We start from the raw sequence: 72,089 nt of genomic DNA, 5'->3' as shown, positions 1-72,089 counted from the left end.
ATATAATTATTATTTAAAGGTGTTCAATATTATCATAATATTATTATTACAAATTTATAATTATCGACATGAGCACTATATATATATATATATAAGTTACTTACCATACATCTTTTCTTTTTTTGAAAAGGAAACTAGGGTTAGTCCGACCCCTACCATTGGGTTTTGAACCTGTAACCCAACACAAGGTGACGTGCACTAGCTGCTCCTACTAGACAATCAGGCCCTTGTTGGTCCATATCATTCATCTCTCAAAGTGTTTCAGACCTTTTTAAAAAATGTAGTTGCATGTGTTTTTTACTTAATCTAAGTGTGTAGATGTGATTTTTATGTTTTATTTAGTAGAAAACATGTATTAGTTTTAAATATTATTTATATTTAAATGTGTTATCACTTATCATCACATTATTACAAGTAATTTATATATATATATATATTGGTGCTTGAAATATGACAGTAGATTACTATTGTCCATACACCTGTCTCAATCACCCAAGTGAGAGCGGATTTGGAAAAAAGATGCCGACACCTTCATCCTAGGTTCGACTCCCACCGTTTGTGCAGGTGCCTTTCACTAGGTGACCCCACCTAGAGATTACCCGCTTCAGCAGTGGAATTTTGCCCCACGAAAATGCTTTAGTATTTGTCCATGTTAAAGGTAAATTAGAAGGCTAAAGTTTTTTGTTTTTTTTTTTTACTATTTTCAGTCCTGTTTTATTCTTCTTCGAGGGATAATTTCTGGTTTGGGAGGCTCACTGACTCACCGTGATCAACAAGGCTCTTTAAGTTGGTCGGTGGGTCGTGACTCATGAGTGTCCTTTGACCCATGGTTATATATACCAATTCTCCCTGTGTGTCGTTTATAGAAACTGAAGGTTGTTTCTGTCTATGGCCGGATTTTCATTAATGAAGACTGCCCATAAGAGGAAAAACAAGAAAAATGAGTTTTTCATACTAATTTATTTTTTTTAGTAGCTGCCTACGCTTATTTGTGCCTACCGCTGCTTATGGGACTTTTGATGAGTTTGTTTTTGTGTTTTTCTGGAATCTAACCATACAAATGTGTTCCGTGTTTGTTTTTTTACAGGAATAGAATCTTGCATCATTCTATTCCGATGCTTACTCAGTTTTTTATAAGGTTTGAAAATGCGTGGTGTAAAATTTTTATAAATATCATAAATATTTAAAACTTAAAATTCATATTTTTTTTTTATAAAAACAGAATCCAAGTGTTATTTTCTAGCAAATCGATCAAATGCATGTGTTACGAAAAAAACGGATACAAATCTGACACTGATCTGGATGATGGACTCAAAGAAGAGGACGACACCAGGACTCCTGGGATCGTGATAGGGAACGCCCTATGATTAAGGAGTGGATCGGTGCCAGATATGTATCTGTTCTCTCCTTGGTCTGTGTGGTCAGATTTGGAAAAAATAACTCCAAACGGTAGGCTGCCTTAGACAGCTAATCCCTTCTCCTAATTCATGGTTTCATTGTTTGTCTGTATTGAGTAAATAGAAGACTTGGAAGAAAATGTAGAAAATTTGGTGTAAAGAATTGAGAGTGAGATTGTTGGGGGTAGAGAGAGAGAGGTCCCCGGAAGGGCATCTGCTGCTCCGACCTTGTCGGGAAGAGCGCATTGCATTGGCCTTTGTCGTTCTCTCTTTTTCTTAGGGCACGTTTGAAAGCGAGAAAAAATGTAAGAAAAGTGGAAGTATGAAAGAAAAGAGTATGAATTTTTCGACGGTTCCAAACTACGAGAGAATCTTTCTCTAGAGAGTTTTTCTAAAGTATAGTTTTTTATAGGAAACATTGTCTCACTTGGAGGGTGAAAGAATATTTTCTACCAAGAAAAAAATTTAATTTAACATATACACTTCCCACCGACCTCCCCAACGAGAGTCTCGTCATCGATAGAGGACGAGACAGCCATGAGCTGCTGGTGATGAGGCTCTTAGTAATCTAAATCCCTGATTTCTGCCTGCCCTCTAGGAAACAGCTCCCACTCTCTCTGTTTCCCCTCATCCTCCTCGTCTCTTCCTGATCTTCCTCTATGCCTCTTCCTTCGCCACCACCCTAAGGAGGACCATCACCACCAACTCCGCCTTCTCCCTCTCGAACGACGCCTCGAAGAAGAAGGACAATTCCATCTCCTCCCGTGATTACTCTGATGGACAATGGGTCTACAACCACACTGGAATCTCCAACAATAAATCCAACGTCCAATAAATCCAATGTCCTTGATATGCTCAAGTGGCGATGGCGTCCTCACAATTGCAACCTTCTTCACTTCTGTAATACTTGAGAATTTTTACATAAGTTTACGTAAATTTGGATATGAGAGCAACCCAAATCCATCAATTTTGAATTCAATGCAGGTAGGAAAGAATCAGACCCGATATCTGGTTTGAACCAGAGATGAAGTGGTGCAAACTCTATAGGATCGATCCGTACAGGATTCAGATCGATCGATAATCCAAAAGACTCATTTGATCAAAGCAGGTCAAGTAAGTATGTTGGATTTGGATCAAGATCCAAATAACCTGAGCTCATAAGGAGCATTTACAAAGGAAAGACAAGAGGCAGGGGTATAACGAGAAAGAAAAATATTTTTGGGGGATTTGTGAAGAAGAGAAAGGGCAAAAGGTTCCTTTCCTAAGAAAAGGACCATCACCCAATGGGGTGCTGCCATGTGGTAGCTCCTTTCTCTCCCCTCTCCACCCCTTTACATGTGCATAGACACCAAAAATCTCACAATGCCTAATTGGTAACCTTTTGTTGAAAATAAAGTGTTTGCTGGTACCAGAATTGGACACCTCACTCATCCATCACTGGACAACAGAACCGATCATCCAATAAGATGATGACACAACTATTGTCTGCTATACCAAACATGCATATAAGCCCCAAGGCTTATCCCTATCCAGCTCCAACCATCCTGCACGTCTTCTAGGGTAGGAGGACTCCTTAACGAGTTTTCGTACAAGGAGACTATCGTGGATAATTGTACTAAACTCTATAAATAGGGGCTCACCTGTATTCCTTTGGAGGATTTGAAAATCGAGAAGTCCTATACCTATGTGCTGGCCCTACAAGAATATATCTACTTCAGCCCTGCCAACACGATGTCCAGACATCATTGAAGAACACACATACCTACACGAATGTGCTAATGAAGATAAGAACAAGCTGGAACGATAGAATGGACCCCCGAGTACGAAAAGGTATTTCTCCATACCCCCAATCTATTTATTTCAATCTTCTTTATTCTTTGGATTAGGCATTTATATACATTTTTGTTTTTGTTTACATATGGTAATCCACAGAGGAGTAATTCGAGCTACGAAGATTTAAGAAACCTACCTCGTCTTTTCCTTCCCATAAGGCAAAGAACGGTTTGAGCTTGTAATGGCATCCCTTTGTTTTTGTTTACATATGGTAATCCACATAGGAGTGATTCGAGCTATAAAGATTTAAGAAACCTGCCTCGTCTTTACCTTCTCATAAGGCAAAGAACGGTCTGAGCTTGTAATGACATCCCCTATGATTTTAAAAATGAATTACGCATAATCCAGGTAAGTCCCAACTTTTTAAACTTAAAAATAATCATCAACAACGTGCTCTCTCTTCTCCCTCTCCACTTTCCATGACCTCCCCTCTCCTTTCTCTTTCCTCACACCAACCCTTTCCTCTCTTATCGTTCTTTGTTTCTCTCTTCTCACCCACTCTCACCCGTACCTTTCCTTCATAAAACCCCTCTCCCCTCTTTCCCCTTTCACTTGAATGTTGCATGACCGCCACCCGCCTGTCGTCGGATGTTGCCACCATCGGGGAGCCCTACCGCCGGCCATCGTTGCCCTCCTCCCTTGGTTCCACTTTGTTGGCCACCACCGCGACCATTACCTCTCCTCCTCTCATTCTCTTTCCCCTTCACGAGCATCGCCAAAGTCAAGCCTCATTGTCAAACAACCTCCGACCGCTGCCACCTCCATACTCCCTCCTCTCCCTCTCCCTTGCAACCTCTTTCTCTCTCTCTCGTCTCCCTCCATCCATGGTTCAGTTGTGAAGGAGGAAGAGGAATGAGAGAAAGAAGAAAAGAAGAGGCTGGAGAAATAAAGAAAAAAGAGAAAAAAGAAAGGAAGAAAGAGGGAAGAAAAGAAAGAAGAAGAAGAGTAGGTTGCCACCCCGCTGTCACTGCCCCATACACAACCACCACAGTTGTGCCAATGCCGCTACCACCTTCCAGCTAGGTGGGCCTCGCTGACACTAGACAACAAACCCGATGTTGTGGTTGTCGTACTGCCATTGTCGCTATAATTGCCTCGTGACTCATGCATGTTACCTTGAGAACCATGCACACTATCTCAAGAACTGTATGCACCACCTCAGAAAACTGCACTGATGCTGCCCTACTTGTGTGTTGCCTCGTGGTTCACACCATAGTCACCTCACTGTCATGCACTCTCGAATTGTTGATACTACATAGGAATACATGCATATCCAGGAAGTTCAAGAAAATCCCCAAAATAAAGCACATGACTATAGAGGTACGGTTCCTCGCGCCCTTACTGGGCCAAGCTCTGCCCTGACTTTTGGTGAGATATGTAGACTCCGAAAAAGACTTTTTAGGTTTATAAATCTTTAATTATTATTTATGCACTAACTAAAATTGGGATTGATGAATGTGTGATTATATCAGAAGAACCGGGTGATGCAAAACTTTAGAAATGTTGTGTTTTGCATGATGAATATTAAACACTAAAAGATAAAATTTGAATATAAAGCTGCATGTTTTATAGGTAAGATTACTAAAAGTGTTTGCTTGATTTTTGTGTGTGCGTATGTCGGGATAACATACATACAAGTATATATTTGTGCATATATGCAATTAAAACATACACATATACTTATATGATGCAATGTATATGTATGCAATTGTGGCATACATATAGAAAAATAGAATTGTGTGTGTACGTCCGGTCCACATACATACGAATATATAATCGTGCACATATGTAAGTATATGTGCACGTAAGGCATACACATAGATGTATGTGATCTGACATGTACATATACAATTACAACATACATATAAGAATTATGTTGTTATTTGTGTGCATAAACAACACCAAATGAATGTTTATTTGTGTGCTTATGCAATAGAGGTATATGCATGATTATGTGTATTATGATGTGTACATATATAATTAATACATGCATATGAGAATTATGTTAAGTGGTTTGTATATAATGGGTTAACAAAATGCAATATGTGTGCATGCAATTGAAGCATACATCCAAATGTTTGAGGTAATGAGTGCATATACCAGTGTGGCAAGCATATGAATGTTTGAGGTAATGTTTGTGTATGCTAGTGTGGCATACATATGAAAGTTTGAGGTAATGAATATGTATGTAAATGTGGTATATATACGAATGTGTCTTAAGATGGGTACATATGCAATTATGCATATGTATGAATATTTGATTTATGTGAGTTGTATGTATGCAATTATGGCATATATACGATTGTATGATTGATGTGAGGCATACATACATATATAATTGACATACATATGAATACATATCGATGAAATGATTTATATGAGAAGGGTCGGGATGTATGATGCGTGTATTATAAAATTTTAAACTGTAGAAGACTAACTGCACACATTTAAAGGTAATTGCATAGGATAAAATGAGAAGAGATAGGTGAATGTATACCTGCAATTACATTGTATTCTTTGTGCTGTGAATTTAAGGGTTTTAAACCAAAATAATTCTTACGAAGACAAAGTTTTATTGTTTATGTTTGACATTTACAAATGTGGCAAATAATAAGTGATAAATGTGATGCATATGTATGATATTATGACATATATATTAAAAAAAAATTATGTGCATGTGCCCAGAGTGTATATTTTTGTTGCACTCATTTTTAGGAGTCGAATTCTTGTCTGTTTTGTTCTCTTTGCTAATTGGTTTACTGTGAATTAATTTACGCTCACGCTTATGCTTGGGCGGACCCCATAGTGCTTAGTTCGGATGGAGTATCACCATTTATAAAGTCTCGTATTATTGAGAAAATAGAGTGAACAATGATATTCATAAGGTACATGTGATTAATGTACGTCAAAACCATTTAAGTATTGATATACGAAATGCGCATATGCAATTGAAGCATACATGCGAAGACTTGTGTGAATATGATATATGTGTATGCAATTTAAGGCATACATATGAATACTTGTGTCTTATGGTATGTACTTTTGCAATTGAGGCATACATGCGATTATTTATGTGATGCATAGTGTAATGTAAACCTTCAAATGTGAAAGTGGTGGGTGTTGACCCAAATGGTTTCTTCAAATATGAGGTTTAGCAATTCTATTTATAAATTTACAAATATGGCAAATGATCAGTGATGCATGTTTGAAAAGTACTAAATTAATAGGAGTTGACCCAAATGATACCTTTGAATGCTAGATTCTATTATTCGTGTTTAATATTTACAAGCATGACAAATGTGACGTGATGCATAAGATGCATGACTAAATAATACGAAACTTATGAGTATTGACCAAAGTGCAACTAATAATGATAAGATGCTAAAGCATATGCATTTACTTGTGAAATAACACCCTTTGAGAAAAAGTTCTCAAAAAATAAAAGAAGTCACACTGCAAGTTAAAGTTCTGTTGTAGTGACCCTTAAAGGTGGTCAAGTTAAAGTCTTGTCATAGTGCATTAAATTTTTGTAAGGTTAAAGTCTTGTCATAGCTATGCTAAATGTGGTTAGCTTAAAATCTTGTCATAATCACACTTAGAGATGTGGTGACATTGGCTGGTGCTATTAAGGCAAAGCAAGTAGGTTAATTATAAACCAATGTGCACTATTGAGGTCATGTTAAAGTCTTGTCATAGTGTTTTGAATTGTGGTTAAGTTAAAGTCCTACTGTAGTGCATTGAATTGTGGTTAGGTTAAAGTTCTATCGTAACTGTACTATATACAAACAGGTTAAAGTGTTACAGTAGTCACACTCTGAAATATGGAGTAACATTGGTTTGTACTATTGATGTCGAGCAAGTGGGTCAATTGTCAACCTACGCAACACCACCCCTATAATAAATGAGCGAATGTAGATGAAAGTCATTCCCATCGAATTAGGTGTGAACCACATCTTCCTTCTCTTTCTCTCCTTTATCTTTTCTCTTTCTACTTTGTTCTTTTTCTCCCTTTCTTCTTCTCCTTTTTCATGAAACTCTCATTCTTTCTCTTTACTTGAGTTGATTGTGAGCCTAGAGGTAGGCTTGAATGATATATATACATAATTGTATGCATCAATTATATGTGAGTGTGATTTTATCCTTGAATGACATGTATGCATGAATTGTTTGTGAGCCTAGCGATAGGCTTGAGCGAAATGATTGCATAATTGTATGCATGATTAATATATGTGCTTAAATGTATGCTCGAATGACTTGTGCATATAATAATATATGAAAATTTATGAAACTATGATTAAATGTTGAATTTTATATATACATAAAAATATACTAGAATTATATATTTAATTACAGATAAATGTATGCATAAGTTGTATGTTTATTTACGCATGAAGGTATGCATAAGTTATTGCTTTTGTACGCATAAAGAGTATGCATACATTGTATTGTTAAACATGCATAATGATAAGCATGTCTAGTATTTTCTTACATCATCTCAGGACGATGTAAATGTTACATATTTATATTGTAACTCTTGATTGTTTGTGTTGTATGTGTATAATAGTATATGCGATGTGTATGTTTATTTACACATAGATGCATGCATAAGGTGGTGTTTTTGTGCACATAAAAAGTATGTATACATTGTATTGTTATTCATGCATAATGATAAGTGTCTCATATGTTTCTATATTATCTCATAATAATATAAAGGTTACGTAGTTATATCATAATTATTGAATTTATGTTGTTTGCGTAAGTGAGACCTAGTAAGAGTCTGAGGAATTGTGTTAAGACATGACGTGTCTCATTTTTCATACTTTACATTTTTTAGATTCACGTGTATAGACAGATGAATGTCGCAGGACATGAAGACTTCTGGGTTTTGCAGATGGATTGGACTGGACTCTTGTGCTTTTTATTCTTTTGAATGGTCAACTTTAAATTTCACTTATGAATGAAATTATTTTAGTTAAATTTGAATTGAATTGTTTGAATGATTTGATTTTAAAATGTCGTAGGACACTAAGATTTTTGGGTTTTTGGGATGGACTAGACTCTTGTGCTATATATTTATCCTTTTGAACGATCAACTTTAAATTTCACTTATGAATAAAATTATTTTAGTTAAATTTGAATTGAATTGTTTGAATGATTTGATTCTAAACTTGTGATGTGCCCAAAAAAGTTTGGAGGTAGTTTCAAAAAGTCTTTCATTGTGCATTAAAAAAAAAAAAAAAAAAATCCCACCAAAGGTTTCAAAGTTGGAGCGTTACATCTTCGATCCTCGATTTCATGATCAGTGTCACAACACCAATATCAGCCAGTGCCTTTGAATTCCCAGCATTTTCTCGACCAATTAACGGTGGATTTCTGACATTTCGATCATTTGGGGTTGTGGCTTGGGTGTTGGTGATTCATAGAACAACATGTTCCTTTGCTTGCTCAGACAAGCTTCGGGTGAGGTGCAAAAGTGGCATCCTACGGTAGATGCCGATACTTCCGGGTGATAGTCAGTGGGTGACAACCATGGTAGAGAAGTTCCACCAACACCACCCCTCTCATATTTTTTCTCATGATACATAAACAATTAAAAAAACTTCATTTAGAAAAAATCACATCAAAATTTTTCTTAGGCAATTTTTTTCTCCATGAGAAATTTTCTAGCTTCCAAACGTACCTTAAGCATGCCATCTTTCCCCGTTGCTTTTTGAAGCCGTGTTATCTGTCTGTCTTGTACTTTTACACCTCTGACACTCACGCCTGCACCAACTTAGCCAAGTTAAAATGCAGTCCCCTAACTTGGGATCCCTCATACAACAATCTCTCTCTACACCCCTTCACTGCTGCAGCGTACATTATCACATGTTTGAATACCGACCCACGTACGATTCACGCTGTCTTGTACCCTCTGCATTTGGTTATCTTACTTTGTCTTTTCTCATTGGATCAAGGCTGTTATGGACGTTTGAATGGTGGCTCTCTCTTTGTTTTACTTATCTTATGTGTTGTGATGTCGATGTTTATCTTTGTATTCATTATTGCTTGTTTTTAACTCTGCAATGCGGGTTTAGTTTCATAGCAGTTGCGTTTTGGGTCAGTGGTGCTGCGTACATCCGTGTCTGTGCTGTTTGTATGGAAGTTGCCTGCAGGATGGCAGGACCACGCCACTCATGCTTTCCCTGTTTCTCTCCTTTGTTGCTCGAATTGGTAACATGGCGTGTTGGGTTTAGTTGGAAAGTCTTAAAAAAAAAACAAACGACAGTGGGACTGTCTGCTTAGGTGGGCAGAGCCCTACCAGTTATACAACCACACTATTGGGATTCGAACTTGCAACGTTCCAGCACAAGGTGACTACTGCCAGACAAGCGGAATGGAATTCTTGAATGATAAAAATAAATTATGTGATTGCTACTTGTTTCATTCCCTTAAATTTTCATTTTATACGAAGTCATTTAATTCGAGGTTTGCGAGTTGAGTAGGGGGTATGATTATGAGGTAACTGGGGAGGGTTGTGTATGTTCGCCCCCGATGATTCACTGAATCCCATGTCTGTGTTCGGGGCTTTGAATGAGCACCACGTATACAAGCACATGGGGCTCGTATTCCCGTGTATGTTGACATAACTTTGCATCGGACTCTAGTGTTGTTGCAAAGACTTAAGTACCCTTTCTTGCTATTCTTCTCATAAAGTGATGGTTTGAGAAAATAACAAAAATGCCCTTCATTCAAAAAAGAAAAAACAAACAGTTCAAAAAAAGGACAAACATGTCCTCCATCCAGAAAGTCGAGGATGATGTTGACTCTTCAAAGTCTTTTTCTTTTTCTGTTCAAAAAAAGGACAAACATGTCTTCTTCTTCTTTCTCCGTAAAACACTGTAAAACCCTCTCTCTCTCTCTAGAGAAGAAATCAAGGGAAACAAAGAGTTCTTTCTGGAGAAGGCCATGAACAACAACCCTCTCACTCTCTCTCTCTTCTCTCTCTACTTCTGTGCACATCCAACAAATGATCCTACATTGCTCCATCGTCATCTTTTTCTTCTTCCTTCTTCGTAAAACACTGTAAAACCCTCTCTCTCTCTAGAGAAGAAATCAAGGGAGGTAAAGGTTTCCTCCTGGAGAAGGCCATGAACACCAACCCTCTCACTCTCTCTCCCTTCTCTCTCTACTTATGTGCCTGATTTAGAGTTTTTGCTCTTACAGGAGGGGGGTCCGGGGGTTCATCCCAGCGTGGGTAGCATCATTCAACTAAATGAGTTGTAGATCCTGATTCAGAGTTTTTACCCTTATAGAAGAGGGGTCTGGGGGCTCCTCCCAACGTGGGTAGCATCATTCAACTTGAAGAGTTGTGGAGTCTGATTCAAAGTTTTTACCCATTCATATTTTAAGGCATTAGATCTCATGTTTGAACATCCACGCATGTGCAGTTTGCTTTCATCATGTTCAGTTGCTTTCTAGATTATACTTTGAATTCTTGTGCATTTTAGATCTATCAATTTGTATGTAACCAGAGCTCATTTTAATTTTAAATTTTTACTGCAACTTCATGCATATGTCTTCATGCTCTCCATCAAAAATCAGATCATTCTGAGTTTGTTTGACCCACTTTAAAAATCGAGATTCAAAACCTGTTATTTTGCACCGTCAGGATTTTAGCAGAATCAGGACCAACTTGCGAAAGTGATTTCTCCCTAACCAGAGATGATTTTTCTGATCCGTAAAAAGGGTTGTTTTCTAAATTGAATCTAGTTTGCTCATACTAAATATTAGCGATTTCTATGGTGTTTTCGTACCAGTTTTGGGTCAAAAACCATAACCTGTCACCCTGTGTCATTTTAACGGCTCAGATTTTGATCCATTTTGTTTGAATTTTATTTTCCTAATGGAAGATCATTTTTCAATTCTGTAAAATAGGTTCTCTTCGTTTATGTGTCTAGTTCATTCCTGTAAATTTTCATAATTTTTCATGGTATTTATTATTTTATTTTGATTAAATACCAGAACCTTGTATCCAGATTTTATAAATGTCGTGATTTTGGCCCCCATATCATGATTGTTGTAGCACTTCTTCAACAAATCGTTATTTGATTGACAATATTCTTCAGCAAACTATTGTTATGATTTTTTTGAGTCTCTAATGAGTCTCTACTATGATTTGTAGTATTTTTGGGTCTCCAACGAGCCTCACAATGATTTATAGTGTTGTTCGATCTTTTAACTATGATTTATAGTACTTTGGGGTCTCCAACAAGCCCCACAACGATTTGTAGTGTTTTTCAGTCTTTTAACTATGATTTATAGTGTTTTCGGGTCTCTAATGAGATCCACAGCGATTTATAGTGTTGTTGGACCTCGCTATAGCGATTTGTAGTGTTTCTCGCTAAACACTACAGCGATTTGTGATACAAATCGCTATCCGAATCATGACCAACTTGTCAGGGTTATATCTCCCTAACCAGAGATCGGATCTCAAATCCGTAAAAAGTGGTGTCTTCATTATGAAGTCTAATTTTCAGCAATTTCTATGGTCATTTGATACCCCATTTGGATCTAAAACCAGACCCCTATCAGTTTGCCTTATTTGAGTGACATAGGTTTTTATTTCATTTTGTAAGAGTCATATCTCCCCAACGGAAGATCATTTTTCAAATCCGTAAAAAGGGTTTTTTTCCTCTATGTGTCTAGTTTATATTTGGAAAGTTTTATAACTTTTTATGCTCATTTGATATTTCGAACCTGTTAAAAACTGAGACATGTTATAAAATATTATAAAACTTAAAAAGTTTGAAACTTTCTCTATGTGTCTCGATTTTTAACAGGTTTGAAATATCAAATGCGCATAAAAAGTTATAAAACTTTTCAGATATAAACTAAACACATAGAGGAAGAAAACCCTTTTTACGGATTTGGAAAATGATCTTCCGTTGGGGAGATATAACTCTTACAAAATGAAATAAAAACCTATGTCACTCAAATAAGACAGACTGATAGGGGTCTGGTTTTAGATCCAAATGGGGTATCAAATGACCATAGAAATCGCTGAAAATTTATAGGAATAAACTAGACTTCATAACAAAGATACCACTTTTTACAGATTTGAAATCCGATCTCTGTTTAGGGTGATATGGCCCTGACAAGTTGGTCCTAATTCGGATAGCGATTTGTATCACAAATCGCTGTAGTGTTTAGCGATTTGTAGTGTTTCTCGCTAAATACTACAGCGATTTGTGATACAAATCGCTATCCGAATCAGGACTAACTTGTCAGGGTCATATCTTCCTAACCAGAGATCGGATTTCAAATCCGTAAAAAGTAGTGTCTTTGTTATGAAGTCTAGTTTATTCCTGTAAATTTTCAGCAATTTCTATGATTATTTGATACCCCATTTGGATCTAAATCCAGACCCCTATCAGTTTGCCTTATTTGAGTGACATAGGTTTTTATTTCATTTTGTAAGAGTCATATCTCCCCAACAAAAGATCATTTTTCAAATCCGTAAAAAGGGTTTTCTTCCTCTATGTGTCTAGTTTATATTTGAAAAGTTTTATAACTTTTTATGCTCATTTGATATTTCAAACCTGTTAAAAACCGAGACATGTTATAAAATGTTATAAAACTTAAAAAGTTTGAAACTTCCTCTATGTGTCTCAATTTTTAACAGGTTTGAAATATCAAATGAGCATAAAAAGTTATAAAACTTTCTAAATATAAACTAGACACATATAGGAAGAAAACCCTTTTTACGGATTTGGAAAATGATCTTCCGTTGGGGAGATATGACTCTTACAAAATGAAATAAAAACCTATGTCACTCAAATAAGGCAAACTGATAGGGGTCTAGCTTTAGATCCAAATGGGGTATCAAATGACCATAGAAATCGCTGAAAATTTACAAGAATAAACTAGACTTCATAACGAAGACACTACTTTTTACGGATTTGAAATCCGATCTCTGGTTAGGGAGATATGACCCTAACAAGTTGGTCCTGATTCGGATAGCGATTTGTATCACAAATCGCTGTAGTGTTTAGCGATTTGTAGTGTTTCTCGCTATCCGAATCATGACCAACTTGTCAGGGTCATATCTCCCTAACCAAAGATTGGATTTCAAATCCGTAAAAAGTGGTGTCTTCGTTATAAAGTTTAGTTTATTCCTGTAAATTTTCAGCAATTTCTATGGTCATTTGATACCCCATTTGGATCTAAAATCAGACCCCTATCAGTCTTTCTTAATTGAGTGACATAGGTTTTTATTTCATTTTGTAAGAGTCATATCTCCCCAACGGAAGATCATTTTCCAAATCCGTAAAAAGGGTTTTCTTCCTCTATGTGTCTAGTTTATATCTGGAAAGTTTTATAACTTTTTATGCTCATTTGATATTTCAAACCTGTTAAAAATCGAGACACATAGAGGAAGTTTCAAACTTTTTAAGTTTTATAATATTTTATAACATGTCTCAGTTTTTAACATGTTCAAAATATCAAATGAGCATAAAAAGTTATAAAACTTTCCAGATATAATCTAGACACATAGAGGAAGAAAACCTATTTTACGGATTTGAAAAATGATCTTCCGTTGAGGAGATATGACTCTTACAAAATGAAATAAAAACCTATGTCACTCAAATAAGGCAGACTGATAGGGGTCTGGTTTTAGATCCAAATGAGGTATCAAATGACCATAGAAATCACTGAAAATTTAGAGGAATAAACTAGACTTCATAACAAAGACACCATATTTTATGGATTTGAAATCCAATCTCTGGTTAGGGAGATATGACCCTGACAAGTTGATCCTGATTCAGATAGCGATTTGTATCACAAATCGCTGTAGTGTTTAGCGAGAAACACTACAAATCGCTATAGCGAGGTCCAACAATACTATAAATCGCTGTGGGTCTCGTTAGAGACCCAAAAACACTATAAATCATAGTTAAAAGACCGAAAAACACTACAAATCGTTGTGGGGCTCGTTGGAGACCCCAAAGCACTACAAATCATAGTTAAAAGATCAAACACTATAAATCATTGTGAGGCTCGTTGGAGACCCAAAAATACTACAAATCATAGTAAAGACTCATTAGAGACTCAAAAAAATCATAACAATAATTTGCTGAAGAATATTGCCAATCAAATAACGATTTGTTGAAGAAGTGCTACAACAGTCATGATATGGGGGCTAAAATCAGAACATTTATAAAATCTGGATACAAGGTTCTGATATTTAATCAAAATAAAATAGTAATTGACCATGAAAAATTCTGAAAATTTACAGGGATGAACTAGACACATAAACGAAAAGAACCTGTTTTACAGAATAGAAAAATAATCTTCCATTAGGAAAATAAAACTCAAACAAAATGGATCAAAATCTGAGCCGTTAAAATGACACAGTGTGACTGGGTAATGGTTTTTTACCCGAAACGGGTACAAAAACAACATAGAAATCACTGAAATTTTGTATGAACAAACTAGATTCAATTTAGAAAACAACCTTTTTTACGGATTGGAAAAATCATCTCTGGTTAGGGAGAAATCACTTCCGCAAGTTGGTCCTGATTCTGCTAAAATCCTGACGGTGCAAAATAACATGTTTTGAATCTCGATTTTTAAAGTGAGTCAAAAAAACTCAGAATGATCTGATTTTTTGTGGAGAGCATGAAGACATATGCATAAAGTTGCAGTAAAAAATTCAAGTTAAAATGAGCTCTGGTTACATACAAATCGATAGATCTAAAATGCAAAAGAATTCAAAGTATAATCTAGAAAGCAACTGAATATGATGAAAGCAAACTGCACATGCGTGGATGTTCAAAAATGAGATCTAATGCCTTAAAATATGAATGGATAAAAACTTTGAATCAGACTCCATAACTCTTCAAGTTGAATGATGCTACCCACGCTGGGAGGAGCCCCCAAACCCCCCTCCTGTAAGGGCAAAAACTCTAAATCAGGGTCCACAACTCATCAAGTTGAACGATGCTACAGTTAGTGTGCAGGTCAGTCGGTGCTTGATGGAGAAATGTTGGATCGTTTGTTGGATGTGCACAGAAGTAGAGAGAGAAGGGAGAGAGAGTGAGATGAGGTTTTACCCCTCTCTTGTAAGGGTAAAAACTCTGAATCAGGATCTACAACTTATTTAGTTGAATGATGATACCCACGCTGGGAGGAGCCCTCAAACCCTCCTCCTGTAAGGGTAAAAACTCTGAATCAGGCTTCACAAGAGTCAATGTATAGGTCAGTCGGTGCTTGATGGAGCAATGTATGATCTTCTAATGGATGTGCACAGAAGCAGAAATAGAAGGGAGAGAGAGAGTGAGAGGGTTGATGTTCATGGCCTCCTCCAGGGGAGATTTCTTTCTCGGATAATCCTGCAGTGCAGAGACTGGGTCTTAAATAATCATCTTCGGGGCACTTAAGTCTTTACAACCACTCTTTTTCAAGAACCGTCATTTTTTTTTGCACCAGTGGAGGAGAGGGTACTTAAGTCTTTGCAATCTTATCAAACTCCAACGCTAATTAATGCTGACAAACATGAGGATACGAGACGCACATGCTTACATACGTGGTGCTCTTTGGGACCCCCGATCATGAGATGTAGCTAACTGCCCTGTTCGGGGGGGGAACATATAACCTGCTTCGAGGTAACTGTGATGGTTCGTTGGTTCTCTCTCTCTCTCTCTCTCTCTCTCTCTATATATATATATATATATATATATATATATATATATATATATATATTAACCCGTATCGTCATCAGGTTAAAATGTTCAACACAAATCGGACACTTTTTGTGTCGTTGATCATGCTAGCGATCAGTGACAAAATTTTTTTTAACACCTTTTAGTGGTGATCAACGACAGACACTAAAAGGTCATTTTTTTATTTTTTTTGGATGAGTAATGCATGGCTGCACGTCCGACCTTTGTTCGACGAAAACCTGTTATGGGATACGGTTTTTGTGTATATATATACACACACTAACTGTTCATATGTTGTGGGCATGCTGATTTTTTATGTTTCAAAAAATATTGTCAAATCTGACCCTACAAATGTTTTCAGCATTATACATTTGCTAAGAATCAGCTGTTAGATCATGAAAAAATATGGTTTTATGAGTATTTAAATTTATAAAAAATTTGAGTTGTTGATTTTTAAAACTTCATCCTTAAGGTCAAATTTCAGAAACAAAAAGCCTAAAAGTAAAAAAATTAAGATTGTTTGCCCCTTCCTACTATTAAGGGGAACCAATCACTATATATATACTTATATAAAGCTCAAACATTGACGAATTCAAATGCAACTGATTATAAGTCAAACCTAGATTATATAAACTTGAATTCCTAATGGTGAAATCCAAGGTATGAACGTGGCTTATAAAGAAGACAACAAAGAGAAAAAAAAAGAATACTACATTACAAGACAAAAATAGAAGATAAGACTACAAAAACTTTTGAATATTTACAAACAACTTCAAATAAAATTTTCAAAAATGATTATTGACATGTTAGTCAAACTTGACCATGAAATAATAATGCAGTGAATTGGAGGATCGCTCAACAGTGTTGTTTAGAAATAATGTTGGATTTAGATCGGGATTCAAGCAAGGTGAAGACAAAAGCCAAAGCAAATGTCAAGTCCAAGAATTGGGCATAGGCATGTTCAGATGCATGTGGGTAGCCCCTGACAGCATTACCTACTAAGTTGACCCTACACCATACAAACCCTTTCACTTCCTCTCGTTTTTCAATATGGAACCAAACATTTTAACTTTGCAAATAATTTTATACGGAAAGCAAATTTTTTTTTTTTAACTCTAAAGCTACGTTGCAAAGTTAACTAGCTAGATCACTGAAAAACAAAAAATAAAAAACATTGAAAATTATATATAACTTCAACATAAATTTGTAAAACAACTCCAACTTTTTATTTTTTTTATTTTTTTGAGAGCAGAAACCAGTGAGATTTGAACATTATCTAATTTGACGTGTTTGTGTGTGTTTACACTAGGGCTGTAAACAATCCGATAGTCGGATATCTCTGACATGTTAGTTATGGATTTGGATCCTTTAAGTAAAACATTTGGATCCGTTTAATCGGATTGCTTTCAGAGTTGGGTAAGATTTAGATAAATATTTTAAGTTGGATATGGAATTGATCTGAAACACAATCTGATCTGGTAGGATTTTTTACAAGTAAATATGTAGTTTTGGTTCCATTTTTAACAGATCCAGTATTACTATAAGTATTTCGGATTTGGATTCAACCTTACTTTATCCTTCATCAGTTCTGGTTCCAAATTCAAATCTACCATTTGCATTGTGAATTTAAATTTGGATCTGTTAAGATCCAGCCAGGATATGACCTGTTTGCCTCCATAGTTTACACACCATATGCAATTAGTTACAAGAAACCCTCAGGAATATTTTCTTCATAGTAGAAAGAACTCAGGTTGACACCTGAAAATACGAGGATCTACTCTATCGCCATATTGTTGCATTTGAAAAATCCACTGAAAACTAAAGGATCGATATACATGTTTATGCTAAATCGTTGAAAACCAAAACACAAATAGAATCTTAATGCGGAGGCGTACCTAAATTCATTGGTACTCTGTTAGATCATTGACGAGTATGATCTTTCAGAACCTGTATACGTAGCCCTATTTCTTTCTTTAAACCTTATAAAAGAGATTGATTTCTCTTGATGATAATAGGGAGCCTCAAAGAGAATGCCACTATATAAGGTTTGGAGACTATAACCTAATTTGAATTCAACTGTGAGTTTGTCTTTAATTCAGCCAATCATAGAGTTGGAGACAAACATAACATGTCGCTTAACATAATAAGACCATACCATATGAGACATCATATGACCCAACCTGATCATATCATGTAAATTAGGCCTAAACCACCGACAACCTATAATGTGTGATTGCATATATGTGTAGGCCCACATAATTTTTCCCAATAATCTCTCACTTGGGCCACATATGTTACCTTATAATCACACATCATAACCTTATGAGCTCAAAAATATTGTATTATCAATTGATATCTCTACCAATCCGGTCTATTGATCATGTCAACATAGAACCAAAGTGACCTTCATTACAAATAATGTAATTGAATCCCTCAATGATCACATATATCAATATAACTAAATGACATGAATCAATTATGGATGTGAAGCTTATAAATTATATGTAATGTGATCAAACATGCCTATTTTCAACTGGTCCTTAAACTTTAGTGAGATCACAACAAAATGAGTACAGAATGAAGCTGAAATATTAACTTATTCTGAAGAACTTTATTATATTATAGAACGTTCATATACAAACTCCCACTAAACCAACATATTATAAAATGATAAAACACTCATTCGAGCAGTAAGCTCGTGAAAGACCTTAGGTGGCAAACCTTTAGTAAGAAAATCTGCAATCATGGAGTTTGTGTCAATATGTTCTATCGATATCTAATTATTCTGCACTCTTTTTTTAACAACAAGAAACTTAATGTCAATATGCTTTGACTTCAATGAGCTCCTGTTGTTATTGGAATATAGAGCTGCTGAATTATTGTCACAAAATAATTTTAGCGGTCTCTCAACATTACCCAAAATCCGTAGCTCTGTGACAAAATTACGTAATTATATTCCATGATTGGATACATCATAACAAGCTTCAAATTCTGCTGTCATGGTAGAAAAAGCAATGTGTGTCTGTTTGGCACTCCTATAGGAAATAGCTCCTCTGGCCAACAAAAAAATAAAACCTGATGTGGATCTGTGACTGTCTTGGCATCCAGTAAAGTTAGAATTAGAATATCCAATGATCTCTAACTGATCTAACTTCCTGTATGTAAGCATGTAACCTTTTGTTCTCTGCAAATACTGCATAATCTGTTTGGCTGTTTTCCAATGATCCATTCCTAGGTTACTAAGATATCTGCCTAACAACCCAATAATGTACGTTATATCTGACTGCATATACATTTAAGCATACATAAGGCTCTCTATAGTAGATACATAAGAAACATGTTCTATATTCTTAATTTCAGACTGGTGTTTGAGGTATTGAGCGAGACTAAACTTATCTCCCTTAGCAACAAGAGTATCACCTAGTTTACAATCCTTCATGCCAAATCTATCCAGAATCCTTTTGATATGACGTTTTTATAATAATCCAAGAATACCCCAAAAACAATATTGATGTATTTGGATCCCTAATACAAAAGAAGCATCACCAAGATCTTTTATTTCAAATTTCTTTGTCAGAAATATCTTGGTTTCGTGCATTATGCCTATATCATTACTATCAAGCAATATGTCATCAATATATAAAACCAGAAAAATATATTTACTTCCACTGAACTTATGGTATACGCATTCATCAATCACATTCATTTCAAAACCAAATGAGAGGACAACTTGATAAAATTTATGATACCACTGATGGAAAGCCTGGTTAAGTCCATAGATAGATTTCTTTAATTTGCAAACCATTTTCTTGGCATTTTCTAAGACAAAATATTTTGGTTGTACCATATATATTGTCTCATCGATGTCACCATTAAGGAATGCAGTCTTTACATCCATCTAATGCATCTCCAAATCATAATGAGCCATAAGTGCCATCATAATCCTAAAAGAGTCTTTCGTAGAAACCAAAGAAAAAGTCTCTGTATAGTCAATGTATTTTCTTTGAATAAACTTTTTTGCAACAAGACATACCTTATATCTTTTCACATTATCCTTTGAATCCCTTTTGGTTTTAAATATCCATTTGCAACCAATGAATTTCACACCTTCAGGTAATGGGACAAGATCCCACACGTCATTGTCCCTCATAGATTTAATCTCTTTATGCATTGCATCAATCCACTTTTGACAGTTAGAACATTGTGTGGCTTATTGGAAGTTGATTGGATCATTTTTCTTTAAGCTAATATCACCCGCATGTTCTTGTAGAAAGACAATATAATCATCTAAAATTATTCTTCTCCTCTCTATAGTGAATTTTCTTAATGACACTTGTTCTTGAGGTATTTCTTGAGGTTGTTGAATTTGTAATCCATGAGTAAAATCTTGATTTTGGATAGGAAGATCTAAAGCATTGCCTTAATTTGGATTTGTAGAAACAATGTCAGGAATAGAAATCTGATCATTGTCAACTATAACTGTAAGAAGAGAAATAGACTCTTCTTTAAAAGTAATATTTTTTACCTTATCACTCTCCCCAAACTCAGTTCCCTCAAAGAAACAAGCATTTTTCATTAAAAAAAGGACTTATTCATAGGATCATAAAACTTATAGCCCTTGGATCTTTCAGAATACTCAACAAAGTAGCAACTAACCGTTATAGAATTCAGTTTCTTTTCATATGGCATGTAGGGCCTAGCCTCAGCTGGACATCTCCAAATATGAAAGTGTTTCATATTAGGCTTTTTGTCTGTCCACAATTTATATGGGGTCTTAGTTACTGCTTTAAATGATACCCTGTTTAAAACATAAGTTGTCGTCTTTAATGTTTCTCTCCAAAGGGACTCTGGTAAAGTAGAATGAAAAATCATACTCCTTACCATATCCTTAAGGATCATATTTTGTTTCTTAGCAACATCATTCATGCTAGAAGTGCCTGGCATGATACACTGAGGGATGATCTCATACTCGTCTAAGAATTTTGCAAAGGGCATTTGACGTTGTTTACCTGATCCATCATATCTACCATAGTATTCACCACCATAATCAAATCTAACGACCTTAATCATTTTGCTAAGTTGATTTTCAACTTCAGCCTTGAATGATTTGAACACATCCAGGGATTGAGACTTTTCATGAATTAAATATAGGTACCTATAACGAGAATAATTATCTATTAACATAATAAATATTGTTAATCATTCGAAGAAGCAAGAGGAAAGGGCCCACAAATATGTATATGAATTAGTTTTAAGACGTATGTTTTTCTTTCGGTACCTAATTTCCTTATGTTTGTTCGTTTTTTGTTTATACACCCAACACAAACCTCAAAGTCAATGAAATCAAGAGAATCAAGAATCTCACTCAACACAAGCCTTTCAATTCTTTATTTAGAAATGTGACTTAAGCGCTTATGCCATAATAGAGCAGAATTCTCATTTGTTAATTTTTGTTTTGTACCACAAGAACTTAAATGCAAGGTTTCATTATGTGAGGCAACAATATTAAGTAAATAAAGGTTATCAACCGTAGATAAAGAACTGGTCCTAATAAGATTTGAATTAAGAAATAATTTAAATTCATTATTTTTCAAATAAACAAGAATAACCATAATTGTCTAAAGTGAAAATAAAAATCAAATTTTGCCTAAAAGATGACATGATAAATATTTTTTTTTAAATCTAAATAATTCTCAGTATTTAAAAGCAATCTAAATGTCTCTATTGCCTCAACTTCAATTGTTTTGTCATCACCCACGTTGATGAATCTTTTAGCATCAATTGATGATCGACAACTTAGACAACCCTACATAGACACACTTATGTGAGTAGTAGCATCAAAATTCATCCACCAAGTGTGTTCGGGCACAAAAGTTAAATTAACTTTAGAACAGACCAAAGTAAGGAATTTACTTTTCTTTTCACGCCAAGTATGATACTTGATACAATCCTTATTCATGTGACCCTTCACTTTACAAAAAAAACTAGACTTTGAGTCATAATATTTTTTTTGTTTCTTCTACGATTGAGGGTCCACTGCAGCTTCCTTAGTCCTTTTTTTTTAACTTATCCTTAGAGGGTACTGCCAAGTGATTACTTTCTGTCTTTTCTTGTTTCATCCTTTCATCTTCTTGCACACAATAGGAAATGAGTTCATTCATCTTTCTGGCAGTAATAACTAACCTTAAACTGACTCCAATGTGAAGGAAGAGATATCAAAACCAAGTGCACGATCAAGTCCTCAAACAACTCTAACTTTAGTACCTTTAGTTTTGAAACAAGATGAGACATTTCTATAATATACTCCCTAATGTTCTCTTTACCTTTATACCTCATTAAGACACGACTCAAAAGAAGAGTACTTGTCTCAGCCTTTTCAATTTTAGCAAAACGCTTTTCAATTTCTTCAAGGAACCCTTTGACATTAACCTCTTCAAATATAGTGCCCTTGAAGGATTCAAGAATTGCACGTTTCATGATTATGAGACTCATGCGATTGGATCAATCCAACCGTTCAGAGTTTACTTTATCCTCAACAAAACTCTTATATATAAGAGCATATAGTTGATCCGCACATAGTGCAAGATCCAAATCTATGCATCCGAGAATAATCATAACGTTCTCTTTTTAGTTTTTGAAATTAGAACCACCCAAAACAGGGATCAAATTTATATTTCCAGATATCGTAGAAGCAGAAGTATTAACTGAATTAAGAACAAAATAAGTCAATGATTAACATACACATTTTCATATGCATTAACATAAAATAACATATTCAAACAGTGGTGAACCCCATCATAAGATACCCAGCATAACATTGATATTTAGTCTTTGGATAGAAATATCAACTTATAAGTGATACTCTTAAAGAACAATCAAATATGAGCAATTAGTCCTGTCAAACAACCAACCTTTCTTTGAACAGACTTGTTATTCATATAAAAAAGTTGTACAATTGTCCTATATTTATTACTGAAAATATATATTTGGATTCAACCAAATAGTAATCTTTTTTTAGGCCGAACACTATTCGCATGAACTACAAACATATAAACATCACAATATTCCAAAACAAACTAATCTACACAATAGAGGTTACTTTGGTAACATATTGATTCAATCAATTCAATTTAGAACATCGAATAAAAAATAAATGAATACCAAGGTTCAAGTATGTTAATTAATGCACATGAACATAAAGAAAGCGCAAACATAATATGCATGAGCCAAAAAAAATAACCGAAAATAGCCCACAAAGCACACCAAATAGCCTTAATATATATATATATATATATATATATATATATATATATATATATATATATATATATATATATATATATATATATTATGGCTTGTGCATGGGTATGGCCAATCGAACCTGGCCAGACCCACTTACAGGTCAAAAAATTGCTCTGACCTGGATTGGGTTAGACCTATCACACGGCAACCTGGTGGGTTACCATATAATGGGCCAGGTCTAACCAGGCCTGACCAATAAAGCATGGTTGGAGTCTATTCGACCCCCCAAATCCAAATGGGGACTGAACCGCTCCCAGAACCCCACCTGACTCGGTTCAGCCCATTAACTGAATGGGGTTGAACCGGGTCAGCAGGCCTCACCCCTGAATGATAGTCAGGCCGGCTCGACCCCAGACTGGGCACCAAACCGACTGAGTCGTTGGTGAGGCCTGTACCCAACAAGCATAGTGGCCGAACCAGTCTTGTGTAGGAGACCAAACTGGCCCAACACAAATGGTTGAACCAACCCAGACAACGGTCTCGGGTGATGATTGTTGAACCGTCCCATACCAAATAGTCGAACCGGCCTAGAACGGTCAGCCGAATCGATCTACCCGATCGAGTCCCCTGACAGTGCGCTGAATCGATCACTGATACAATCGTCTGGGACCGAATCGGTTCCTGTTTTGACATTCAAAAGTCGAATCAGTTGCAACTGAATGGCCGAAATGGCCTGTGCACCCCTTTAAATGGCTGATAACGTCCTCTGTATCACCATGCTTGTCGCACACGATCTAACACCGTCTGAAGGGTTGAGCCCAATGCAAGCTCTTGTTGGCGGATGGCGGATCCAGATGCCAATGTCAGCCGATGGAAGATCGAATCAAACCACAAAAGCCGCCAACCAGGGACCGACACTAGCGTTGATCGAAAAAGAGGGTCTGTGATGCCACTGGACCCAACAAAGCCAAGATGGAACGACTTCTTACCTCAGTCGTTCGACGAAATGAGAAGGTTATTTAACGTCTGTCTGAAGATCGGATCGGGCAAAGACTTCTCCCTTGTCCCAGATGACTAATGAGAGGGTGCATTGACCGTTCAGTGAATCAAATGATCGACATCTCCTATCAACTGTCTGACGACATAAAAATGGGGAAGGGCCAAGTGACCCTTCTGACCGATCGACAGGCAAAAGGAAGGCACGATGGCCCTTTTTGTTCGACGGTCTGAATAGGGGCAAGCCCCTGCACCGCTAGGTGATGATCCGACCATAAGTAGAAGGAGGGCCAATCAGCCCTCCTACCTATCTGAAAACCCCAAAGGGGAGGGCCGATCGGCCCTCCATGCATCCGAGCATAACCAAACGGTGCGAGAAGGGCCGATCAACCCCTCCTTCGCTTGTGTCTGACACCGATCATAATGGATCATCGTCGCAAACAGAAAAAATAAGAAATACATAATAAGATTGTGTGTTTCAACGATTCAATAGAAACATGTAGCTCTAATATCAATTGTTGCATTTAAAAATCCATCGAAAACTAAAAGATCGATATACATGTTTGCGCTAAATTGCTGAAAACCATAACACAAACAAAATCTTAATGTGAAAGCATACTTGAATCCATTGACGCTACGATAGAGTATTGATAGGTGTGATTTCTTAAAACCTATATACGTGGTCCTATTCTTTTCTCTAAACCTTATAAGAGAGATTGATTTCTCTTGATGATGATGAAAAACCTCAAACAAAAGACCACTATATAAGGTTTGGGAACTATAACCTAATTTGAATTCAACTGAGAGTCGGTCTTCATTTCAACCCAAGACATCATATGGCCCAATTTGATCAAATCAAGTAGACTTAAACTGAACAACAGACATCCAATAACATGTAATTGCATATACATATTCTTTAGTTTTTAGTATCAGAAACAAAGAGCGACCAACCTTCATCACGCTTGAAACTTTCACTGGACATGATACTAACTACATTTAAAAACTACCATGGGGAAACTAAGTCTATCGCAACATCTACACCAATGTTGTCAGTATCGTATCGTCCCTAAATCGTTTGGCCAATGATTCAGCTGTATCAGCAGATACTCAAGTGAATCATTTTATATAGGCCAAAAAATAATAAAGAAAAACATTACGTGTCAATCAGAACATGACACATGTTAAAACTATTAAAATATTATTTACTTTTTTATTTTTATATTTATTAAAAAAAACTGATTCAGGGGTTATGCGTATATATTTTATGCTCATACGATACTTATCAGCCGATACACGCCGTTATTGACAACATTGATTTGCACTATTCTTGAAAACTGATCCCTCTGTTGAATATAGCGTTTTTTGCTTGGAATAGAAACACAAAATTTTCAGTGCATAAGTTGTAATTCTACATTAGGTGTAATTTAAAAAATTATTACTATTCATATCAATCCATACTCAACTTGGTTAGGACAGACCAATATATATAAGGTATAACTGTAATATATAAACTGGTATGTACCAAGATTTTCATAAGTTTTTAAAAAATTTCTCTATAATTTCACCGTATGAATGCAATCTAGATGCTTGGTTTTATAGAAACAGACTCTTAGATAATCCGAGTATGACGTATAAGAAGGGTCTTTTAAGCCTTCAAAATCAATGGCTCGGAATTTTCATAAAAGCATATAAAATCATGTTTCTTGATCTGATTACCATGATCCATTCCAAGCAAATGGATTAGGCTGGATGCATCTTTAGGGTTAGATTTGCAAAAAACCTATGAAAATCAGTGTTCATACTAGTTTACATATTTTGTTGGTTTACATATTATAGTTTTATTATATATGGGTAAACCAGCAAAATATGTAAACCAGCAAAATATGTTAACTGGTGAAAGTAAGAGATTCGAGAGTAACCTATCATTATATATATATATATATATATATATATATATATATATATATATATATATATATATATATATATATATATGAATCTGATTTCACATAAAAAAGTAGATTTGGCATGAGCTTTTCACCATATGAGTTAGAATCCGAATTTAATTCCATTTAGGCAAAATCTGATTAGTTTGATCTGGTATTAACCACATCGGACCCAAATCTGAACTGTTTACATCCCAACCTTGAGGGTCCTCCTTTGCACTGGGGAGTACACCCAGCTTCGACCTACTTGGCCAAAGATGGGTGGCACATTAGGTGCACACTAGGCCTAGGCCTCACCAAGCATTAGTTAATCGAATTTAGAATAAAAACTGCTGACATGGATGATTCAACTTCATACGAGACGACTTGGTTCCAAACTAGGTTAGGTTTTGTAAAAGAAAAGGTTATAGAAGAAGTGGTGGGTTCGCATCTCACCCCTCCGCAATTCATTTCAGGCTTTTGCTTATGAGGAAGGATCCTTTTGAATATCAAGTTGGATGGATGTCACAAGTTTGAAACCCAAGGGTACACGTCTTTTGCCGTGAGGCTAAAGGTGGGTGGATTTCAGTAGGGCTGGTAAATGAGCCAATTATCAACCTGATAGAAGGTGTTTAATCTGGGTTTGTTGTGGTGGGCTGAGATGGACACTATCTCATATTGAGCAGGAGTTAAATGAGCTACCAACGGGGCTCTGCTTGTCTGGCAGGAGCAGCTAGTGCACCTCATCTTGTGTTGAGATTGCAAGTTCAAATCCCAATGATATCGTTGTATAATGGTAGTAGGGGTATGCCTAACGCTTGCCTTTTAAAAAAAAAAACTAAAGAGTTAAATGAGCTGATTTCAAGTTATCATGTAATTCTCTTCTTCTCTCTCTCTCTCTCTCTCTCTCTCTCTATATATATATATATATATATATATATATATATATATATATATATACCACTAGCCTATCAAGCTTTTAAAGGGTTTTTTTTTTATTTTTTTTAAATCCGACATATGTGATCTACATGCTTGATTCTATAGGAATAGACTCTTACATCATCCAATTCTGATACACAATTAGGTTTTTATAAATTTTTAAAATCAGAGGTGTATAATTTTCATAAATATTAAATGCTTAAAAGATCATTTTTTTTTTATCGAAAAACATGATCCAAGTGTCATTTTTAAAGCAAAATAAATCATGCTGAACATATCTGCAGGGTCAGATTTGTAAAAAATCTCAAAAAATAAGCAACCGTAAGCAGCTACCACTTTTCCTTAGGGGTGGCAATCGGGTCGGGTTGGCGGGTTGACGGGTCAGCATACCTCAACCCGAACCCGACCCGTTTATTAAACGGGTCGGCTGTGGCAAACACGAACCCGACCCGTTTAATAAACAGGTAACCCGACACGACCCGCCAACCCATTTAATAAATGGGTTGGGTCGGGTAAACGGGTTTTCAGGTTGGCGGGTCGGGTTGACGGATCGGGTTGGCAGGTAGGCAGGTTGGCGGGTCGGGTTGACGGGTTGACGGGTCAGGTTGGAGGGTCGGGTTGGCGGGTCAGGTTGGAGGGTCGGGTTGACGGGTCGGGCAGACGGGTTGGCGGGTCGGGTTGGCGGGTTGACCCACCCGCCTAACCCGTTTATTAAACGGGTTGGCGGGTTGGCATACCCCCAACCCGAACCCGACCTGTTTAATAAACGGGTTACGCGGGTCGACCCGTTTATTAAACGGGTTGGCTTAAGCCCAACCCGAACCCGCCTGCCTAAGAGGCGGGTTGGCTGGTCGGGTTGGCGGGTCGTGTCAGAAATTGCCACCCCTACTTTTCCTATATATAATCACTAGAACATGAAAAACATTACATTCATTGTTTTTTCTGGGTTGCTCTATCTAGTGGGCAAAGGGAACCCAACTAGGGCTGGGAAACGAGATGAGCAGTTCCACGTTCGGCTCAGTTCGGAAATTGAGCTAAGCTAGCTGAGCTACGAGCCAGCTCATTTAGGTAAATGAACCAAGCACAAACATGGCAAGCTCGGCTTGGTTCATATAAGCACATTATACATATTATATATTTGTATATTATATATATAATATACATATTATATATATAATATACATATTATATGTGTTTTAGACGTTTATTACATACATATTTTATACATTTTATATATTACCAAGCTTTAAAACTACTTAAAATAATTTTTAAGGAAAACGAGCCATCTCTTGATCGGCTCACCAGCTGAGCTCGAGCTGGGATGTAACCTTAACGAGCCGAGCCCCGAACAGCCCAAGCTCGGCTTGTTCACCAGCCCTAAACCCAACGAAGTCGACGAGCTGAGCCGGTCTTTTTCTGGTTAGTGAACACGCGCACAGAGTCGACTGCACCCACGGACCTTTGGCATGCAACGGTTGAGATTCTGCCCCAAGTCCCAACGTCTCTCTCCCTCTCTCTAACCCACCTGCAAGCAAGGGCGTAGTACCAGGGGAGAAACCATGCACAGTTTGGCGCTCTCGTTGCCGGTGGAAGCCTCCTTCGATCTCGAGAAGGCCGTCTGCAGCCATGGATTCTTCATGATGGCTCCCAACCTCTGGTTTCCCTCCTCCCGAACCCTCCAACGCCCTCTCAGACTCACCGATAACACCTCCGTCCTCGTTCAAATCTCCCAACAAGGACTACCACCATCACCAAACCCCCTCAGCATCACGATTCTGGGCACCACCTCTCTCTCAGACCTCGATAGAGAGCACATCATGGTATACCCACAAGTTGGTTTCGAGTTTCTCTCTCGATTTTTAAACAATTTCTTCATTTTCTTGAATCCTTGACACTTGGGTGCGTCTCTTTCCTACTGAGAAAACGCAGAGACAGGTTGCCCGAATGCTTCGGATTACAGGGTCCGAGCACGAGAGGATCGCGGGCTTCCATGAGATGCATCCTGTTGCGAAGGAGAGAGGTTTCGGACGCGTTTTTCGATCCCCCACCTTGTTCGAAGACATGGTCAAGTGCATGCTCCTTTGCAACTGCCAGTGAGTTTACTTAATCCCTTTTGCTTCTTTATTGTCAGGTTCTTTGCTTTTTTTTTTCAGTTTGATTTAGTTGTTTCTTCTTTGTAATTGCTTATGGCACATTCGACAGTCGACATAGTTAGCAACTCCGTATCAAGATCATCATTATTATCAATTAGATAACTTTTATTATCATCTATGAAGTTGTTTGAGAATGCCACAATGAAAGGAATATGGGTTGTGGCCCTTCCATTTTTTTGCAACTCATAAACAATAAATACACATCTCTAGATTGTGCTGCTAGATGCAAAATCTATCAGCTATGGAAATCGATTCTTACAACCATGCTGTTGGAATGCTAGCGGATTGCGCCTGTGATTTCCGTGTTGTCTTGCGGCTCAAACTCGGAATCATCAAGAAAGCTAGATAATTTACTTGTATGACAGATTCTTTGCTTGTCTCTTTGACGCTGGATGGTAAACCGTAAACGTATAAGCTCCTCAGATCCAGAGAGGATTTTGAATCGGTTTGATTTTTCCAGTGATCAATGATTTTGAATTGGTTTGATTTTTGCAGTGATCAATTTCGGTCACACTTTGTGACTTTGCTTTCTCTTGATGGCTATTGATTTGGTTGGTTTTGTTAGTGTTTCTTTCATTTAGCAATTCAGTGTTGATTGTGGTATGCAACTTATGGGTCTCGAAGAAAGTGACATTCAGCATAAATAACATTCTACAGAGACAGTGGTTTTGGTTTGGATTGGTAACCCTCATGAAAGGATTAGTTTAAATGGTCTGAGCAATCAGAAAAGACTCATTCTGTTCATGTCTTGAGATTCCTTCTTCTTTCTATGTTCAAAAAACAATCTTTCTAATGGTTAAATGGCCAACACATAGTCAAGTGTGCTCATTGAATGTGGCTGTATTGCTGTAGGTTTCCATTAGTTTAGGCTTGCTGAAATTAAGTGAATTGTCCTATATTGTGGTGGTTTAAGTGTGCTGTGTGATTCCCAAAAATCAGGTTAATTGTCCTATATTGTGGTGGTTTAAGTGTGCTGTGTGATTCCCAAAAATCAGGTTAATTGTCCTATATTGTGGTGGTTTAAGTGTGCTGTGTGGTTCCTAAAGACTTTCTTCTCGCGCTTGTGGCTTATGCTCACATATTACCCCTCAATGAGGAGCATTCTGAGGAAGATACACGAACATGGTTGACAAGAAAGCTTTACTGGAATTACATAGCTATCTAAGAATCATGTATTACCCCTTAATGAGGCGCATTCTAAAAAAGATACACAAACATGTGCAACAAGAAAGTTTTACTGGAATCTCATAGCTATGTAACAATCATGTCATTAGAAGAAAAACATACACACGTGCACACACATCTGTAAACACAGACAGTCCGAAGACTCTGAACAGTCATCTTACGAACTATCACAAACATTATCCTATTTGACTTCAACAGTTACTTGTACCTTGTAATGTTGAATGCTCCCATTTAAAAGCCCCTGGACTATGCTGCAGATTTAATGAAACCTAAAATAGTCTCCCCCCCAGGAGATGCAAAGTCATGAACCATTGAGAGTTCTGCTGAATGGAATGTTCTGCTACTACTCTTATCTTCTCATCACCTGATAAGATGTCTTTGCCTCAACCTTAGAGCAGGGATAACAAAGTTCTTTGATAACAAAAGAAATAATAGAAAAAAATCATTTTTAAGGTGTTTGAAGGATGGGGTTCAGTGTACCTCAACATTGCCATCTATATCAGTGACTAGAACTGATACAGAGTACATCAACATTGTGATCTGAATCAATGACTGGAACTGAAAAATGAGAATCAATCCCAGAATGATTCCTCAACCTAAGTAATAGGTTGAGAAGAAGCATTCTAGAAATGAATGGAAGACAAAGATCGAACAAAAAGTAACTTGTGGAGAAATTCACAGGGAAGTCAAGGAGACCTGGAACATTGATATACTGGGCTCCATCAAGGTGCAAGAAAAATCAGATTGAAAAAGCATAATTTGATTTCACCATCCTCATCATGAGGCAAAGCACATAAATGGAAAGTAAACAATAAGATACATGAATAGGTGTGTAAACACCATTTATCAAACACATGAATTTTGATGCTGGAAATTATAATTAAAACCCTCATATAACATAATTTGATGTAACTCTAACTTGGATGCTGGATAATATGATTAAAACCTTGACAATTTCTAAATTGCAATAAAGTTTATTCTCAAAACAGTAGAATCCATATAAAATCTTGATAATTCTTTGTGAACATAGTTGAAGAATTGGGTCCTAGTTTCCTGAAACTTAGCTGAATGATGTGTATGCTCTTGAAACCCACTCTCATTCATGCCACTGTATGAACCACCTAGTCAACTTTGGTTCAGAAATTTGTCATACCATCATAATCCAGGATCTGTTGGCATTGGATGCCCTCCAAAAGTTGCAATATTGAAAGTGAAAGTATACAAATTGGATGAGTAAATGATTATACATTTCTGTGTAAAAAATGTGAGATGCTTCAGTCCTACTTTTGCAGGTGGCCAAGAACGCTTTCTATGGTTAGAGCTCTTTGTGATCTTCAGCTAGAGTTAAAGGGTAACCCTGTTGGTTTTTCCGATCCTGATGTTTTACACCCCGATGGAGATCCTTGGAAGGATGAAGTATTTCCTCCCAAGACCCCCACACGCAAGGAACCTAACAGGAAGCATAGAATGCTAAATCATAACAATGCGGATGCAAGCTACAAGTGTTTACAAAAAGAATCTCAGGTAGCTGCAGGTTTGACTTCATCAACTAATCATGGCATCAATGCCAAACAACAAACTGTCAAGGAAGCATTTATCAATGGATGTAAAGATAATTTTTCATTGCCAACAAAAGATGCATACGATGAGCACTCCTCATTCCAGCCATGTAATGACACTGGAATGGATGCAATTTCTCTACCTAATAATCTGTTAATTAGGGACAAGACATCAGGTTTGCATTACAAAACTGGCAATTTCCCTAGCCCAGAAGAGCTGTTTGATTTAGATGAGAAGCATCTGAGGAAGTGCTGCAGTCTAGGCTATAGAACCACACGCATTATGAAACTTGCAAAGAGTTTCGTAGAACAAACACTTCCACTTGATGAAATTGATATTTTGGATGGAGGAAGCCCGACTCGGTATGAACAATTAGAGCAACAGCTGATGGGTATAGATGGATTTGGTCCTTTTACACGGGCCAATGTTCTAATGTGTATGGGATTCTACCACAAGGTTCCTGCTGATACAGAAACCCTTCGACATCTGAAGCAGGTGGATGTTAATTATTCCTACTTTATCTTCAGTATAGAAAATTAGATAAATTCATGTGTTTTCCTATGCAGCTACATGGAAAGACTAAATGCACAAACAAGACTCTGCAGAAAGATATTGATGATATTTATGGTAGCTATGCACCATTTCAGTTCTTGGCTTACTGGTAAATAATCTGATATCCATTTGATATTGTTTTCCCTTTCTGTGCATTATTTATTACAGTATTCGTATTCATTATTTGGTTAATTCCTCATGGATGAGTTCTCTTACCAGGTTCGAGCTCTGGAACTTTTATGAGAAACAATTTGGGAAACTTAATGAGATGCCTCATTCTGAATATCAGCTTATAACTGCAAGCAATATGAAGACCAAAAAACGGAAGAGGAAGTTCACTGGTTCTGCCAAGTAGATAGTTCCTTGAGGAACACCAGGAACCCAAAGTGGAGATGAAAAACACAGGTGTGCTTGGAAAATAGAACCTGCAATTCGTGCTGCATAATGTGGCTATTCCGTTAAGCATCTTCTACATACTACTGGTGCAGAATCCAGTATTTTGTTCATATAGAGTGATACCAACAGTTGCAAGACATCGTATCTTCCATTTTGTTGCTTCATGGAGAAGCATACTAGCAAACATTATGAGTGTATATATGCCTCTGTGTATGTAGAAGCGTATAATCATTGATATGGGTGTCTGGTGGGTGATTTTACGCTTTTCTGTCAAAATTGAAATCTATTATCATGATTACTGCTAGTCATTGGCAGCTAATATCAAATGGATGGGAATATCTTGACCCCTCCGGAAAATGATTCAACCAAGTAGTGAGTGCTATTATCTGCAGTTGGCTCGTTTTGCTTGGGATTCGTGGTTCTCTACAGCTTCTTTCAACTAGAACAATCCGTGGCAGGGAGGACATCAAAGGTTTTTACCAATCGGAGGCCTGCCAATGTGCGGTGGGTGATGGGGTTTTCCCTTGGCTTAGCTAAAAAAAAGTATGACATTAGCTACACTGTGTATCGCATCCGACCTGTCTGACCAAAATAGCATCATCTGGACTCGCTCCCTGGACGGCATTTACTCCACCTCATCGGCTTATTTCTCCCTCTCCGTGCCCGGTGTCAAGCTGCTGCCGCCAAATGCATATGGGCCGCTGGCCCATCGCCTAGGTCCAGGTTCTTTGCCTGGATCCTGCTTTATGACAGGGCACTCACACGAATATTCAGAAATGGGGATCCAGATGCCCAGCATTTGTCATTTGTGCAGGTGCAGCGAGGAGTCTGGCTTCCATCTGTTTTGGGAGTGCAGTTTTTTCCAGCACCTCTTCAAATCTGCCTGGGGATCCTTATGTCTGAAAGAAAAAAATGGCAATTCGTCTGGAGGTGTTGGATCATCACCTCTTGATGGTTCACATGGAAAGAAGGGAATTCCCGCATCTTTGCCAATGAGGTCCAACACCCGCAGCATATTTGCAACTGGCTTCTGTCTGAGATCTACCTCCTCGCTTTCATCAAATGGGACGCCAGGAACCTAGATTGGCTTCAAAACTTGTTTAAGGAAAATATGCAACTGTTCCATTCACTGAGGGTCGACTTCTCGTCGAGAACCCTCACCATGTAACATTTTTTTTCTCTCAAAATAAAAAGAAAATACACGAAAAAAGGAAGCGCATGAGTCAACAATTGCAACGGCCGTATCCATATGATAAACCAGTCACAGACAGCTAGTCCATTAGGTGTACATGCTCCACCAATTCTCTTCACGTCATCACTATGCTCTCTCAGAATATACACAACCATCATAGTTAATCATTCGTCTTCAAGTTATAGATAGATGATCACATATAATGTGTGATGCAACACAAATGATCCCTGTGAGTTTGTGGACAAGTATGACAAATCTTGCCTTGACTACTGATCAAGTGTTTGAGCATTAACAGCCTGCTTCTCAAAGGTGTAATGCAACTTCGTTCAACCCAGCGCACTGCCCTAGATTAAATCAACCTTTCTCTGCCGTGGTCATTATTCTTCAAGATACAAGAATTCAATGAGTGAGAGATAAAATGATTGCACATTCAATATGATACTGGTCTCAAACCAATAATAAACAAAGTTACCAAATGTCAATAGGACATGTTTTAGCGCCAATCAATATTTAAATGACTACAATCAATCAATCAATTTTTTCAATTTATCCAGTGCTTCTTTCCTGTGTTGTATCACTGCAACAGCTGACGCCTCAGTGAGATTGTCACAGGTCCTTTTGTGAGGAAGTTTCCGATAAATGTTCTTCCATTTAGATTCAAATGAGCATGCTGGCAGAGACAACAAATGAAAAAAGATACAACAACAACTACGCCTTCATCCCAACAAATGAATAAATGAAAAAAGATAAAACAAATAAAAAACAGAAAGGGTCATTGAGAGATGCGAAGCAACTGTTAGGAAAGTTTTAAAATTGGTGATTTCTTTCCACCAAAAGTGTTTTAAAAGGTTTAGTCTCATATCTAAGATAAATCAGTTTTTCTAGTGGTTTAAATAGAGGCTTTGTTCTCTATTCTTTACTTTGGTAAGCCTTGTGTCTTTTGGTGGCTTGCGGACGTTGTTGCGCATCGTGCAGCAACGGACGCGCTGTTTGCGCGCACGTGCACTTGAGGCGTTTTGATGGCGCACTTTGCATGCTCGCAGCGGTGCGAGGTGCAAATGTCAGTTTTGACTTTTCTGTTTTGAGTTATCTGGCCGTTTGAAAGGCTTTAAGTTGCATGTATATTGAGTTAATGTTGCATTGTGACTGTTGGACGGTTTTGAAGGCCTTTGATTGACAGTAAAAGGTGGGTGACCGTTCATGTACCTTTTCGTCCTATTTTCAAACCGTCAGATTAATGGCCATAATCTCATTTATCGCAAAACGTTTTGGCTCTCTAAAAGTCTATAAATATATTCTATTTTCATCTTTTGAATACACAAGAATTTTCTGACTCTCCGATCTTCTTCTTCCTTCTTCTCGATTTGGCTTGCTGAGTACAAGTGTGGTAGAGATCATCTGTCCTTACAAAGCAGTGACTCTCTTGAGGTTCAAGCCTAGTTGTATCCTGGGAACTCAGTCGCAACAAACCCATTTTCGCTTTTTTCAGACTTCCCGAAGTGGGGCGATTGAAGTTCTAAAGATAGCGATCTTAAGAACGTGCCTCTAGGCTTGAGATCTCTTTTCTGAAATCCATTTTTCACAAGGTTGGACTAACAGCAACATCTTCCTAATACAGGTTTTGGAGAGTGCTAAAGGTGTTTTTTGTAGATATGAGGGGATAATCTTCCATTGTCATGCACCAGAGTGTGAATGGGAGTAATAATAATGATTTGAAAGATAAAAAATTCAAGGTAGAAGAAAAAAACGAAATGGTTAGGGTTGTATTCCCAAATAAGGGAGGCCAGAAGTAGAATTTAAAAAATGCCCTTATGGTAATAGTATCTGTAGGCAGGAACATAGATACTGCCGCAGTCAGGCAATATAGCCATGACCAGTTGATACTGGTGATTGCCCAAGTTTAGTTGCTTACCCTAGCCCTAACTGGGCTATGTGAGTTGATAGATGGTCACTCAGCTTGACTTCCTAAAGTGAATCGGGGTGACCATGCTTCACAATGTGAGTTTCAGTCAACATCTACAGAGCTTCACAAGGATAACCAGATTTTCTTATATAGTATCCCTTCATACCAAGAATCAACAGAAGCAAGAAGAAGCATCAGGTACATGGTCCATTGTGATAATCATTGCCTATTTTGTTATAAGAGATAAGAAAATATAATGACACTTCAGATGGTAATTTGCTCGAGGAGATATAAATTATGATCTAATAGTATAACTCACTATTTTCCACTAAGAAACATGTGAATATAAATGACAAAATAAATATATGTTGATCCATATAATTGAATGTTGATAAAAGTTACCAGAAACCCTTGTCATCATGAAGAAATTACCTTCACTTTGATCACTAAAACCTTGAATAACACAAACACAAGTCCAAGGCCTTCCTGCTCGTGATGCTTTTGCTCCACCTTCAAGTACACCGTTGTGTTGCTTTAATCTTCAAAACAATAATAACTAGATCTAGTTACTATCGCAGTAAAAAACAGAGAGGTCATATTACACCAGTTTATCCATGATCTAAAACAGATATCCCCAATTTAGCATAATATGTATGAAATGTAAGACAGAAAAATGGTTCAAGAATGTATCGGAACATATTAGTATGATGTTCTGAGATGGTTGTGCTTTACAAAACGCAGCCATTAACCTAATCAACAGTGTATATAGAAAGGAATTTTTAAGTTCCAATCTTTCACCAACGACATCTAATAATCTTACACATTTGGATGGAAAATTCCTTGTAAAGAATGAGGAGATATAGACATTAAACCAAAATATCCTTCCCAGATTAAAGAGCAAGAAAATTGGTTTAGGCTTCATCGACCATGAATAATTTTTAAACCAGGACATTCAAGCGATTCACCAAAGGATGGAAAGGGAAAATTCAGTAACAAAGGCCAATCGCGTTTCTTCTTTCTTTTTTTTTGTTTCTTTTTTGAGGCAACATAAATAAATCTAATAAAACATGGAAAAATTACAGAAGAGGACCTGTTTGCCACTGGATCAAAAGAATAAATGAGCGTAAAAAGGAAACTACAGACAGGAACAACAGGAAAAGGAAACAATTTTCATTCTTTTAAAAGAAAAAATTTCTTACATTTTGACTTGATAAGATATCCTCAAGGAAAGAGATGAACATTTTGATCAGTATTTGCATCTAAGACTTGTCAAGTTTATAAAATGGACAACGTATGAAAATTGTCCACCCGGACCTCAGCAAATGGGAATCTTGATAACAAAGAATCCCAGATAATAACTGGACTTCTACATTTTTAATTTAAGACTGCTTTTCTATTAGCAAATTATCAATCAATGTGCAGTAAATCATCCAAAGAATGTCACGTTTGAGATCTTTCCGAATATGCAGAGCAAGCATATAAGAATAATAAGAACGCTGTATGCATCCCCCAAAGAAAGAAGAATGAAAGAGTTATAAACAACCCCTTTGCGGAATATCTCACGAACACCAGGATAATAAATGTTGGAGAAAAAGTTCAACATTCTGAATCCCAATATTAGTTAGATGGGGTGTTTAATCAAATTGGAAAAAACACTAACACAAACCATATTGTAAATCGTGATTCATGAATTAGTGGTTTATGGCCAACTTTGAATCAGGAAAAAGAAATTATCCCCATCATTGGTGTGTCGGCTTATTCTCAAAATCAAAACCGGAATGCAAATACGTACTGGTAGATGCCATGATGCAAGGTGCGGGTGCTCGGCATTGTCCTCTGCCTATCGACGCCCACGATGAGCCTAAGCCTTCAAGTTGATGGTGAGCAGGACCCTGAAACCAAACCGGAACTTCTAGAATGTGGGCAGGCTGTTGGCTGCACTCATCATATAGTCCAGCCCCTTTTTTATAATGGGAGATAGGGGGTGGTTATGGAATGTGGTCTCTCTACACTCACGTAACCTTCACCCCACTAACACCCATAAACTGCCCACTAACAACCCACTTACCAAAGTGTCAAACTTGGTCACCCTATGAGTTAACCCAGACCCGAAATGCCCAACATTCTTCCACTTGACTCATTGACACTAAAAGTGTACTAAATCACGGTTTATATCATTATCTCGATTTAATTCTTCATGTGGATTAAGATGCTATCTTGTATCACAAGAATGAATCATGTGAGTCATGAAGATGAATACATCTTTATGAAATGTCATATTTTCATTTACTACAATACAATTCATTTTTAGTACTTTAAGATGTTAAAATTACCTTTATGAATAGGTTGGTTTTTAACCTATTATATTGGTTCTTTAATATTGTTATTTTGCTATTCTCTCTAACCAAATGGGAAATCCTTTATGCAAAATCAACAATATACAAAGTCATAGAGAATCAATTGATTTTCACAAATGTGATCACATACCCTTTTAGTGTCAATGAGTCAAGTGAGAAAATATTGGACATTTGGGTTTGGGTCCAACTCATAGTATGACCCAGTTTGACACTATGAGTGGATTAGTGGGGCTGTTAGTGGGCACTAAATGGGTGTTTAGTGGGGTGGAGGTTACGTGAATGTGAAGATCTCACATTCTGTAACCATCCTATCTTCCATGGTTGGACTATATGATGAGGATAATAATAAACGATAGCCTCTAGCCTATTGTCCCTAACTGTCATTGGGTAATGAGCCCACACATCACGAAAATCAAGAGTTGCAAACGTATTGACATGGCAATATAACACAAAAATCAAAGATACCAAAATTCAAAGAAACCAACATTGGAATGATCTACACGCTTAACCAAAAAATCGTTCCAATGAAGGAAATGAGAATTCTTAGGGAGTTTCATACCGATGATTGAAATTGATGGTGGCAGGTAGGTTCGCCGGTGGCCTGCAGAGAGGATGAAGTAGACGCCCCACCCACTTTTCCTCTTTGATCTGTTATTGGCATTAGATGAACTGGCTGCTACTCCCAAATCTTGATGAGTCAAATTGGCAATGGTTGTGGTTGTGGTTGTGGTGGTCTTCAGACATGCTTTTGGTCATGGGCGTCACTTCACAGATCAGAATTTCTCAGACAATCTCATAAGCTCTCTCTCTCTCTTCGCTTCATAGATCGAAATTTCTCAGACAATCTCTCTTTCTCTCTCTCTCTCTCAAGGATGGAGACGAACTTGTAGTAGAGGAGGACCTCTCTCTCTCTCTCACGCCTTGGGGTTTCGCCTCCCTCCTCCCCACCCCTTCTTTTCGTACCTCATCCTTCTCCGACCTGCAGACTGAGTACACCACGTCGGTCGCCGGTGTATCCCCATATCCCTCTCTCCCCTCTCATTTCACACCCCTCTTACTCTCCCTCCCTCACTTGAGCCCTCTCTTTTTCTGCAACCTCTCGTCTCCAACCCCTTATCCCTCTCCCTCTCGCACCTGCATCTGCTCCTGCGCCTCACTCCTCCCCACCCATTACTTTTGTACCTCATCCTTCTTCGACCTGTCGGCCGAACACACCATGTCGGTCATCGGTGTATCTCAATCTCCCTCTCTTCCCTCTCGTTTCACACCCCCTCTTACTCTCCCTCTCCCACCCATGCCCCTACCTCACTCGAGCCCTCTCCCACCCGCGCCTGCACCTCCATCCTCCCCACCCCTTCCTTCCATACCTTATCCTTCTCCGAGTAGCGATGTTGCGCGGTCCATGCCCATTGTCTTAAGAAGGGGTTGAAGGGATCGCCAGCCTCAAAGAACCACATTTCCCACCTACACTGCTCCTTACCAAGAACTTTGTACAAAGAAGGTTGAAACCCTATCCCTCTGCCCCTCTCGATCTCCACTCGAGTCTCATCTTTGTCCTGCAATCTGTCCTCCACTGCCACCATTCCAGTATCGATGACGATGGGAGATTGAGAGTTTTCGACATCCAGTCAGCGGTGAAGGAGTCGTGCAGGAATCATACCTAGGTCGACCACCGGATGCATCTGTCCATCGCACCTCTGGCAGCCATTTCTCTGGAGATTTGCGGGTTTCATTACTGCTAAAGAGGGCCATCGACAGTAGATCCTCAGTTTTTTGGAGATTTGAGGGTTGTATCACCCTCGCTCACACGCCGTGCTCCAGCCCTAGGTCGACCACCGGCTGCAACTGTCCACCGCGCCTCCGGCAGCCAAGTGTTTATTCTCTCTCCCATCTCTCTCTCTCTCATGAGTTGCTCGTCGCACGTTTTTTGGGGTCTTGCTTACAATCACTCTTTGAGAGCAAATCAGCGGGCCCTCCATATCATTCAGGATGCTCTTAATGACTAGGGCGCAACATTCGTCCTCCGACGGTGGGGTTTCGATGTTGACCTGCCATTCAGACTCAAGTATCATTTTTTCTCCAATCTCTCAGAGGTCTTCGGTTTATGCCTGGATGCGGGTTCTCTTCATATCTCGGACATCAGAAAATTTATTTGTGCCGTTAGGAGGGAGCCTCTCGAAGTCTGTTCTCTCACGGCGTTGCTTGAACCACCTTTCTTTTTTCAGAAGCTTCCGTGTTGGGTCGTTGATGGGGGCTGGCAGCAGGTCTCGTTTCTATGACAAAGATCATTTTGCGCCCTTCGCACAAGATCTCAGTTGCATCACACTACACCGGGGGATTGGTGGTGTGCAACATGTTTATCTCTGAATTTTCAGAAACACTTTGATTGTCATAGGTGTCGTTCATCTTTCCTTGCTCGTCGTCGTCCATTTTGGAAGAGAAGGCGAACAAATGTTTCTTACCACCATTCAATCGGAAAGCCTCTTCACTCCCGCGATTCTTCTGTGTTGGGGAGCCACTTGGCCCGTCAGAGTTCTAGGCGGCCGATGCAACATACTTCTTTCTCGCCATGGGTGCATATTGGAGATCTTCAGGAGCCGGAGATTACTTTTCATGCCATCAAGATTGGGACTATCTGGGTCCAGTCTGACTATCCCATGCTCTGCCCAGACAGTTCACCAGAAAATCCTTTTCGACTCTGATTTTGGCTAAATGGTCACCATCTCCGGCGTACGATAGCAAACCCCTCACGTCTGTTCGACTCCTTGTATCCCACTTCTAACAGCCGTTGAACGTGCTGTTGGGGGCCCACAAAAAATCTAGTGCAACTAATTTTAATTATTATCCTACTGGTGATCAGTCCATCATTATTCCCCATGCTCATGCCCATCATGGATTCTCTGTCAGTGACTCTGCGCTTTACACGACTAGCACCCCTTCCTGAGGTGGATTGATGATGTGGTTGGACAGTTACGCAAAAGGTAGGCAAAGGTCGATTTTGCCCTCATCCTTCATTATTTTTTCAATAAGGCATTTTGATTATTTGGCGGTTCACATTATGGTGTTTAATGTTCGCTCCACTGAGGCTCACAGATGCATGATTATTGGCCTATCAGTTCTTTTTCCTTTCTTGCCTGTTGTCACTGAGGTCACTACTACTGCCCCTGTCGTCACTGATTCTGCATGTAGTTCTTTGGGGGGGGTGGATCTCCCTTACGCTCCACCCCTTCCTCGGCAACGCCCACCTCTATCGCCTTTGGGTGTTGAGGTTGAAGAGGCAACCTAGATGCTTGATATCTCTTTCCTCGTCGTAGCTGCTTCATATAATTGTCGATATGATATCTACCATTTCGGCAGTCTCTACTATCGTATGTGGCTCCTTAGTTCCTTCACTTGGTGTTGCCTCCGGTCTGAGGGGTGATTCTTTCGATTCTTTGAGAGCTACTGAGCGTGCGGGGGTTGTTCGGCATCGACACATTAGCAATGGTAGTAGAAGTAGGAGGAGCAACCCATTCAATGTTACGACTTTCGATGGCAGGTCTCCACGAAGGTCGAAGAGGCCACACACTCCCTGGATTTTCTCTGATTGCGTGTCATGAAGTCTCTTTGTTGGAATACCAGAGGCTTGAATTGCCCTGCCAAGCGTATGTTTCTGGCTAATTGGGTTAGACAGGAGAAGCCTGACCTGATTGCTATTTATGAAACCAAAATGAATGACGTTTCTCGTTTTGTTGCCTCTACTATTTTTTTAAGCCTGCTGTCAGCCATGCCGGTGGTATCCTTATTTTGGAGAAGCAGTCTTTACAAATTTTCCAGCTGGACATGGGTCATTTTTCATTATTTGTTGCCTTCACTTTACAAGATAGTGGCAGGGGAGTCATGGTCACTATTGTGTATGGCCCTAATCACGCTGTCATGAGGCCTGCTTTCTGGAATGACTTAAATATGATCGTTATCTCAAACAGGAAGTACCATTTTCTATTGAGAGATTTTAATTGCCTTTTGCCCATTCATGATTCTAATAACCTTGTTTTTCCTAATCCATCTATGCGAGGTTTTCAAGATTTTGTTCATCAACATCACCTTTACCTAGGGATGGCAGTGGACCGGGGGAAAGCGGGGCCCCGCCCCGCCTCGCCCCGTTTGGACCGGGGATGAAGGGTATGAAACGGGGATGGAGGCGGGGGTGGAGGATAAATTCCATCCCCGCCGCGGAGGCGGGGCGGGGGTGGACGTGCACTTTTCCCCGCCCCACCCCGTCCCCGCCACGATCCCCGCCTAATCCCCGCCCCGACCACTTTTCCCCGCAATATCCCCGCCCCGCCTCCGCCCCGTTTGGACCGGGGATGAAGGGTATGAAACAAGGATGGAGGCGGGGGTGGAGGATAAAATCCATCCCCGCCGCGGAGGCAGGGCGGGGGTGGAGGATAAAATTTTGAGGCGGGGCGGGGGTGGAAACCTTGTCCCCCGCCCCGCCCCGCCCCACTGCCATCCCTACCTTTACCCTATTCCTTTTATCGAGGAGCGTTTCTCTTGGTCGAATAGTCGGATTTGCCCATGCTATAGAGTTCTTGATAGGGTTTTTGTCACTCCAAATCTGTTGGATCTCATTCCCGATGTCAAGTGTGTCTTGCTAGCTCTTTCTATCTCGAATCATGGTCAATTAATCACTCTTTGGGGGATGGTTTTAAATCTGCCAGGAGTTTTGTGTTTGAACAATGGTGGCTCCAAGAGCCAGACTTTCACACGATTATTTCTGACTCTTAGAACAAACTCTTAAATGAGCAGTGGGCGGCTATCCGGTGTCATGAGAAGTTATTTCGTCTCACAAAGGATATCAAGGCTTGGCTTCATAATTGAGATGTGGTTAAATTTCAATAAATGGTTGCTTGGGAGCAAGATATTTTGGTGTTGTATCAAACTATGTTTTCTCCAGAGTCTCTATCTGATTTGCACCTGAATAGTTTGCAGGCCAGATCCATTGAGTTATCAATGCTTTTGAAAAACTGGAGGGTCAAGGAGGAAATTAGATGAAAGCAGTGGGCAAGGGTAAAATGGTTTGCGGCTGGAGATGGTAATACTAAATTTTTTCACTCATATGCTTTTCATCGTCATAGGAGGAATGTCGTTCCATCAATCACCATTGAAAGTGTTTCATACTTTAATCAACACGTTATTTCAGTTGTCACTCAGTATTTTAAAGATTTATATTCTATTTTGCTTACCGCGGAGGGTGTCATTGGTCTTGTTTTTGTTGGTTCGATTCAGCAAGATCAAGCCAAATCTATGCAAATGAAGTTCTTTGAAGACGAGATTCTTAGAACCATCAAAGGTTTGTTGGGGTGAAAAGCTCCAGGTTCTGATGGGTTTCATGTGGATTTCTTTAAAAAAATTTGGTCTTGTGTCAAGTCTGATGTTATTAATATGTTTGATGAGTTCTATCACAACTTCAGATTGCCTATTCAAACCCACTTGGCAATTATTTCTTTAATTCTGAAAGAGATGTTGTCACTTATATCTCTAGGTTTTGCTCGATTTCTGTTATGAGTGTCCTCTATCAGATGATCGCCAAGGTGTTGGCTAATAGGTTGAAGGTCGTGGCTCACCAAATAATTTCAAACTCTCAGTTCACTTTTATCCACAATAAGAGGATTCACCATTCTTTTATCTTGGCCTCTAAAGTCATTCACTCCTTATATCTTAGTGGTCAGCTGTATTTTTCTCTTAAATTAGATTTTCATAAAGCCTTTGATTTTGTGCATTGGTCCTTCTTATTTCAAATGTTATCAAATTTTGGCATTGGTTATCATTTTTCTGGGTGGGTGAGGAAATTGCTCTCTAATGCTCAGGTCATGATTAAGATTAACGACATTAGAGGTGGTCAGATCAAGTTGGGGCACAGATTACGGCAAGGTTGTCCTCTCTCGCCTTTGCTGTTCAATGACATTGTTGAGGGTCTCGTGGTGTTGCTTAAGCGTGCTGCGAAAAAGCATCTGATAGATCCTTTAGATGTTTCAGATTTCCCGGACCATATTCTTATTTATGCTGATGATATAATTATTTTTGGGTGAGCAAACGTGCAGCAAATGCTTAGATTCAAACTTATTCTCTAGTTTTTTCTCTTTATGGGCTTTCTCTAAATGATAGCAAATGCTCTCTTACTATGTTCAATGTTGAGTCTTCTATGCTTACAGCGGGACAATGGAGTTTTAATTGTATGATCTCTGAGTTGCCGATGACATATTTGGGTTTGCCGTTACAAGTGAAGCGCCTCTCCTCCGCTGCTTGGGCTCCAACTATTCAAAAAGTGAAAAACAAGCTTTTTTCGTGGCAGGCGTCTTATCTCTCCATCGTTGACCGTCTAACTTTAATTAAACATATTCTTTCCTCTATCCCTGAATTTTTCATGTCAATGTTCGTGATGCCTATGGGTGTGGAGAAGCAAATTTGTCGTTTAATGACGGATTTCCTTTGGTCTGGGTGTCAACTACAAGGTAAGCGCCATTTGGTTGGTTGGTGAACGGTGGTGTTACATAGGCGTATGGTTGGCTTAGGTGTTTTTGCTCCAAGACAGAGGAGTATTGCTCTTGTGGCCAAGCAATGTTGGATGGCCCATCAACCAGGTTCTCCATGTGATCGTTTGCTTTATGCTAAATATGGTTCTCTTGATTTATCTCTCCTTCATCATGGAGCCCGGGGGTTGGCGATCTCGCACTTGTGAAGCATGTGGCTGAGAGCCTTATTATTTTTTAGAGATCAAATTGGGGATGTGAAAAATTATGATAAGTGGTTGCAATGGGCGATTGCGCCAAATGGTGTATTTCATACCCACAAAGTGTATAGATCGTTGCTCTCCTCGATGAATGATTGGTTCCCTGAGTACGTGTTATGGGCTAAGGGCCTTTTCCCAAGGTCTTGGGTCTTGGCTTGGTTAATTTTGCATGATAGGGTTCAGAATCACAGTTATTTAAAGAAGTCAAGTTTTCAATTTCCTAGCTGGTGTGTGCTTTGTCAAGCTGCTGAAGAAACTACCTTTCATTTATTTTGGTCATGCCCAATCTTTGTGGTCCTATTTAATAGGACGTGGAGATCTCTTGACGTAATTGTCAAAGAGGAGTCTTTCACACTTGATCTGCTCCTGGGCCCTCTTGAAATTAAACGATGCAAACAATGGAGGCTGATTTGGAAGACGTGGTTGCTTACTACTTGGTCATTTATTGGGATAGCGTGCAATGATGCTATTTTCCGTCAAATTTCGGTCGTCTTTAATAATCTTGTCCATAAAATCTTTGTTGATGTATATGCGATTCTACGTATGCATCTTAGAGACCTCTCCTTCCCTCTAATCAATGTTCACTCATCGGTGGTGCCTTCTAGTCCAGCGGATCCTGGTTGAGCTTGGCTTTATTGTCTGTGTTGCTATCTGTGTATAGTTTCTTTTTCTTTAGCTTCTTATTTTTCTATATTTCTATTTTTGTTTTTTATCTTGTTCGGATCATGGGTTCAACATTTTGTTGATCTTCATGAATGGTAATGTTGATGTTCTTTGGGCTCTCTCTCTCCTTTGGGCTTTGAATGCTTCCATAGCTTTGTAAAATTTGCATGCACGCTGGTTACTTTTTATTTATTTGCATATAGTGGCCTAATCTATCGCAACTTTATGTTGAACTAAGCCACTTTCCATTGTTTTTTTTTTTAATTTATAACTCTAAGAAACCCCACCGGACACTAAGGCCTAGTCGTGCTGGCTTAGCCGAACATACCTAGGATCATGGCAGCGTAAAACTTCGAGGCTAGGACCCCTGCCCCCAAGCCTACGCTAAGCATTGGACGACGATTATGAGAATCAAACATTTACTGCTCGTCTAGCAGCCAAGTCTCCACCCCCACTACGCCAACCACTCTTGGGACAACTTTTCTCATTTTCTGCTTTGGCGTCGATCTCACCTTCCTCTCATTTTCTCATTTGGGTGTTGATCTCACTGAGGGGATTCTCTCCCACATCCCTCTCCTCTCCATCGTCCGAGCATGCTAACAAAATGCTGGAGCCAAGTGAACCATCAATTCAAAACTTCAAAGATGGTTCTCTTTTCTTGAACATGATGCGAGAATACTATTTTGGGATTATGGCAGAGCAACGAACCAAGCCACTCATGCTAGTGAAATAGGTCGGGCGACCGATTACAAGCTGCATATGTGCATACATCCACCTAACGAGCACGACATTCACAGAACTCAAAATTCAAGCAAACGAACTGCAACAAGTGCAAAAGAACGGGATGAGGAAGACAATTACCTGTCAACGCTTGAGCCGCTGGATCGGTGCCTTTTTTGGCTGAGGGATATTGAACGTGCCGGAGATGTCGTCGGGGTGCTCACCACAGCCATCGGCCCTCCAAAGAGCGAACCCACCACTGCCGACCGGACGATCAAGCCGCGATCTTTCTACGAGGTTGGTTGGGTGGTGGTGCTAAGTGGAGGTGGATCTAAAGAAAGAGAGAGCCAGTGCCCTTCTGCCTTGCTCAATGGGTGGAGAGAGAGACGCATCCATGGTCGCACCGCACCCGTCGATGTTTTTTTTTTTAATGTTTCTTTCATTTCTGTTCTTTCAGGAGGAAGGTGGATCGAAAATTACACATTGACATATTTGTTAAAAATGATGATCTCGATGTCTTTCGTTTCATGTATCGCATGAGACGAGCCATCAAACATTCCCTTAAGAAAGGGCACACATGTTAGACCAACCTATTTTTCTGCAGAAAGTGGCTGGCCTTCAGAACCCGAACGCTGTGCAAACTGCCAACCAATAATCTTATTTTTTTTTTTTTTTGTCTTTTTTCGGGCCAAGGAACTTCCAAATTATCAACGAACATTGACAAGCTTTTTTTTTTTTAGTAAAGTTGTTGAATTTCTCTTACCCACTGTAGAGTACACCCAGCTTTGACCTTGTGGCAAGGGGCGGCCTAAGAGTTGGATTTCAAAATGAGCTCACTCTGACCCCTTGGACCCGAAGAAACCGCACCCGGCACAAAGACCTGATCGTGCTGGCTCAGCCTGCCATACCTACGGTCGTCGTGCCAGTCTGAATCTAGGACCCTGCCCCGGGGTGTTTTACTGAGCTTGAAAATAAGAATTTAAGCACAAGCGTAGCCCAACCCAGCAAGATACTCCATCCATAAAAAAAACAAGGTGGTTGGGAGGAACTTATATGTTGCTTGACCCAGCTGAGAGAGAGAGATTTGATGGAGGGGTGTTATGTTAATCAAGAGTAGAGTCACCTTTTTAGCAATTTGTGATGTATCCACTCCCCATTCATTCTACCCTTTTAGCTTCTTCTTCTCTTCCCTATCTCGTCTATCCCACCACCATTCACTGTACCCAAACGCTGGACAGAGTGATTCCCACAATGGGGAGGCTTGTTTTCCTCTATCACCTGCAAGGCATTCAAAATCTCTCTCTTTCTACATGGTTCCCGCCCCTAAGGTGACCCCATCAATACTTTCTTCCAACAGGAAGATCACGGAATACATAAGAAGCGGAAATGTGGGAGCCGCACGAAAAGTGTTCGACGAAATGCCTGAGAGGACCATCGTGACTTGGAACTCCATGCTTGCTGGTTATGCTCAGCCTGGAAGCTTGGCGGCTGCATGTGAACTGTTTGATAGAATCCCTCATCCGGATGTCGTCTCTTGGAATACGATGATCTCTTGCTACATTCAGAATGGCAAGGTGGATGCTGCATTTGGGGTCTTCAGCCGGATGCCTGTGAAGGATACGACCTCTTGGAATACCATGATCTCGGGCTTCTCTCAAAGTCATAGGATGGGTGATGCTGTCCGTTTGTTTGAGGCAATGCCGGTAAGAAATGTAGTTACATGGAATGCCATGCTCACGGGTTATGTGCAGTGTGGTGATTTGGAGAAGGCATTGAGTTTCTTCAGTCGGATTCCTGAGAAAAATGTGGTTTCTTGGACTTCCATGATCAGTGGGTACATGCAGCGGGGGAAAGTTCAAGATGCAATCCGACTTTTTGGTGAAATGCTTGACCCCAATTTAGTTACTTGGAATGCCATGATGTCTGGATATATACAGAATGGTTGGGCCGAGGATGCACTGAAGCTGTTTCGCTCGATGCTACAGCTAAGAATGCAACCAAATCAGTCAAGTTTCAGTAGTGTTCTTGCAGGTTGTGGTAGTCTTGCTGCATTAGAGATGGGTAGACAGGTACATCAATATGTATGCAAGACTAAATTTAGCTCTGATACCACTACGGGTACATCCTTGCTTAGTATGTATTGTAAATGTGGTGAGTTGGAAGATGCACGCAAGGTTTTCTTGGGAATGCCCAGGAGGGATGTAGTTACATGGAATGCCATCATTGCAGGGTATGCCCTCCATGGTTTTGCCAATGATGCACTTTGTTTCTATGAAGAGATGAAAATAGATAGGATCCAGCCAAATAACATCACTTTTGTTGCTCTTTTGTCTGCCTGCAACCATGCGGGGCTTGTTGATCGTGGGCGCCTATATTTCCAGTCCATGTTAGATGATCGTGCCATTGAACCGAAGCCTGATCACTATACTGTCATGGTTGATCTGCTTGGTCGTGCAGGACTGTTGAAGGAAGCCATGGATTTGATTGATACAATGCCCTTCCAACCCCATGCTGCCATTTTTGGGACTTTATTGGGTGCTTGCAGGATACACAAAAATGTCGAATTGGCCAAATATGCAGCTGAAAGATTACTTGAGTTGGAGCCTGCAAATGCTGCAGCTTATGTGCAACTAGCAAATGTGTATGCAGTCATGGGTTGCTGGGGTGATGTTTCCAGAATTAGGCTGTTAATGAAAGCAAATGATCTAGTAAAGACCCCAGGATACAGCTGGATTGAAATTAAAAACCATGTCCATGAGTTCAGATCGGGTGATAGATTGCACTTTCAATTGGCGTTGATTCACAAGAAGTTGGATGAATTGGAAAAGGCAATGAAGTTGGTTGGATATGTACCTGATCTGAGCTATGCTTTGCACGATGTGAGGGATGAGCAGAAGGAGCTCCTTCTTTCTCATCACAGTGAGAAGTTGGCAATTGCTTTTGGGCTTATCAATACACCTGCTGGCACGAAGATTAAAGTTTTTAAAAACCTTAGAGTTTGTGGGGATTGCCACACTGCCACCAAGTTCATCTCTGCAATTGAAGGCCGGGAAATAATTGTAAGAGACACAGTTCGGTTTCATCATTTCAAAAATGGAAGTTGCTCTTGTGGAGATTACTGGTGACCGTACATAAAGATAGAATCTCCTGTGGCGTTTACGGGCCACAATATTTTGCACTATATCTGTCAGCTCCACAAGTTTCAGTGCAAGACAAATTATCCTCATTCCAAAAGCAAATGTTGCGGAAAAGATTGTTAGATTCCCTGATAGACAGTATGGTGGAGGCAGGGGTGGCATTGCTGAGGCTAATAGCTTGAATGGCAGGACGTTTGATATTTAGAATGTTATGCTACTTAGCTTAGTGCAGACTTTATAGGTATATGGGCTAAATGACTTTCTTCAAAATCTTGAAGTGCTTGGATAGCTTCAGTTTTAAGCAACATCTCACTTTTGAAGCGGGAGGCTTCCAATGGGCTAGTCACTGCATCTTTATACGGCATATATTGATGGCCATGATTGTTTATTTTGCAAGATTTCCCATTTTTAGATGGCTATGTTCCATCATATTGTTAAATTGAATCTTTCAATATCTTGAAGTTTGGAACTGATCCGTACATCATTGAAGGCTGGACTACTCATCAAAACTAACAGGCAGACATTAGCTTGTTTCTGATACAGAGCTTTGATATTGTTCTGTACCTTGTTTTTATTTTTTTGACATTCAATTTCTCCATTCACTTTGTTCTATTAACCCTATACTATGTAAAGTCCTAAATTCAATCAAAACAAAGTCAAATTCTGAATTAGTTGTTGATGCGTGTGACCCTTAAACATTTCGATTAATCTTGAAGATAATTTACTTCCCGAGGTCCATACGGGAATTTGTTCTCATCTTGTGCTTAAAGAGGGTATGAGCCTTGTTTTTTTTTTAAAAAAGGTGCCGTTCTGAGCCAAGTCCTTGCAATATAACCTTGGAATTGGCCTACTGGAGGATGCCGTGTGCTTTGCAGTTAACACTTTTGTTTTGATGCATTCGTGCACCTTTTGTTAATTGCCCAGATTTTTTTTTCTTTTTTCAATATTCCAGGAGTGGAAGTGATCTAGCTGTGCTGGGTTAACCTGCCAAGCTTATGGTTGCACACCCAGATGTGTAAAACTTTGTGGGTAGAACCCCCTTACCTAGGGCCCATACTTTATGCCTTCACACAGGAACTGCCTCCCCGGGGCTTCAAATTTGTGACGTGTGATGTGCACCGGCCCCAAATTGGAACCCCTAGCAGCTGAGGGAGGATCAGGTGTAATGTGATTGAACACTTTTAGTGTGCTGCTGCACCTGTTCACCCTCCATATTTGGAATACAACCTGTCAGCTGTGGGGCCCAACAGCAGATAGTATGTGATCAGGTGCAGCAGCACACCAAAAGTGTGCAATCACGTTGCATCTGATCTTCCCTCTAGCAGGTTGCCCCCTCTTGGGCTAATTACTCAGAACACTTTGCTGGGTGTTACACTCTCACCCAAGGAAATTCTCTTTCCTTTGAAAGAACTAATTTGGAGGAAAAGTGCTTTTCCGGTGCAGAGGTATGAACTCATTTTGACAGGAAATCAGCTTTTTTGCATTTATTATGTGGGTCACACCATATATTTTACATAGACAATATGCGTTGCGTTGCATGTCTACGAAGCAATCTTGATTCTTGATTGGATCAACTAGGCAGAGTGGACCAATTGGATTTATTTCCGACAGTGACCACTCAACAAGTTTTTGTTTGCTCTGCATGCTTTAGCAGTTGCCTCCCTTAAATTAAAAACAACAAATAATGATGCTGATTAAGATCATGAAATAAGAAATACATCTTTTGAATTGCTAAAGTATGGACCTTGATGGTTGTTGCCATCTCATAAACAGGCTGATGTTATCTGTCAGGTCTTTTAACAAATCATTAACACTTGAAGACTAATGGTCTATCTGAAATGAGTATTTCTTGTGATCAACTGGTATTCATCTTAGAAGCAATCCATAGTCCCATGTGGAAAGCGGACATGAGGATAAAATAGTAGAGTGGACCAGAGCTGTGCACTAGCTCTCCCTCATCTTGATCAATTATTTGAAGTAGTTTTCCAGGATTATAGAAATATAATATGCGTTGACAGAATATAAAGATGCTTTTATTCCTAGCTGGCCATACTTTGCATGCTCTCTTGAACTATAATACTAAACAACTTTTTGACATTAGTGTCATAACAAAAATCAATCACCAAAGACAAATACCAGCCCAAACAAAGGACGTCCAAAACATCTAGGAACCATTTTTTTTTAAAGGCAAGCTGGGGGCTGACACCTACCAGAACAGCCGCCCCATGTGGCAGAATGATTTGATCCTTGGCCTTCAGCTTGACACAGGACCCCGCTTACCACAAGTGATGCCACCTCGGTGTCTAGGAACATCTTATCTTACCAACATGCAAAGTGGCATCTCAATTAAGGGTTGGATATTAGACCAGGTACCGGTTGGGCCATCAGGTACTTGTCCAGAATGAGATGGGTTATGGCTGAAAATGCTGCCCCAACACAAGTAAACCTAGGCCTAGCCCAGCAATACAACTAACTGGGCTGGGTCGACGCATACGGCTTTCATTTTCAATGGGGATTTGATGTAAATCCGCAAAAAATCTATGCCACAATGTACTGAGGTACAATCCATTCTGCCTTAATGTACAATCTATAGAAAATTCAAGAAAATTAAACAAAAAATAACCAATAATCCATTCTTTCCTAGCTACAATGAATATTTATAGAGAAAACACAAAAACCTCGGCACTTTTGGAAGAGAGAAAAACTCTAGTAGGAAAAGAAAGTTTTGCCCATGAGAGTTTTTGAAATGAGAAGTTTTTCCTTTGTTTTGTAGGATGAGAAAAACAGAGTGAAAAAACTAAAAACATGAGAGAGGAGGAAGAGGGTAGTGGTGATTGGTGGTGGGTGGTTGTGAGATGGATGATGGTGAGAAGGTGGGTGGTGGTGGTGAGATGTGTGGTGGAGAGCTTAAAAATAAATCTTAGTAAGAAACATTTTTAATGTTTTTTTATAAAAAAATGTACTTTTTAAAAACTCTCTCAACTACAGTGTCTTTTAAGTTAGAAAAGGTCAAAAAAATGAGTAAGGATTTTTCATTTTGCACCACTTTTTCCTACATCTTTCTTACTTCCCAAACGTGCCCAAAGGTTACAGAAAATTTCAGTGAAAAAAAAAAAATCATATTCAAGCATTCAATTCCAAAGGGTAGAATTAATAAACGAAACCTCAATTCCAGGATGCATGGCTTCTTCCTGAACAGGACACTACTCGGCTGCTGCATTAAGAGATCATAATCGACCGCGATCTTCTCGATCGTTCGACAGACTGCTCCCTCACTGACCGGAGAACATCGATCCCTTCATAAACTTCCGACAACATCTGCAAGTTTTCAACACCACCTCCCCTGCTCCCTCCTGCTCTAACCTTACCACCACCACCAACCTCCATGCGCCGGCGATATTCAGACCGAAAATTCGAGTCCGGGGCGGCGATCACGCTCACTATTTTCGTCCGGCCACTGTATCCATCATTCGACACTCTAGTCCTACTCCTCTCGTCCTCTTCCTCCTTCCTCCAGACGATATCCACCATCGAGCACGGATTCAAATTCACCAACACGTCCGGCGGCAGCTTAGTAACGCGGCTCGCGAGCCCTTCCCACATATGCAGCGGCACGCTGCGGCTGACCTCCTTGAGCACCCCAACGACCTCGCTCATGTCGGGACGCCGCTCCCTGGACGAGCGGACACACCGGGCGGCGATAACCGCCAGTCGCCGGAGCGCTGCGGGGACCGCCGGCGGGCCGATCCGGGGGTCGCAGAGGGCGGAGAACTTGCCTCTGCGGATGAGAGGGAGGGCCCAGTCGACGATGGACGGCGGGGAGTGGTCGATGTCGATGGCTTGGCGGCCGCTGAGGATCTCGAGGAGGAGGATGCCGAAGCTGAAGACGTCGGTTTTGGTGCTGAGGTTCTCCGGGGCGAGGTAGGTCGGGTCGAGGTAGCCGAGGGTGCCGGCCGGTGGGGTGGCGGGAAGGCGGGCGTCGTGCTCGGCGCGCAGGGCGAGGCCAAAGTCGCCGAGGCGGGCGTTGCAGCGGCCGTCGAGGAGGACGTTGGAGCTCTTGATGTCGCGGTGGATGACGGGCGGGGAGGAGCGATGGAGGGAGTCGACGGCGCTGGCGGTCTGGAGGGCAAGGGAGATCCGGCGGGACCAGCCGGGCGGGTCTGGCCGGGAGTGGAGGGCGTCGCTGAGGGTGCCGTTTGGCATGTACTCCACCACCAATAGCCGCCCCTCCTCCTCTTCAGTAAAGCCCAGGAGATTGACCATCCTAGGGCTGCGAACGAGTGACAGGATCTCGATCTCGTTGTCTAGGAGGGAAGGGATGTGCCGGCGGCCGGCCGAGGGGCGCTTCACCGCCACGAGCCTTCCTCCAGCGAGCACGCCGCGGTAGACCCGCCCATGGCTGCCGCGGCCCAGCAACGCCCGAGGCGAGAACCCCTCCGTCGCCCTCTCCAGCTCCTCGTACTCGAACCGCTGCAACTCGTTGCAGGTAGGCTCCCTCGGCTGCTGCTTCTGCTTCGTCCTTGTCCTCCTGGGGAAGTTGGCCGAGTCGCAGGTGGCCACCGCCGATTCCGCCCTGCAGGAGAGGTTCAGGTACCCCATCCCCACCTCCCTTAGAATTGAGACGCAGTGCCTCCTATCTCAACCATTTTCTCTTTGTTTTTCTTATTCAGATACGACCATAGCCAGAGAGAGAGAGAGAGATGAAGACGAGTGCATGGAGAGGCACAACGTGTTCTGGTTGACCAGTGTTATACGGTCTACGGTTCGGTTTTTTTAGGGTGGTAACGAATCGGATGTATAATGGTGTTTGGGAAAATGTGGCCGTAAATTTTAGTGGAACCATAGCTCAACCCCACCATTTTCTTTCTGGAGCGTTGGGAAAGTGGTGGAATTGATGCGCACTTAACTCACAGTGAATCAAACAAAAGAGTTTTCAAACGATTTGTTTGTTTTGTAATGTATCACCTTCTCAATTACCTTTTAAATGGTCTTATTTCATTCATGTGACAGTGGGCATCTAGAGAGACATGAAACAAGTTTTTTTGGGTTACCAAGATTGGGAACGTGAGGTTCTTGGGTTCGATTATGTGGAAAACTTGGAACAACTCAAAAGTGTGGACGTGGTAGTGGAAGCAAATGAATCTCTTTCTTTCAACGTTGGCTGGCCTATGCTATCACACAATGATAGTGACCATTGACATTGTTTTGGCTTTTTCTTTCATTTGAATTGATTGCCACACCACTGAGAATGGCTTTTTCTTTCATTTTGGCCAAAATCTAACTTGTCTGCAGAAAATTTTGGTGATTAAAAAAATCAACGGTTGACAAAAACACAAAATTTTGTGATATAAAAAGTTATGATTCCAAAGATTTATTCTTATTAAATGGACCTATGGGTCCAATCAAAGCCCAGCCCATCAATTAACGGGCCAAGCCAAAAGCCCGATTAAAACAGCTCCTTGGTAAAAGCTCATCCCACACGGCTGTTTTCATATTTTAGTTCTTATATATATAAATATATAGAAAGAGAGAGAACTGAACATATTAGGCCCTATTTCTTTTTCTGCACCATTCTGCCTCACAGGTTTTAAATGTTTTACGATAGATATGAATAGTTAGATGTGTTTAGCATGCTCTATTTAGCGAAAAAGACTCATGAATCATGTTTTTTTGAATAAAAAATAATTTTTTATGAGTAAAGAAAAACTGGTACTTTCATAGCCATTGATTTTGGATGATCGAAAAAACCTGTATACAGATTCCAGCCATCCAAAAAACAGTTCTCACTAAACAAAACTTACAGATCACATCTATGGTGTTAGACATGAGAAAAACAAAAATTGAAGGAGCCTAATAATGAAACCTTACAAAAAAAGGGCTTAAGGAACACACACACACACATATATATATATATATATATATATATATATATATATATATATATATATATATATAATGAAAATGAGTATGTGCTAAACCCATTTGGTGCTAAACCACATGTTAAATGGGTTTTTGAGCTTCTCCGGTGTTTTTTACGTGGTTTCGGCACTATAAATGTGTTGGGCATGGTCGATTTATTAAGAATCTACACCTAGATCATGTGTTTTTGATGAAAAAAATGATGTTTGGAGCCTCAATTTTTACAAAGATTTTGGACCATTGATTTTTTGAACTTTATAAAAACCCACCCTTGCGTTGAAATCAAACTCTTCAAGATCCCTACAAAATCAAGTACATAGACCACATTTGTACGATCAAAATTTTAAAATAAAATGAAAAAGCACAAAATGGGTTTAGCACCTACCCATTACTATATATACTGGCTAAGTCAGAACGGCCCGCAGCTTAGCTTGTGTCAGCCTGGTTCGGGCTAAGCTTGGTCTTAATTTATAGGCCTAAGCTCGGTTCATGGCTGGCTGGACTAGGCCAGCCTGCGGGCGGCTCGATGCATTCCCACCTCTAAATCGAACATATTGAATCCATCTATAAAGTCAGATTGGATCAAAACAACTTGTAGGCTGCCCGGCCTATTGCCCACCTCTAAATTGACCATAATGAGTCCATATATTAAGTTAGATTGGATAAAAACAACTTGTGGGCCACCGGACCCATTGTCCACCTATAAATCGATCATATTGAATCCATTTACAAAGTCAAATTGGATCAAAACAACTTGCATCATAAGATTTGAGAGGTGTGTGAAGATAGGGGGATGACCACTACAAGAAAACCGTGGATTAGCGACGGCCTCTATCCATCGCTAATCCGTCGCTAAACTGTTTAGCGACGGATTAGCGATGGATAGAGGCCATCGCGAATTTTTGCTCTCTAATTAGCGAAAAAAATTATTTGTCGTTAATTCCGTCGCTAATTTGCGACAGATTAGCGACGGACATTATCCGTCGCTAATCTGTCGCTAAATTTTAAAAAAAAATAAAAAAAAATTGATCCGTGTCGGGCGGTATTCCGGCAGCACTAAGCCGGACTTATACCGCACCCGACAAGCATTTCATGCACATAACAATCGCTCTGCCTCATCGCGAACCGGCGTCGCCGTCCTCCATGAACCGGTGCTCTCCGGCGTCGCCGTCCTCCATGAACTGGCACCGTCATCTTCCGTGAACAGGCGTCGCCGTCATCCTCCGTGGACCGACGTCATCGTCCTCCATGAACCGGCGCCAACGTCCTCCAGCGATCGCCGACCGTCCTCCGCCGTCACCGTTCTCCGTGAATCGACGTTGTTGTCCTCCGTGAACCGGCGCCGACATCATCCAGCGATTGTCGACCGTCCTCCGGCGTCGCTGTCCTCCGGCGTCGCTGTCCTCCGGCGTCGCTGTCCTCCGGCGTCGCCGTCCTCCGTGAATCGGCATTGTCGTCCTTCGTGAACCGGCGCCGACGTCCTCCAGCGATCGCCGACTGTCCTCCGGCGTCACCGTCCTCCACTCTCATGTACATGCTCTCCAATAAGCTCTCCGACGTCGCTCGGTTTAAATCGAGCGCGGTCGATTTAAATTTCAAACAAGGAGAGAGAGAAAATTTCGCGCTCGGTTTAAATCGAAAATTAGCGACGGATTAGCGACGGAAAAATTCTCTCGCTAAATCCCTCGCTAAAATGTTTTTCTTGTATTGAGAATTAGCGACGAAATATTTGTTGTCGTTAATTCGTCGCTAATTAGCGACGGATTAGCGATGAAACAACTTTCATCGCTAATCCGTCGCTACTTAGCGACGGATTCATTAAGAAAGTTTTCTCTAGCTAATCTGTCGCTAATTTGCGACGGAAAAAATCCGTCGCAAATTTCCGTCGCTAATTAACATTTTTCTTGTAGTGGACATAGGGGATGCGTGGAACCGAACCGCACTCTAACCAACCTTGTGGGAGAAACCCTGTTTTACTCATCTCCTACCTCATCTGGATTCTCTGATGATGAAATTTATCTCGACCAAATTCGACCTCATAGATGTATTCAACATAATCGAATTAATAGGAACTCGAACGACCATAACATAGACCTCCATAAGACAGGACTGAGTCGAACACTAGCTTGAACTTCGAACCTATGGACTTCAAACCAGTTTTGGACATGTTCGGATTTTACCGAGTACCAAATCCTGCATTTGATGCACTTGATCAGGAATAAGAGTTTTTGCCAGATCCAGATCCATCTGGCTCTTTTACACTTATCAAATCATGTTTATTATAAGTTGGTAGCCGAGAATCATTTGGTGCATGAGTTGACCTCTCTAGCATAGTGACAAGTTTAAAATGAGTTATTTGGCTGTCATTTTCTCAAGCTTTTAACCAAAATTTAGCAAATTGTAAATTGTAACAATATATGAGTTTTTTCCAATGATTTTATGAGTAAAACGTAAATGCCACCTCAAGATCATGATATTTTTATTTACACGATAACATAATGTTATGAGAAAAAAAAAACTTTAAAAATATGTAAGGAAATAAAATGAAAATTTCCCTAGATTTTGCTAATAAAAGCATGGATGTCACAATGAAATATTCTTGGGCACGTAAAAATGAACTTTTTGCCCAAGATTGTGCCAACAACATAAATATCACCAGAAATGCATGATTTTTTATTTAAATGGTAATGTCACGATAACATTATAAAAATGCAATTTTAACTCACTGTTAATGCGATCAAAAGGGCTTTTGCACTATTTTTATCAGCTATGTTGTACATATTTGGTGCTGGCATTTTACCGAAATTCTCTGAAGAAAAATTAAAATTTTGAAAATATTGGGAGATGTTTTTTGGATTTATAACCCAAAAAGACTGCACCCAGGCTCTCTGGCTCAGCCAGCCATACCTATGGTCGTCGTGCCAACAGCGTTTTACTCTGAGGCTAGGACCCCTGCTCCCGAGACCTATGATTTGTGTTAGCTTGTGCAGAAGGGCGACACCCATGGGAATCGAACTTTGACTGCCATTCTAACAGCCAAAGCCCCACCCCAGTGACCCCACTATCCCAACCCCCCTTAGGGCGAAAATATTGAAGATCTCCCCAAGAAACGTGTTTTTTTTTTATGGTTAGGTCGGTCATTCAAACACATGAACCAACCATCCCAAACCGAATCGGACAGCAATCCGAGCCGGTGACTTGAGTTGGGAAAGACCGAAGAGTACCGTGGCGAGGAGGACGTGCAAAGATGATGCAATAAACAAATGAAGGGCACTCCCCCCAACCACAAACTGGCAACCATATAATCACTCGAGTCTCTCTGACGATAATGATACGGTGATTTTCCGGTTCCCGAGACGGAGACACTCCCACCATCCCCACCACGCTCTTTTTTAAATCCTGTAAAATTAGGTTGTCAACCCAGGTGGAACCAGATTTTAGGGTATGGTATCGAGTCCAGAACGAAGTCTAATCGGGCCCACATAAGAAAATCATATCCAGACCCGTTAAGAACTACATGAATCCAACCTGGACCATACCCGGTAAAACCTTGTTTTTTTTATCATTTTTACATTGAAAAATTGTGGGTCTTAATCGAAAATCGGATCAGGTCCGGGTCTGGTATATAAAATTTCACATACCCCAGATCCATTTCAGACGCCATAGACGACGTGCATCTAAAGTACGAAAGGCTGTGGTAAAACTTGTGGGGCCCATATGAAGTCTGAGTGAGTTCATCTCATGGATGAACGGCACCAAAGTGACCTTACCGTCAGGAGATACTCCTCACCTCACCTGACCTCCTCTTCCATCTTTATTGTTTGACCTTGGGTCTGTGGGGCCAACAAGAATCATTGTCTCTTTTTTTTTTTTTTTCTTTTGGTGCTTGTCCTGTCACCTTCTCCCATATGCACCCCAAAAAGGAATGCCCGTGATATTAATAATGGGAAGTTTTGGATTCGAACCTTTGTGTTTGTTTTGGAGTGCAATATGAGTGGAGGGCCAGGGAAGGACAATGGGGAGGTCCATGGGGCCCTAATTTTAAGGGAAGATCAGGTGCAACTACATTGCACACTTTGAGTGTTCAGCTGTGGGGCCCAAAAGAAGGTAATGTAATTGAACCTTATCTGCCGTGCCTGATTAATTTTAGCCATAGTTTTCTCTGGATTCTTTGTTGTGTTATTTACTTTCATGTTTTTCTTTTTTTCAAACAGAGAAAGTTGGGGTTATTCAGACCCTTGACAGTTATACAACTATACCATTGTGATTCGAACATGTAACGTTCCAACACAAGGTGACATACACTAACTGCTCTTACCAGACAAGCGGAATCTAGAAGCAATTATCTGTTTAAGCTAATTGGATACACTTTCACTTGTATGAACATTCGGATGTTGATCAGATATCAGAGTAAAACTCTAAATCTGAATCTAACTTGGTTAGATAATCGAACCAAACAGTAAGTAGTCAGTCAGATATCCATACCAAACCCGATACTTCGTCGACATCCCAATCTGTCACATCATGCCAAAGGAAACTTTGTTGGAGTAGGAACATGAAGGAAAGAAAACAAGGAGCTGTGAATTAAAGTTGAGAATTCCGATGGAATTTCAAACTGAGAATTTGTGTATCACTTGGGAATCCCTGGCAAAATGCGTGCCTGTGATGGCTCTAACCTTGTCCTAATAATTTGAAAGCGTAGAATGAGCGTGAAAGTGCCAAATGGGAAAGGAATAGGTTGCCTGCAGGATTTCAATTCTCACTTGATTTAGTGACTGGTGTTAATTTGGTTAATGGAGATATATATATATATATCCGGATCAATTTTATATTGAGATCCAAATATAGAACTTGAATGCTTTTCAATGTTCAACATGGACGAAAACTAAGAACGAAACCCATTTAGGAAGTATATACGTATAACTTGGATGCACCAACTTCCCAAAGAGTGTGATAATCTAGAAATTTGTCTAACAAGAAACAAAATTTCCATTTTATCCCATTTTTCTTGACAAGTGGGTGTGCAACTCGACACTCCATTAAGCCAATTCGACTCTTAGGCTCATGTCAACCTAGTAGTACGTAGTATTAATTACTAGTTTCCAACCAATATAATAATGCCTTGCAAATAGAAAATGAAGTGATAGTGCCGGCCCTCGCATGTAAGGAAAGCAAGGGTTATGCCTCTTGCTCATGTTGAAGCAAGGCGACTCCCTGGGGACCCTAAGTACGGCAGGCATAGCCACTGCAACTAGGTCTTTGATCCCATGCCTCATGAAAAAAACGAAAGTGTTTATATTATTTGCCTCTTATGTTTGATAAGCAACTCCCAAGTTGATAAGCAATGTTGTCAGTATCGGTATAGACTGATACCGATACTCACCTGAATCGTTCTGTATCGGCCCAAAAATAATAATAAATTATTGCATGTCAATCATAATTACGTGACACATGTTAAACCATTAAAATAATATTAAAATTTTATTTTTTGCATTTATTAAAAAATAGCCGATTATTTCAGGCTTGCAGCGTATCAAATTTTTGACGATATGATGAGTATCGGTCGATACACACCGATACTGATAACATTTAGGGTTTGACGCCAATGAACCCCGTGCTCTCATAGCAATGGAATTCTGAGAATAGAATTAGGCGAACTCAATAGACTTGAGATTTTGCTTCATGGATTTTATCAAAGTAAGAATTCATGACCACGCGTGTTGTTCCCAAAAAATGTTGGATTTGGAACCTCTGAAAAAACTCGATCTTTTGTTTCCATCCTTTATAAACCCTTGCCCTGACAGAGGGCAAAACCAGGTTTTTAAGAAACCTGGGTTTTTAGGTGTTTTGTCGACCATAAAAACAGGTTTTCAACTTGGTTTTGGGTGCCATCCAAACAATACCTTATTTGTTAAAATAACAGGTTGGTCCCTTGATTAAGGCCAAATGAGATAGCTGGATGGTAAGGTTGTACTATCATCCCCTTCACTATAAAAAAAAAAAGTTGGTCTATTGACCTATATAAGCAACCACAAGGATCAATGAGACAATGGGGGCACACCAACTATAGAAAAAGCTGCAAAAAGGTGGCAGGGATACATTGCCTACTAATATAAATATGTGATGCATCAAGGATTCAAGTTATATACGCCAAAAAAAGATCACATGATGGAGATACCACTCATGTTCATCTAGCCTCTATCTGTCCTTCCATTAATGAGAACCTATAAGTATATATGTAGTCACAAGATCTTCTTTATGATGACAAACTATTTGGCAACCACAGATACAATCAGATGCTCACTAGGTGTTAAACTGTGGATTACGGGCGTCAACATCTTAGGCATGACTCGATCCAGAGACATACCCGATCCAATAGTATTTAGGTTTGGTAATAAAGAAAGAAGTACAATTAAGATTTTGGTTCAGGCCCATAGGTCTGGTTAGTATACAGAGCTGAGTATGGTTTGTGAAATTTCATACCAAATCCAGGTTCAACCTGAGTTTCCAATTAAGATTCATAATTTCTAAATTAAAAAACATAAAAATTATTACTTTACCGGGTATGGACAGGGTTTGGTTTATATAAACCTTATAGGACCGGGGTATGGTTCTCCCTATGGTAGGTCTTGTTGGACAAGGGTCTGGACCCATTACCTTTACCTCAGACCCAGATTCAGGTATGTACCCATCTGGATCCAGTTAAGATCTGACCCGTTGACACCCTACTGTGGAAGTAAATAAGCAGATATGACATTTTTGGAAAAAGTGCTCCCAAAGCTGTACATATGGCAGCATGCCCATTGAACAGTGTCAAGGAGAATTCGGATAACCCAGAAGCATCAGATCCAAATCTCAAATCAGATCCAAGAGAAGGCAAACGTAGAGTTAGCCAAAGATGATAAAGGATACTTAATATCTGGCAGATTCCAAACATTGAAAGGTTCCCAAAAATGTTGTTAATATCCCAATAATCAAGGAGAAAGTAAAGAAAAAAAAATCCAAAGATTGTAACTCATATCTTGACATTATTAATGGAACCTCTCCTCTCATGGAACGTTGAGGTCGTGGACAGACTCACATAGAGTCGAACCACGTTGTGTTGTGAGTTCTTCTTCTTCTTCCCATCTGATATCCTTATATGGTATCTGAGTTGTGAGGATCCAATGATCGGATTGTGATTCTTGGGTTGCTTATCATAGCCAACAACAGCAACACTGATTCACCATTGTTGTCCCATATCTCAGCATTGGGTAATTCGCTCTTAGCATGTTTGAGCATCCCATTCTTCCTGCTCCGACTAGTTTACAATATTTTTTGTCAGTCAAGTCCGTAGACAACTTATTATGGGAAACACAGTTTACTCCATTGCTCAAGAGCTATGGTTTGATGAGAAAAATATGCATGGGCCAAATCCTTGTCCCGCTGAGTTTCTTCATGTTGAAGAGGTTAAAGAACCTGTAACGAACCCAGCCTATATTGATTGACATAGAATGGACCAGCTATTATCGTTGAAAAGCATATCATTCATGAAAATAATGATAAAGAATGAAAAGAGAGGATTTATGTGGTTCGGTCTTATAAGACCTACATCCACAGAACACCAGAAGCCAATCATTTTCATTATGCAGCTTCACCTATATATAGGTGAAACCAGATGAGTACAGGGAAAGGAAAATTGATTACATGGGTGAAAAACGAAGGGCCATCTTGAGCAATGCAAGAGGCCACCTTGAAACACAAAACGTCACCTTGAAACTTGTGACATCATAACCATTTCCTGGTGCCTTGATATCTGCCAACTCATTGATTATTGAGTTGGATCATGTCTTCATTATCTTACACAGTTCACAGCCAAGTCATGGGAATATCTACATCTCATAGTCTCTAGTTGGCTCTTTAAGAAAATGTGTGCTGCTCATTTAGAGTAAGGGTACTACAATTGAAGTCTCAACTTCAGAACCTGCAAAAAACCAAAAGGATCTGATTCAATAACGATCTACTTTCACATGGCTAAGGGCAGTGCTCATCAATTAGCAAGGGCCTCTAAGCCTCTTACAAATGAGGATATAATTTTATATATATTACCTGGTTTGCCTATGCATCATTATTGTTCTTTAAGGACTGCATTAAATAATCGTGAGGATCCAATTACCCTTGATGGCCTGCTGGGTATGTTGTTAGTTCATGAAGCTCAACTTCGTGAGCTTGATGAACCTGAAAATTCCATGACAAATCTGACATACAAACATCTACAATATAACCAAAACCAAAGTTGTATTAGTAGAGTAATAGAGTCCGTAGCGGAGATCGGTTTCACAATAGAGGTGGAAATGGTAGAGGCTATAGGCAGCAAGGTCAGTATCACATGGTTGTGTGTCATTCATGTGATGATCAAGGTCATATAGCAACACAATGTAGCAAGTCATAAACTAAGTCACTGGAATGCAAAGTCTTTAAGTTTCAAATGGATGCAACACCACCTGAAGTATAAAATGCCACTACATCAAATCAAATGGATGATGAGGCTTGATACCCAAACTTTGGAGCTACACACCATATCATGGCCGATTTGAACAACCTCTTGCTTCAATCATGAGTAACACGAAAGTGACAAATTAAAAATTGGTAATGAATCAAGTTTTGAAAATCAAGAATATTGGTAACTCTATATATTTTCAGTGCTTTAGATTCTAAATTTATCTTGAATGACATATTGCATGTTCCCACCATTAATAAATCTTTTATAAGTTTACAAGAGATAATAATGTTTTTCTTGAGTTTATCATTGTTTTGTAAAGGAATGCAAAATGGGGAAAACATATTTGGAGGGTTCAAATGATAATGGTTTATACCGACTGGACATCAATAAAGTATATTGGCCCAATCGAATTTAAAAGGCAGCAGCATAGCATACGTGAGAGAAGAGAAGATCCTTCGTTTAAAATGGTGCAGCCTATTCTCAATAAATATAGACTTCTGTATCTTAATATTCAAAATAAAGTTTGTGAAGCATGTCAACAGGTCAAGAGTGACTCACTGCCCTTTGAATCATCCACTCTCAAGGTGTCTAGTTCTCTTGACTTGGTCTTCTCAGATGTGGGGTCTTGCTCCGGTCCCAAGCACCAAAGGATAGTATTATATTGATTTTGTTGATGTATTTTTTAGATTCACTTAGATATTTGTTATTGAGTGTGAATCCCAAATTTTCTCGGTATTTTAAGATTTTCAAAAACTAATTGAAAACAAATTTGAAAGAAAAAACATGTCACTTCAAAGTGGCTTGGGAAGTGAATATAGACCTCTATGTATATATTTAAAATCATGCAAGATGGAACACAGAATCACTTGCTCACACACCCACGAACAAAATGGTTAATGCAAGCATAGATACATAGTGGAAATGGGTCTCACTTTGCTTGCACAGTCCCTGGCTTCCCAAAAAATATTGGGATTATGCTTTTCTCACTGCAGTATATTTCATCAATGACTTGCCATCTACTGTGATAAATATGAAATCCTTATTTTAAATTTTATTAAAAAATGCTGCTGGTTATAAGTCTTTCAAGACATTAGGCTGTGCATGTTACCCTTGTTTTCGCCCATTTAACTCGCATAAGTTACAGTTCAGGAGTACCAAGAGTATTATTTATACCTTAATCCTGAAAATGGCAAGGTGACGGTAAGATGTAGGAACGTTAGTTTTTATGAGTGATTTTCCATTAAAATAAAATGAAATTGCATCTCATGACATTGAATCCTTTATATCGTCACCTCCTCCTAATTCCCATCATATCACATTCACAAAATTGACCCCATACTTCTCAAAATCGCCCTCCTCTACCTATTACATCCCCTATCCATTAATTTTGAATACAAGGTATCTCATGAACCAGCTCCACCAACCTCACAACCCAATAATCCTTCACCCAAACCAGCTTCAGCTATATCTCTCCTTTAATCCCTCTCTTGTAGCAACCTGACACCACCCTTGTAATTCCTTTATTTTTCTATTGTATTTTCTGTTTGGGGCAGATTTGGATATCACTTTCATTAAGAGTTTATGAATACAAAGGTTCAAGTGGGTGTGTGGGGGTATACAAAGCTCTTTTAGGGTCATTAAGGATTACATCAGGAATAATTAAATTGTTAAAGGGCAAAGAAATCCTTTTTTTCAGGCTTAACATCCACAAGGGCAAGATGGTCCTTTTACTAGGCTCAATGCCCATTGGGGCAAGAAGGTCATTCAACAAGGCTCAACGCCCCAAGGGGCATGCTCATCCAGAATTAAATTCTAAATAAGATCCAAGTGGCTTAGGGCTATAAATACTTGCATAGCAGTATTGTAAGGTATCCCATTTCTGAATTTAAATACAATTAAGCCTTTCTCAATTTTGGCTTACTGTCTTTATAGTAAGAGTGGCTCTTCATTTTAACAAGAGATTGGTGCCTTAGAATATTTCCAATGAGATACCTTTTTTTTCCCCACTTTACAAGCAGTTTGAATTCCCTTTCCTAAATCCCAATCTCTTTCTCTCTATCTATCTCTCTTTTCCATTCACGACTCTAGCCTCTCTCTTTCCCTTTAATGCATCCCTAGCCCCTCTCTCCCTCATGCCTTTTTTAACCCCCCTCTCCCTCTCACGCCCCCACAAGCTTTCTCTGACTTCCCTCTCTCACCTCCCATAAGCTCTCACCTTTCTCTCTTTATCTCATGCCCCCTAGCCGCTCTCTTTCCATTTTACACCTCCCTAGCCTCTCTCTCTCTCTAACCCACGCCTTTCTCAAATCAGTCTGTTGTTACTACAACCTCGTGAAAATTGGATTTCTGAAAAGAGATTTCAAGCCTAGAGGCACGTTCTTAAGATCGCTATCTTTAGAACTTCAATCGCCCCACTCCGGAAATTCCGAAGATGCGAAAAAGGGTTTTGTTACGACTGAGTTCCCAGGATACAACTAGGCTTGAACCTCAAGAGAGTCACTACTTTGCAAGAACAGATGACCTCTCCCACACATGAACTCTGCAAGCCAAACCGAGAAGAAAGAAAGGAGAAAACTGGAGAGTCAGAGATTCTGATCATTCCCAAAAGACGAAAATAAAAGAATTTATAGACTTTTAGAGTGGCCAAAACGTTTTGCGATAAATGAGATTAATGGCCATAAATCTGACGGTTTGAAAATAGGACAAAAAGATACCTGAACAGTCACCCACCTTTGACTGTTAATCAAAGGCCTCCAAAACCGTCCAACAGTCACAAAGCGCCTTAATCTCAATATAAATGATATTAAACTTTTCAAACGGCCAGATATCTCAAAACCGAAAAATCAAAACGGATATTTGAAGTGCAAAGTGTGCCATCAAAACGCCACATTGCGCCTCAAGCGCCCTTGCGCACGCGCGCGCGCGTGTGCGCGAACGGCGCGTCCGTTGCTGCACGATGCGCAGCAACGGCCGCAAGTCACCCATGGACACAAGGCTTACCAAAGTAAAGAATGGAGAACAAAGTTTGTATTTAAACCACTAGAAAAACTTATTTCTCTTAGATATGGGACTAAAGTTTTTAAAACACTTGGTGGAAAGAAATCATCAATTTTAAAACTTTCCTAACATCTGCTACCACTCTCATCCAACCTCTCCTAAACCAATGCTCTCACCTAATTATATTCTTACTTGACAACATCCTATGATTACCCATCTCAAACTGGGTCTTTGAGACCCAAAACTTGTGTCACCAAATATCCTATCCTTATGGTCCTTCACACAAAACTTGACCAAACCCATGAACCTACTTGCTTCACCCAAGCCTGGTCATTGGAGACAAGCTATGCATGATGAATTTTTTGGAAAAATAGAAATTGTGTTGCATGATGAATTTCTTGGTACATGAAGTTTAGTTCCATCATGACCATTCTACAATGTTGTTGGCTCTAAGTGGATATACAAAATCAAATGAAGGGCAAATGATAGTCATGAAAATTATATGGCTTGGTTGGTTACCGAAAGCTACACTCAAGAAGAGATTGATTATTTTGAAACATTTAACCTTGTAGTTAAACATGAATGAATGATTAGTCAATTGGATGTGCATAATGCATGCTTACAGGATGTTTTGTCAAAGAAAGCTTATATCAGTCAATGTCAATGGTTTATGGATGTTCATTTTTCACATACTTTTGTAAGTTGCACAAAGCCATTTATGGGCTCAAACAAGCCTCACTGCTTGGTTTCAAAGGCCGAGTTCCTTTTTTATTGAACTTTAAATTTATTGGGTCTGAAGTGGATAAATACCTCAGTCTATGGTATGCATGCTCATCTATGTGCATGACATTATCATCACAGGAAATTTTGATTCCCTAACTACAAACCATTATCAAAATTGAAGCTTTGCATGCTCCTCAAAGTCTTCTTTATCAACAAAAAACATGTTAGATTTGCTTCAAAAGTCTAATATGACAAGGGATAAACCTGTCAATACTCTGATGGCTAGGGATGGCAGTGGGGCGGGGCGGGGGACAAGGTCTCCACCCCCACCCCGTCTCAAAAAATTAACCTTCATCCCCGGTCCATCCCTGTGGCGGGGGAGACTTTGGACCTCCACCCCCGCCCCACCTCGTCCCCGCCCCACCACCGCCACATCTCTGCCACATCCGTGCCCCCGCCATATCCCCGCTTGGTTGGATCAGCAAAGGAAAAGGGAAATGTTCAGAGCGAGAGTTATCCCCGGGCGGTGGCTCTGTTCCCGATAGAGCCTGGACACTCGCACGACTCCCGGTAGAAACCAGAAGTAGGGGGTGCACCCTTGATGGCTGACGTTGGAAGAAGGGGTAATGATGGATCTTAGCACCCCCGGCAACCCAAAAATGGGGGTTGCAGAGAAGAGGAGGGAGAGAGGAAGAAGGTTATCTGGCGATAGTGGAGGTTCCCGACTGGTGGCATAGCGGTTGGCTTCCGACTGGTCTTGGCGGTGGCGCGACAGTTGGCTTCTGACTGGTCACGACGGTGGCGCAGCTCTGACCGATCTGCAAACAGGGAAGGATCCGAAGGAAGGAGGAGCTTACGTGGGAGGGGGGAATCGGGCTGCGTGATAGGAGAGGTGAACAAAGACGGGGAAAGGGGGTTTGCGTATAGGGTTTATCGAGAAGAGAGAAGGGCGGGGCGGGGGAAAGTTTCAGTCCATCCCTGCATGGGGATGAATTTTAACCTTCATCCCCGCCTCCATCCCCGTTTCATGCCCTCCATCCCCGGTCCAAACAGGGTGGGGCCCCGCTTTCCCCCGATCCACTGCCATCCCTACTGATGGTTGTTTATAAAGTTATTGGCTTAATTATGAAGTGAACCTCTTGATAACCCCACTAAATATGGACAAGTAATATGGGCTTTGCAGTGTCTTACACTCACGATACCATATCTAGCTAGCTACAATGAACAATGTTTGTTAGTATATTCACCGACCCACTAGGACAATAGTCAAACGGATTCTACGGTAAGTAAAACGTATAGTTGGCCGGGCGGCCGGACAAGATGGGCCAGCTCAGCATACGCACATATATATATATATAATAATATAATATATTATATATTATATAATAGGCTTGGCTTGGCCCACAGGCCTAACAGGAGGGGCCGTACGTGGGCCAGGGGTCTTGATGATCGAAAATCCACATGGGAGTTTGCAATCTTTGTCCAAGATTCTCTTGTATCTTGGTCACCTCGGAAGCAACATATAGTAGCCTGCTCCGGTACGTACGAAAGCCTAACCCAATGGCTGAAGTGTTATGGCTTATATATTTGCTTAAATAATTATAGATTTCAAGCTTAAATATTCCCCGTAGTTTGGGTGACAATATTGAAGCTGCCTACTACCATAATCTCACTAAGCATACTGAGATCGGCATTCATTTGGCTAAGTAAAAATTGCAGGTTAAATATCTCTCCATCGTTGATAAGCTGGCTGACATAATTACCAAACTTCTATCGTCAAACAGGTTGAGACAATCTCAATGTCCGTGCTAGCTCGTCCAATGAGCTCGAGGGGGGCTGTCGAGGAGAATTTGGATAACCCAGAAGCTTAAGATCCAAATTATATATCAAATCCAGCAGAACAGATCCAAGAGTTGGCAAATGTAGCATTGGCGCCAACTTGATAGAGTTAGCCAAAGATGATAAGAATACCCCTATAATCAATGAGAGTATAGGAAAGAAAATCCAAAAATTGTAACTCATATCTTACATTGTTAACTGAACCTCTCCTCTCATGGAACGTTATATATATATATATATATATATATATATATATATATATATATATATATATATATATATATATATATATATATATATATATATATATATAGAGAGAGAGAGAGAGAGAGAGAGAGAGAGAGAGAGAGAGAGAGAGAGTCGAACCACGTTATATTGTGAGATCTTTTTCTTCTCATCTGATATCCTTATAAACAGCAGTAGGCCTTAATTTTAAATTGCAAGAGAGTTGCTCACTAAATCTTCCTTTTCTTCTTGACAATCAAGTCATCCGTCACCATTATGATTCGAACCCAATCCAACTTGCATAAGATAGCAAGAATATCTGGATCCAACTCAAAACACATGGTAGAACTCCAGATCGGGATATGATCCGACCCCTCTCTGACAAATTTTTTTCTTTTTTCTATTTGTGAAAACACATAAATGGGTTGGATCACACCTGGTTCCAAACACGTTTACTTATCCAATTCCTACCTGGATCTGACTGAACCAGACATGCATTAGTTATTCTGAATCAGACCAGTTTATTAAAGAACCTCATTTTAATAGACGCTCCTGCATTAATTTCGGCCGGTCAGGTGGGGATGGGACAAAGATCCAACCCACTTGCACCCCTATCGATAAGCATCCTTGGAAGCATTCTCTTCATAAATTGTGGACACTAGCTGACATGTATCTTGTGTGAACCTGTTTTTATGATTCACATGGGCTCTGTGTCACCAAAATTTGAGCATTTATGTCATGCATTGCTTAGCTTAATGGCTTGGACATGTTCATCGATTCAAATGGACCCCATAGCTTATAACTAAATATTTATTGACCTGAAATTTTGATGAATTTGATGCACCTCAATGTATAAATTGGCAACAATGTGTTGCTCATGATTATTGGACAAGAAAGTGTGACATTTAAAAGTACGCACTACTTTCATTACTTTCATAACAGACAAGCATGAATATTAAATGTGGTCAGAGAGACCTAGTTCCCTTGGTTGCCAGAACCACTTCTTATCTGATTCCAATTTCCAAACACAGTGCAATTGAAATGACACAAAAGTAGTTGAAATCTAGATAAACACGTACCAACAAAAGATTCAGGCAACACTATGAAACTTGGTTTGAGAATGGGGTGAGAAAATAGACTCAATGGCTTACATTGACTTTGTTGTGAATCGGTCCAAACACCATGGACTAAAGCACTTTGTTGGTGCGCACAAGGGTTCTCTATATCTGGTTAGGTTGATCTGCTTAAGATATTCAAGTTGAAGGATGCCATGAGTTTGATGCCTGGAGTGTGCGTCCCCTGGCTTATGATCAAAGCAACAAGCTCCTGGTGGGCTAGAGGTATCAAAGAGATAAGGATGATGCATGATAGAATATAATCGATAAGATCATGCATGACTTGATCAAGCGTGATCTCATAGTGGTCATTTGGAAAGTCTGCTACTTACCTTGTTGCACATTAACCATTTGTAACCATTTTGTAACTCTTTTATGTTTTTCTATCCCTATAATCAAGGGATATCAATACTCAGAGTTTATTTATGTAATCATCATACCATCCAAGATCCAATGAAAGACATCAAGTTTTTCTATGTTATTCTTTTCTATATGGTATCAGAATAACCCATCCACAACCATCATTATCGCTAATCTACCACCTATCAGATCAAATCACTCCTGATCGATCATGGCATCAAAAATTGTCAATAATTCTAAGGATCCCAACAATGATAGAAATTCATCCTCTTCTACGTCACCATATCATTTCCATCATTCTGATAACCTCAACATTGTTATTGTTTCAACATTACTCATAGGTGATAACTATTTTACTTACAAACAGGCATCAATGGTCTTGCTTGAGGACACCTCAACAAAATGGTCGGGTAGAACGCAAGCATCATCACCTTCTTGAGGTTGCACATGCTTTGCACTTCCAAGCTAATCTACCCATTGAGTTTTGAGAAGAGTGCATCATCACCTCCATGCATTTGATCGAGTGCTATAAAGCTCATATTTGCACTCAAAGAAACTAAATTTATACAATCATTGTCAGATTATACTCTTTCCACCAAGAGGGCTAGATCAAAAATCATAATCATCTTAATCTTTGTCGATGACATTATTGTGGCAGGGAATGATGACAACATCATAGATTGGATCAAACATTTTTTAAACTCACGGTTTCGTCTTAAAGATTTGAGCCGATTAAAATATTTTTTGGGAATTGAGGTAGCTAGAGTACCATTAAGAATTTTTCTGAGTCAAAAGAAATATGTGAT

General features: G+C 39.6%; 1 protein-coding gene, 1 long non-coding RNA gene and 1 pseudogene across 4 annotated transcripts; 1 reads left to right on the top strand and 2 right to left on the bottom strand.

Moving 5' to 3' along the window:
• Nucleotides 1-34,109: 34,109 nt before the first annotated feature.
• On the bottom strand, nucleotides 34,110-46,688 carry LOC149836708 (uncharacterized). The gene is made up of 3 exons (XR_016432046.1): nucleotides 46,628-46,688; nucleotides 36,407-36,513; nucleotides 34,110-34,436 (listed from the first exon to the last, which is right to left on the bottom strand). It is a non-coding gene; the product is annotated as an uncharacterized LOC149836708 (long non-coding RNA).
• A 1,108-nt stretch (nucleotides 46,689-47,796) lies between these two features.
• On the top strand, nucleotides 47,797-50,136 carry LOC149836707 (pentatricopeptide repeat-containing protein At4g16835, mitochondrial pseudogene; annotated as a pseudogene). The gene has a single exon (XR_016432224.1). The product of XR_016432224.1 is annotated as a pentatricopeptide repeat-containing protein At4g16835, mitochondrial pseudogene (transcript).
• A 2,057-nt stretch (nucleotides 50,137-52,193) lies between these two features.
• Nucleotides 52,194-54,620, bottom strand: LOC149836706 (Protein kinase superfamily protein). Of its 2 annotated transcripts, XR_016432045.1 has the most exons (2): nucleotides 52,788-54,620; nucleotides 52,194-52,210 (listed from the first exon to the last, which is right to left on the bottom strand). XR_016432045.1 is itself a non-coding variant. In XM_090007083.1 (1 exon), the coding sequence occupies exon 1, from the start codon at nucleotides 54,220-54,222 to the stop codon at nucleotides 52,843-52,845; it is 1,380 nt and encodes a 459-aa protein (XP_089863209.1). In that variant the 5' UTR covers nucleotides 54,223-54,620; the 3' UTR covers nucleotides 52,212-52,842. The 2 variants fall into 2 exon arrangements, 1 of the variants encoding a protein (XP_089863209.1); XM_090007083.1 differs by lacking the exon at nucleotides 52,194-52,210 and having other exon boundaries at nucleotides 52,212-54,620.
• Nucleotides 54,621-72,089: the final 17,469 nt, after the last annotated feature.

The sequence above is a fragment of the Nuphar pumila genome, chromosome 5 (assembly GCF_984573655.1).
Source record: "Nuphar pumila chromosome 5, dmNupPumi1.hap1.1, whole genome shotgun sequence".
Taxonomy (NCBI): Eukaryota; Viridiplantae; Streptophyta; class Magnoliopsida; order Nymphaeales; family Nymphaeaceae; genus Nuphar; species Nuphar pumila.
This window is presented reverse-complemented; position numbering and strand designations above follow the sequence as displayed.

What these genes read in the sequence shown, in the direction of transcription:
- LOC149836706 (XM_090007083.1), bottom strand. Translation starts at nt 54,222, where the DNA reads ATGGGGTACCTGAACCTCTCCTGCAGGGCGGAATCGGCGGTGGCCACC.